At 41.5% G+C, this 70,213-nt stretch overlaps 4 protein-coding genes across 4 annotated transcripts; 2 read left to right on the top strand and 2 right to left on the bottom strand.

Moving 5' to 3' along the window:
• Positions 1 to 10,869: 10,869 nt before the first annotated feature.
• CDH26 (cadherin 26) lies at positions 10,870 to 23,381 on the bottom strand. Its single transcript, XM_074157535.1, has 16 exons — positions 23,349 to 23,381; positions 21,695 to 21,772; positions 21,489 to 21,611; positions 20,900 to 21,061; positions 19,536 to 19,683; positions 18,795 to 18,961; positions 18,506 to 18,634; positions 16,343 to 16,528; positions 15,889 to 16,157; positions 15,145 to 15,287; positions 14,664 to 14,897; positions 13,880 to 14,107; positions 13,382 to 13,506; positions 12,901 to 12,975; positions 11,768 to 11,851; positions 10,870 to 11,076 (listed from the first exon to the last, which is right to left on the bottom strand). The coding sequence occupies exons 1-16, from the start codon at positions 23,379 to 23,381 to the stop codon at positions 10,870 to 10,872; spliced, it is 2,391 nt and encodes a 796-aa protein (XP_074013636.1).
• A 5,736-nt stretch (positions 23,382 to 29,117) lies between these two features.
• Positions 29,118 to 33,111, bottom strand: FAM217B (family with sequence similarity 217 member B). Its single transcript, XM_074157496.1, has 4 exons — positions 32,914 to 33,111; positions 31,722 to 31,833; positions 31,541 to 31,626; positions 29,118 to 30,614 (listed from the first exon to the last, which is right to left on the bottom strand). Exons 1-4 carry the CDS (start codon positions 33,006 to 33,008, stop codon positions 29,423 to 29,425), a joined length of 1,485 nt encoding a protein of 494 aa, XP_074013597.1. The 5' UTR covers positions 33,009 to 33,111; the 3' UTR covers positions 29,118 to 29,422.
• Positions 33,112 to 34,446: 1,335 nt separating this feature from the next.
• PPP1R3D (protein phosphatase 1 regulatory subunit 3D) lies at positions 34,447 to 39,465 on the top strand. The gene has a single exon (XM_074157228.1). The coding sequence runs from the start codon at positions 34,942 to 34,944 to the stop codon at positions 35,860 to 35,862; it is 921 nt and encodes a 306-aa protein (XP_074013329.1). The 5' UTR covers positions 34,447 to 34,941; the 3' UTR covers positions 35,863 to 39,465.
• A 2,752-nt stretch (positions 39,466 to 42,217) lies between these two features.
• SYCP2 (synaptonemal complex protein 2) lies at positions 42,218 to 69,261 on the top strand. The gene is made up of 43 exons (XM_074157554.1): positions 42,218 to 42,241; positions 42,639 to 42,779; positions 43,048 to 43,176; positions 44,111 to 44,215; positions 44,767 to 44,791; positions 45,731 to 45,816; positions 46,676 to 46,764; positions 47,324 to 47,358; positions 47,975 to 48,117; positions 48,196 to 48,248; positions 48,913 to 48,958; positions 49,184 to 49,279; positions 49,760 to 49,820; positions 50,356 to 50,504; positions 51,091 to 51,165; positions 51,619 to 51,774; positions 52,426 to 52,525; positions 53,727 to 53,845; positions 54,814 to 54,886; positions 54,991 to 55,048; positions 55,795 to 55,931; positions 56,259 to 56,356; positions 56,852 to 56,970; positions 57,741 to 57,771; positions 58,363 to 58,427; positions 58,535 to 58,592; positions 59,281 to 59,336; positions 59,866 to 59,914; positions 60,037 to 60,211; positions 60,677 to 60,744; positions 62,318 to 62,497; positions 63,304 to 63,490; positions 63,882 to 64,132; positions 64,248 to 64,418; positions 65,200 to 65,290; positions 65,858 to 66,019; positions 66,326 to 66,444; positions 67,119 to 67,213; positions 67,295 to 67,394; positions 68,140 to 68,198; positions 68,512 to 68,590; positions 68,783 to 68,839; positions 69,187 to 69,261. Exons 1-43 carry the CDS (start codon positions 42,218 to 42,220, stop codon positions 69,259 to 69,261), a joined length of 4,245 nt encoding a protein of 1,414 aa, XP_074013655.1.
• The last annotated feature ends 952 nt before the right edge of the window (positions 69,262 to 70,213 follow it).

Raw genomic sequence — 70,213 nt, 5'->3', positions numbered from 1 at the left:
TAATTTCTGTGGACAGATAATATGGCAAGTATTTTTTTCCTAGTTCTAGTATGGATTTTAAAAAACACTCACTGCACTGATATCAGGCTTTGAATTTACCGTGCATGAAAAGCATTCTCACCACCGACAAGGATGCTGCATGTCCAGCTGCTCTAACGGCATTCTTAAACACAGTTACAGGTGATAGAATTCAGCTTTTATAAATTTTGATACACAGATCAATTGAATCCTTCTGAAAATCTACATTTTCATTAAGACATTCTGGGGGGAAAAAATAATCATATTATGTTCATGTGCATTGCTCTTAAGTCAACCTATGCCTACTGATTTAGTCTTTATTGTTACTGATACTAGCTCTTCGATATCAGTATCAGCTCTCATTCTGACCAACCCCGTATGCAATATTTATAAAATCAGTTTCCGTCATGACTTGGTACAAAACAACTGTGTGCACCCGATTTCCTACCGGGCTTATCGGTTAATCTATCAAACAACATACAATTTAGTTTTCCCATTAGGTTTGTAGAAAGCCAAGCTAAGTGTGAGCAACCGGAGTTTGTTACTGGTCTCCGATACGTTTTTCCAACAATTCTATGAGTTGTCAGGCAAAGATTACTAAGATACAGAGGTATTTGTATCTTAAGTCAAAAGTGGTTCAAACTGGAAGTGGTTTGTACACTGCTAGATGTTGTCCGTGCAGGTTTCCAACAGCGCGTCATTAAGTAATGATTGTTTAACGGCACCCACTTTATGTCGAACAAAGGGCTTTTATCCTTTTGTGTTCTGGTGTTGTCTAAATTTATTGCGAGTATCTCTGACAGGGGAGACGTAACAGGGAATTACTCTAATGTTTGAGCAATAACGCAACATCGATGGCATATGAGTTTGATAAGTTTAAGGTGAATGATGACCCCAATCGCAGCACAGCCAGGGCTTCAGGCGGATAATCTGATTCCTCTGTTCTTAATGCCCAGTTTGTAAACCCTAAGATAGATACGTCAGATATATGCATATGGGTACAGATCAAAAGGGTGACTGCACACGTTGACAGGACACTAATTAAATTGATACACAGTTAGTGATTACCTATTCTGAGCTGTTAATTTTGCAAGTGATAAGATAGGCTGCTTTCTTTTTTCTAATTAGAGAGGCACTGATAGTGTCTGTCTCCCCCATACAGTGAGTGCCACCTATTGTACACTCGCTGCCTGAGCTGCCAGGAATCATAACCGAGCAGGAGCACACCCGAACACGCTGCAGGAATGAGAGCCATGTCTTAGTTCTCACCTGCAACATGTAAATCATCTCACAGAACAGATAGGAAATAGACTGAATTTTCTATGCAAGTGGATGGAATTTTGGTAGGTAGTGGTTCTCCCATCCGCTGTCCTACGTGGCCATGCGAGTGTTTGAATAAATAGAGGTGAAGGGCTTCAGGGAAACTACAAGCTGTGACCATGATGCCTCCCAGAACCAAGGCGCTGGGTTTTTGCTAAAGGCTCCACAGATACGCTGTGGTCAAACCTTGATTAAGATCCAAAAGTAAAAGTACTGAAGCAGTTGACAGTGTTGATATTTAGAAAAATAAAACATGGTTGTATTTCTGATAATCATCCCAGTGAACCAAAGCAGGAAAAAGAGATTATAAGGCACCTGTCAAAAATCCCTTACCAGCAGAAACTTCATGAGTAGTTCTCAGAAAATGTGCTTTGTGGGGCTTCAACAAGCCCTTAAATGACTGTGCGAAGAAAAATGCTGGAAGAATACTGTTAGGAGAAGCCGGATTTAATAACGTATTTAAGATTCTGTAACATGCCAGACAGAGCTATCATTTTGCGTCCTTAGAAATAGCACTGTTGTCCCAGGAAATAATTCTGAGAGGGTTTCTTGACAAACTGTTACCAAAGTGGTTATGCAGATGCAGTGTTCCACGTGCCCTTCATTTTTCATGGCAAAATGGCATCTCCGTGCCAAAAGGAGGTAGGCACGACTTCTCTGATGGATGGGACAGGACAAAGAGATTCAAATCAAAAGGCAGAAATGCTGAAGTTTGACTAAAATAAAAAATGAATTCAAGAAAGGAATTCTAGCCAGTTCATTGTCCTTTGAATTTCACTCCAGTAGGACATTAGAAGCTGAAAATGGACTTGAAATGACTGGACAGAAAACTTTGGAACTCTTCTACAAAAGAGATTTGCCTGTAAGCAAAGAGATACAGATCTACGTACCTTGCTCAGAGTCTGAGCCAATGACCATAGAATTAATAGTATTATTTTTCTTATTTCAGAGAGCTTTGGTTCAGATAATTGGCAATAAAAAATGAAAAAAAGTGAAATTAAGAAGTAAAAACAGTTCAAGGTCAAAAGATTTTATAAGTGATGAGCTAACACAATCGAGCTGTGTATATTTAATACATGTTGATCAGCATCTCATGAACAAAGGGTTTAGGATGGTTCCATACTTTATTGCAAACCTTTCCTTCAATCTAATAGATTTTTGTGTTTATAGGCCAGATTTGTAATTTAAGGGAAGGATTTACAAGAGAAGCCTAAAGGCTGTAAGCACTTGGCTGTTTGTGAAGTTCAACGGCATTTGAGTGTCTGCCTCCCCCAGGCACTACTATGAATTCTAACCATAACTTATTGACAATCGGCTTTCAGCTCAGAAAGCACAAAATGGTTACCCTTTACAATAACAGAATATTTGTTTTGTAGCCATAACAATAACCTGGTCTGCCTTCCAGACCGTATTTTGTGGGCAAAATCAGGGTAATTGACACCATTTACCTCAATGGAGAATTCAGCTGGGGGGTGGGGTGGGGAGGGCTGACTTTACTACAGATTTACAATCACAAATTCCTGCCTAAAAGGTGTTGTCACCTGCTCCTGCTTCTCCGACCAGAGAACTTCTCCCTGTCCTCTGCTCCCTCACCACATCTATCCAGCAGACCTTCAGCCCGGCCCAGAAATGCCTCCTCAGCATCTCCAACCTGGGCCTGATCCAAGGCCTCGTGGACTTTATTCCCAGCTCCCTTTCCCCAGGAATTGGTCTGATTCCAGAAAACACCCCAGTCCATCATCTGTCTCATTGCTGCTGCGTGGCTCTGAAACTCCAAATTACATGTTAGGGCATAAACCCAAGAGTTAGGCATGACGGAGATGGATGTGGGGTGTCAGGCAAAGATCCAGTTTGTCTTCTGGTCTTTAGAGGTAGATTTTGAAGGAGCAAATTCTAATAAATATCTGCCCATGCAGAAAAGGGGCTCTCCCTCCCCAGCTGACCTACGCTGGGTGCAAGGGCTGGGGAAAGGAAGAAACGGTGCTGGGAGACACATTCTGCTCTCCTGAGAGCGGGGCTGGCCGAAAGCAGGGACAAGGGCCTGCTTTCAAATTCTTCAGGTTAGATAAAGGATATTAAACTTTATGGCTGTCATTGCGTAACACTACCCGACTACTAAAACCTCTGCTAAAAAGTGCAGAGCCCGAGCGGAAATTGAATGCCTTTGCAATAGGGCCAGAACAAGGACGGTGGTAGCTATTATGGGAATAATACTTAATAAGGTCTCCGAGTCGCTCTCGCGGCTCAGCGTATCCTTCTGACACAATGCCTATAAACAGTGGTTACTGCTTGACTGAGGGTGTGAGGAGGGAAATTCTAAGACAAAGTTAATTTACATCTTAAAAGAGTTTCCTCTTAAAAAACACACCATGGCAACAAAATTTCGGTATTGTAGTGACTAATGTCACCACACTGTACTGACTCCACTGCCTCATAATTAAATAGAAGATATTCAGTTGTATAGCACTTGGATATGATAATGGTTTGTGTATTAATTCATTCACCTTGCAGTTTCTTGGCCTATTTTTCGTGTTTAGAGGCACATAATGATGGGATGTGTACAGAAGTATAGACTCGGAGCAGTCTCGGGGGGGAAGGACCAACACTGCTGCTATCAGCTGTACATAAGCCTTCCTGATAAACTGAAACCAAAACCTGGAAGTACATTTTCTGAGAACTTTCTAAGTCTTCCAGTCTAAGTAAAGGAATAGATAATTAATTCCCAGAATATGGTTCTAAAAATTTTCCATGAACCAAATGACAACTGCAAAGGAAAACTGGGAACCGCTGTTACTTTTGCTGGAAATTGCCACTTGTTGACTGTAGGGATTGCCTTCATCTAGTAAAACAGAGAAAACACTGAACTCCTGCTCAAACACACCTTCTCCCAGCAGTGATCCAGAAAGTGCAAAAAATGTAGTCCCAATAATGATGTTTCTCTGCCTTGTTAAAACCACCTACATTGAAAGATCTTGGGATTTTAAATCAGGAGGGGGGTGTGTGTGTCTGTGTCTGTGTGTGTGTGTGTGTTCGGGGGTTTTGCCTGTTTCTGTCAATGTCTCTGTTTGCCAAGTATCTCACATGAGATATTTGAACACCTAACGTTAACCGTTGAAGTTCAACAAGACACTGAAATACATCTCAGTTTTTAGGAGTGTTGAGCTCCCCCACTCTCCACTCAAGCACCTGGTTGTTTCACCCCCATCATGGTCTTGTTGGCAAATACCCAGCAACTTCCGAGCAGGGTGCCAGTTTTCCTCCTCATTTCTGGTTTAATCAGCTTCTCTACATGAAAGCACAGACTATAAATAATATTGGATCTTTAGCTTAAAAAATACATATACTGATGAATATTTATTCAGCACATTAAAAATATCATCTATGTCTTGCTTTCATTTGGCTCGTAAACCTGAATATTGCAAAAAACCTAAGAACTATTTATTCAGCACATCAGCATAGCATCAGTTAAAGAAAACTTATGTTTCTGTTTAGGATTCTTACACGCTTCCCATTACTGTCCTGTCAAAACACTTCATAATCTTTGGAAGCATTTCTTTGAGACAGGAAGGACTGTTCCCATTTCTCAGCTGGAGAGATGTAGTAGACAGATTTCTGACATTTAATTTCCACTAATTTCAGTGGAGGTAGATGCTGAACACTTTGTTAAAATCTGGCCACAAGGAACCGACCCAGGGTCACAGAGGAATCTCATGAAGCACGATTCTCAGAGTTGCAGATCTTTTGGGACACGGAGCTCCCTGATTTTCCTCTCACACCAAGGGTATGTTATTTTGGGACCATGACTGGTGCATACAGCAGTATTAGCTTAGGTTTTCAGCTCAAATGTGAGCCAAAACCTCCCCATTACCCATCCACAGGGTAGCTCGCTCTCTGGCTCTGATTTGGAGTTTGGAGTAAGCCACCTGGATCTTCAAGCAAGAAAACTTAGATCATTTGTCCCTTGTAATACCTTTGTTATTCCTTTTTTTCATCGGAAAATCTGTAATGTTCTTCGGTAGATTTGTTGGTTCAGTTTCCACACTCACTTCCTATTCTTTTCCATATCTCTTCTAAATGCAACTCAGCTAATAGGTTGATGGTGTTTGTATTAGTCTCAGCAGCATTCTTGGCAACACGACAGGCTGAACTGGACTGAGTTTTTGTGGTTTTATGATAGTCCTGGCCATAGTTGATGTCTCTTAAGCTAAATGTTTGAAAACAAAAACATGGATGTTTTAAATGTGAAATTCCTCCCTGGTTGTGTAGAAGCCATTGTGGGCAAGAGGCAAATATTGCAGGATAAAAAAATACCCTTTCACAGATATCCTGCAAAATATGATGGAAAAAAATTCAAAAGCACAAAGGGTAGTTCTGTGCCTGACTGCTAGTACTTTTATTGTGGAAGCATCTCGGAGCCCTAATTAAGGACTAAAACCTCCTGTTTCAGGCTCTGCCAATGAATAGAAGCTGACACCTGCCCATACAATACGTAGACTGAGATTCATTGATGTTTGATGGACAGCAGGAAGGATGGTGAAGTGATGCTCTACAGTTCTGAAAGAAATAGGTAAGTTTAATATTTTTCCTTCTCTTTTATATTAATATGCTCTTCTCTTCTAATCCTAGACTTTTTATCTTTATCACTTGCTTGGAATTAATTCAGAACTTAGAAATGTGACTCTTGTCTTGCCAGCTGTTTGGAAATCTCCCTACACGACTGAACTATTGCAGCTCAGAGCTGATTTGCAACAGCTCTACTAACCCTGCTCTTGGCCTTTCATAAGGGGAGGCTTCAGCTGTGACATTCTGTGGCACTTTGCAAACGCCTAGGAAAAAAGATGTGAATGCAGAGTCTATTAAGATCGCTTCCAGCATCTGTATAATCAGGATTTGACCCAAGGTCCGAGAAGGGTTGTGCTTGTTTAATTGCATTTCTCCATGGCCTCAGGTCTGGCCAATACCCTCAGTGTGGCAGGCGGCAGATTTCACGTCAGCAGGTTCCATACTAATCCCAAGTACATTTATATTGTCAAGAACTAGAGCTTGACACTATCGGGTGTCTCCCTGAGCCATCATTTAGGTGTTTAAAAACACTCAATGAGGAGGGAGAGACTGATCTCCCCCAATTTTTGTTTCTTCTTTGAAGTCCCCATTGCTACCGTGCGCAGAGCATCTTTGCTGTTTATGGGGTTTATTGGTGTGAATACTGAAAATATATATTGGAATATGTAAATTGCTCATGTGGAAAGTTACATATTGAAGGCCAGTTTCAAGCATAAATCCCTTATTTGTGCTCGGAAGTGTTCATTTGCTGGTGTAAATGGGTTCTCCCACATGCCCTATACTTTTAGAAGTTATTTGAATAAAACCCTTTGGAAAAGCAAACAGAATGACGTGAGCTAGACAGAGTACAATACAGATAGAGAAATGCAGAGATATCTTTCTTATCAATCATTATTGCAGTGGACAAATAGAAATATTTATATATAATGGACTTAGCTTAATGCAAAAAAAATAATCATAAATACCTGCTTAAGATTTTCCTATTAGGTTCCTCACGTTCCTTTCTCTCAGTACTGTTGTATAGCCATTACGTGGTATTTTCTTTGCATGATCCTGACGAGAAAAGGCCTGTGTCTCAAGGAAGAAAACTCCTCTCCACTGACCATACCAAAATATACATTTTTATAAGTAAATTTGTTTTGAAATGGGGTATTGGTAAGCCTTGCTTAGTTTACATCGTCATACTGGAAGGTTGATAACCGGCCTACTTGCGCCATCTTCTGGGTAATTACAGAACTGTCTTTGCACAGGAGAAGCCTCTACCAAGAAGCGTTCATTATTATCAGTGCCTTGAAATAATTTGCTAATTGAATCCCTGAAGTAATTTTCTTTCTTATTTTATAGAATTTAGAACAAACCAAAACCTAATGAATTATTAATAACGTATCATATTCAGCTGTTATGATTAATCAGTAGATTGTACAAAAAAGATCTTTGTAAGTGTGGTCCCAATAATGTTGATGTATTTAGTGAACTTGTGTTTTAAGAAAAAAATACTTTTTTATCCTGATATTTTACTAATGAGAGCCCCATTTTCTCAAAAGACTGGGCTTTCATCTCTGGGGCATAAGTAGAAAGAAGGGATAGATGTTAGTCGTGTTTCATAAGAAGTTACTGGAGAGAATTGTGCTGCAGCCGCGCTTTGCCACCGCCACAAGCGCTGCAGGGTCTGCTCCCTGCTCACGCCCAGAAACCCTCGAGAGAAGTCCCCAGCTTGGCCTATGGGGTTTCTTTAAAACACTAATCCAACACTCTGTCACTGTTTAATTATTAGGACCGTGAAATGCAACAACACATAAGGCGTTAATAGAAGGAACTAATTATAGCCCACTCAGCATGTAGCTCACCCTTCGCTTATAAAATCTCGTCATTTATTTGTCCTTTAAATGACTTCTAATACCTTAGTCAGGACAAATGGATCCTTCAGAAGGGAGAAAATGACCCCAAACTGGCACAGAAAGATTTGATTAAAACTTACGCTCCTTCTGCGGCAGCCTAAAGATCCCGGGGGATGTGCCATTGCTCAGCGGAGCAGAGGGAACAGCAGACAGGGAAAACGCTTTCTGTCTGAGGCAAAAGCGCTTCATCGCTAACGCGCTGACACCAGGCTCTGCAGGACCAGCCTGTGATCAGTCTCCCCGGCTTCCTTTAAAACTCAGTCTCAGAAGTTTGGTTCCAGTGTGATTAATTTCCCCTCTACTGATTGTGTGCCATTTACTTTTAAGTAAGATTTTTATAAATGAGGCAAAACAAAGAGAGAGATGAAGACTGTGCAGAGATAAACATTTGTGCTGCTGGGACTCCCACCGCCTCGGGCCCAGCGGGGGCCAGGAGTAATGGGGATTCACAGGCGGGGTCGTTAGAGCTCTGGCTGCGACCAGGTAATTGAAACACCAGAGCCCGTCACCGGCATTTGCAAAACAGCACGCCATGGAGGGACTGAGTCTAAAGCAGACCCTGAACAAACCAGAGGCTTCACACGCTCCCTCTGCCATTCCGTTTGAGGAAAGCAGGAGCTGAGGCCGTGGATAAAACACACTTGTGGTTGCACAGGGCGCACTCCCCTGACACCGTCCCTGGCGCCGTCCCCGAGCAATGGCGGCTTCTGTGGGGTTCTGGGGGCGATGGACGAGCTGCCGGCCTGGCTTCGGTGGGGGCACCGGGAGAAGCAGAGGGACCTTGGAAGAACTATGGCGAGTTGCCTTGGCTAATTCTGTCCCTCGGCCGAGGTTTGCTGTGACACACCAGGAGAGAAGGGGCGAGAGTCAGGCAGGGACCTCGCACCAACCTTCAGGTGGACGTTTGAAAGCTCCCTCAGCCCGATGGCTTGCTGTCACCTTCCATGGGGACAGGGTGACAGCAGTTTTGAGGCCCAAAGTCTGCTTGGGACGTCATCGTAATTCTCAGTGTGTTGGCTGGCACAAAACACGCTGCCCCCAGACACTCTCCTCCTGGTCTGTCCCCTGCTGGGACCTCAGCTCCCAGGGCTGAGAGCCGGTTCCTGACTAGGTTCCTGAGATAATGTCTTTAAAACTGCGACTGATGCAAATGTGTGATGTAGGTGAGAAATGCTCTGATTTATGCCTCATTTTCAGTACTTAGTAATCATTGTGTCTCCTGAAAGCCTCTAAGTAAGCCTTTTTGATTGTAGTAAATCAGTAGTGGGAGTCACCTCATCAGCCTGGGCCTCCCTCCTGCCGAACGCCACTCAAAAGTTACCGTGTCTCAAGCGGATGTTTCTAGTTTTTAAGAAAATGGGAAACCAATAAACTCATTTAGTTTTCCTTCAGTTTGAGAAGAGATATCAACTCAAACCTTATGCACAGATGGAAAAAGAAGTAATTGTCACGTGGTGCCGACACAGACCTAGAACCCCAGGCATTCCCGGTCCTCTGTCGAGTTTCGCTCTTGTCCGGACACCCCCGGCTGATGCGGGACAGACTGCCTGGCCGTGTTTTGGCAGCAGGGGTCCTAAGAGCTTTCAGCAGTTTGAGTGGTTATTTAGGTGTTTGTCACTCCTACATAAAAGTACTCATTCCTATTAAAGGGCACAGTGATGCTTAAAATACTAGAACAATCATTGAACTGAACACCCCACTAGGCGCTTACGGGGTATATACACCTCCCATTTTGTGTGGCTCTGATCACCCCTAATGATCTGGTGTTTGTAAGCGTGGTGTGCTCTAGACCCACGTTTACATGAACAACAAACACAGAACACTCTCATTATTATTTTAAATCTTGTATAATTTTCAGAAGGATAGCAAACCACAGCACAGTTCTAATCTTACCAATACAGTTATAGTTTGCAATAAAGAAGTCATGTTGGTTATTGGCCGTGCTGTTAGATCACTGGCCTGATTTGAAGTCTTCTGTCTGGAATTATAAACCAGAGATGGTTTTTCAGAGTAGTGATTTATTGTGTAAACAGATCCCACTGCTGGCGTTTAGGAAAACTTAGCTGCCTGCCACTCAGGCAAATTCTTCTACCACACTTGTCGGAAGTTTCCAACTTTAAATTATTAGTTAGTAACGTCTGAGCAAAAGCATAATTTATTCTTTAAGTAAACTTCGAAACAGAAGAACAGTGCCTTAGCTACCAGACTTAGTGCTTGCCCTGGGCAAAGAATTCTTCTTTCAGGACAAAACTGTAATAGAACAGAAGTAAAATCTGGGACTAATTCCATCTGTTATTGTCTGTATCACTTACCTAATAGCAGAACAGGATCTTCCCTCATTTGTAACACCGACAGCCATCAAGCTATAACTGAGCAGAGGTCAACTGCACACACTTCACAGCATTTCCAGTATTTACAATAGTGCAATAATACTAAGAGCCACCAGATGGCAGCATAAGCAAATGGGCACGGAATAAGTGCCTTATGCACTTAACCTTATAAGTGCTTTATGCTAGAAGGCCAGTACAGTGCGGACCTCAGGATGTGATGCAGTTACAGCCACACTAGGAGTAGAAGAGCACCTTCTCTTAGGTATTTCAATGTCATATTGGAGTAAAAGATCTGATCAGCAAGTCAGACCCGCATGGTACCGTACTGAAGTTAGTCTTGGATTTAAAGGGACCAGAAAGGACTGCATCACCAGCCTAGCTCCGTTCACAACTGCCTTATTTCCATATGGAATTTGGACTGGAATTTCTAGCCTAGGAGATCTCTTTTATTCCTTTGCGTACAATATTGAGGATCCTTAATATCAGATCTTCCATTTGTGTAAGTCTGCACAGAATATGCCAAAATCATTCCATCATCTCTTCAGAGCAGAGTGGACCTTCCAGACCCGCGGGTTCTCGGCAGTTACGTGTGAACAGCGCAGCAGGAAGAGTCAAAGGCAGGTCCTCACGGTGCAAACACCGCAGCGCTTTCCAGCGCAGATGGGTCTTTTTTTCCCAATTTTTCAGTGCTTCTGCCAGAAGTCTTTGCAACACCATAAAGTAGGCACGGCCTTCTGAAATTAATTGAATGACAGAAATCGCTTCTCACAGATTTCTTCCAGAGCAGAAAACTTTGGTCCAAGAGTGTTCAAAAAATCAACAGGCAAGTCCTCACCGCCAATGGAGACAGAGCAGGAGTCACTTCGTTCTAGTTCTCCTTCCTCAGTGTATATGTGAGGCTTACAGATATCCCTGTAATCTTCCAGTCTGTTTTGGTAATCCAGTTTCTAAAGAAAGGAAGAAACAATGCAAATCATCACAGAAGCTCCTATTGCCCTTTCCAAAATCAAAGTAATTCATGGTATGCAAATTAGTCAGTTAAGCCCGGAGGTTACAGTGACGAGTATGAGTCTTTCTCTCACAAGGACAAGTCTTACTGAAGCCCTCAGCTGCACCAGAGCCTGAACTTCCCCTACAGTACAAATGAAGCAGAAAAGAGCATTTGTTCTGTCCTGGACCAGCCAGCAAGCGAGTAAAGCTGGCTGCGTGGAGCCATGAGCTCTGGCCCAGGCAGGTGTTGGGGACAGGCCTGGGAACATGGCCAGGCAGGACACAGCAAGAGGATTTCCCTGCTGGCACAGAAGCGAAAGAGCAGGCAACCGAACTGTGCACAGTAACACAGAGCGTTTCAGCCCCACTTCCCCGACTTGAAGAATTTGTTACAGGTGACAGACCCCAACCTTGCAGTAACTGCTGGGTGACCATGGCAGCACGGAGTGTAGGAGACAAGACATGGTCAACAAGGAAAGAATCTTCAATGCTTCCCCTTCAGATATATCCCTTGCTCTCGATTGTAATGCTTCTTAGACGTGGGCTGAGGGAGTAGCTGAAGCCACAGCAGCCTTCCAGTTTTGCAAGCCTTTTTCCCGTTCTTACAAGCCAGTTTGGCAAAGGAGGGGTTCAACATTCATTTCTTACCTGACCCAGTATTCTGTCCACTGTCTGTATCATGAATTCTAGGTGTCTTTCCTGGAATGTCTCGTACGTAACATACAGGCCATCCTGGAAGACAGAGTATCTCAGGTTTGACCAGCATAAAGTCACCTACTAACACTTCTCTCAGCTAGAAATAAATCCAGCTGTCTTTGTCTCTGTTACACCCATTTCCCTTGTGCTGTCTTCTCCAGTTACAGCTTTTTCTGTTCAGGGGCTGTTTCTTATGAGTCCATACTCTATGTGTACATGGAGTCACCAACTGGAGGCATTCTGCATACTCTCCAGTAATTAAATATGTTTCTTCCTCTAAATTTGCTGTATTCCTTTTCATTAATGGCACCAAACATGACCACAGAACTTTATAATGTCTGCTCGCACAGGTAATCCTGGCTCCTAACTATGGTCTTAAGGATTGTGGAATTGGGTTCTCACATACATAGAAAAGACTATTTTACATTTTCTTTGCCTTCTGTAAGAGATTGTTCTTACAGTCTCTCTCTAGGAGCAGAACACGTGCCAGTCACCTATTGATGTAGACCAGGCTTTCCTTCAGGCATTCTTTACAATAAAAATAGACATCTGTTAGAGAATGTAGTACAAAAATTCCACAGAACAAACTCAAAAGCCTTCAAACCCCCAGAATTACATCTTGGTGTCATAAAAATACTTTTTTTAAAAATAAATATAAAAGTAAATAAAATAAAAATAAAAATAAAAATCCTAGCCACACTTTTACAGTATGCTAAGTAGAAGATGTTGACCAGCATGTTTTAGATAGATATCTGAAGAATGATGGTTCCACTTCACTTATATCAAGAACTGAATAAAACCTTGTGCATATCAATCCAGGTACTGTGATAAGAATTTTGGAAGAAATTACACTTGCAAATATTTAGAACAATAACTAATGAAATGTCAGTCTAAACTGAAAGCTGTTAGAAAAAAATAAGTTGTCAACAATATTTTAACTAGTAGCAGAATCTCCAACAAGTGACACTTATTTTCTATTGAAATATATTGCATTATTCTTCCCAGTATTAATACCAAACTCAGTCTTTGGATTACCAGTTTCCATGGTATAAAAAGGCCATTTACGTAAGGAAACAGGCAGTTACCTCAGCAATCGCTTCTTCTCCAGCCTCCACAGGCACAGGCGGAAGAGCAGCGTGACCCATAATATCCAGCTTAGCCTGCGTACAGGGACAGGGATGGTTTTAATAAGAAACTGAACCAGGCTGTGAGGGATCACACTTTTTTTGCAGTGTATTCCCTTTTTCATTTTCATTTCTTCCTCATTGCAAACACTGGTGTGCACAGTGTGACAAGAGATGATGTGCCGCCTCTTCTGTCGGATTCATCAGAGGATGAGGCACCTGGGAAGGTCCTGCTGATACTGAAAAGTGGTAGGAGTGACAGCAGTCTGTCACCAGAGTAGCGTTATCCAGCCCGTGCAGAACACCACTCCCCAGGTATGCTTAGCGACAAAAAAGCTTTATTTTGCTCCATTCTAAAACCAGAGGAAACATAATAGAAGAGATGACTGGTACCAGATACAGCCACTGGTGGGGTAATGTGGATCTGTGCTTTTGCACTTACTTGAAACAGAGACGGTCTGCTCTCTTCGTTATAGTTGATTAAAGTCTGTTCACCCTCTTGAGGTGGAACAATGGCTTTGCTTTTAGATCCTGACTCACAAAACCGGCAAAGCAGAATAATGGAAACTGTTGAAACAAGAAAGAGAATGGTGAAACAGGCATTGTGAATAGATCTGTACGGCTCCACACAGTCGGCTGGTGAGGTCATTTGAAAGTTTTCTTGGCTATCAAAAAAGATCTTTTTGCTTACTAGGTGGAAATGGCAATGTCTTGTGTTGGAAACTAAGGTCTTCCTAAAACTTGAAGAGAGAACGGATCATTCACCAGGACCCATGGATGGAAGTGCCATGAAGAGTGCAAGTATTGGCTGCTTGCACCTCAGCTACGCTGTACCACATGAGGGCTAATGGTCTTGCCTGCTAAGGACATGCCAAATTGCCATGAGATCCAACGGGCAGATGACAGACAACTTGCACGTGCTAGTTAGGGGGTTACTCACCCAGTAGTAATAAGAAAGCCAACAGTATTATTGCAATGGCAGCACCTCCAAGTGTCACTGCTGCTTGTGGACGTGGTGAATCTTTACATGTATGTCCATCTGGGCAAAAGCAGAGCCTCACATGCTGAGTCTGCCTCGTGGAAAATCCTTGCCTGTCCCGAATAATGACGGGTATCAAGTAGCTACCTTGTGGGAGACTTCTTAACCGTACAAGTTCAACCGATTCTCCTAAAAAGAAGACAAGCAAATTATTTCAAGACTCGCAGAAAGAAGTCTGAGATTCTGCAGTCCCTTCAACAAGTTCCCTGGTTGATAATCAAAGGGAAACTCATTTCCACCCCAATTTCAAATATTTTTTCCAGCTTCAATGCACCATAGTAAATAGGACAAAATGACATCCCACTCCATCACCTTGCTGAGCCTCTTGGTGAACAGCTCTGTCCCAGCCTTGCTGCATCCTGACATAGCTGCACCGAAGCCTCTAGAACTCATTAGGACGTTAATCAAATGCAGAGTGGTTCATCAGCTTTCTTATCCCCCCCCTTTCTGCAATCTGAGCACATCACTTCTGGTCCATTCTCAGCAGAGGTGAAGAATGATGTTACTTTTTTTTTCAAATTGCAGTAACTTTCTATTTTGAAAGCTGTTCTTCCATGTCCTTTCAGTTTCATTGAGATTAATCAGTAACAAACCATAAAGGTAAGACCATAACCACAGTGAAATAGCTAGAGGGCATGTAAGTGCCAATGAACTTCTCCTGAAGGACATGAAAGGAAGAACTCACCAAAGTTCCTTCCTAATGTCCAGTTACGCTTCACATCTTCAGAGTCCTCAGTCAGCTCAAACGTAAATGGCCCAGAATGTGACCGGGCTGTAGCAGACTTAGCTTTTATAATGAGAGGTGTCTCTTCTTCTTTGTCACACACGTCTAAAGAAGGAGCCGCTAATGTTGGCATATGATCATTCATGTCAGACAAGTACAGCAGGATGGTGCCAGTACCAGTCTGAGGTGGAATATCTAGACAGGAGTAAAAGAAATGGAAAACCACTTGTAACTGGTCCGGACAAAAGCCAGTCTGTTGGCAGGATCTCTGCCTGGTCTATCCCACTAGTCACACATAACACCAGCTTTAACCGTTAGGGTGTCTGCTCTGCACCACCATTCTCCACCGAGATCCTTAGTCTTGCTGTCATTTTATATCTAACGTGCACCTCATCTCAACCAGTCCCAATACTGCCTGAATATTTTCTGACTGGCCGCTTACCGTGGCCGATAGCATGAACGATGATGGTGTACAGGCTGTTGTTCACATAAGGAGACTCTTGATCAAATTCTTTTGCCACAGTAAGAACTCCAGAATTCTCATCCACACTCAGCCAGCCATCTGGGTCGCGGGCTAGTTCATATCTTAAAAAGAAAGGAAGAAGTTAAAAGTGCCATATTTTCTTAAATGAATTTTGAAGAACAGAAAATTTCTACTGCATCTTTCTTTGTCCTTTGAGCTCTGTAGGTATTTTCCCTTGTTAGAGATGCTCACTTTTGTTAACACTGTGTGTTTCAGCACAGCCAACACACAGGTCCCCGCACAAGTCCCCATACCTTGCACAGGCCCATCAAAACTGTTCCTAGGGGCTAAGAAAGTATTTACTTCCACATCAGATTCCCATTCTTATAGCCCAGCATACCTTAGTCCTTTCTATGGCATCAACATTTTGTTGTCAAAAGTAAAATATGTAAATAATGCAACCGGGTTTTAGGCAAACCTGTTCCAAAGACATTGAGCAACCAAGGCCTGAGGGCACCTTTAAATTCTGTCTTAGAGAACGTGCTATCTAGATCTGCGGTATCACCAACAGAAAATCTGCACCTCTGATGTACGTGTTCATGTAACTGTAAATATAGATGTGTATGTATATTAATATGTGTTCATATACCAAATTAAACTTGGAAACCTCTTTATATTCCTAAGCTATTTCTTATTCTGAGAGTTAGAAGCATCTCCACTTACTTTATCTTATTTGGCACATCATTTGGATATGTGGCAGGATACCTTCTAAATACTTTCCCAGGCTTCATCGAATCTTCTTTCTGGACAATAAGTACAGGAGGATGAAACCTAGGAGCACGTTGTGACCGTAAGACCACGATGTTCACAGTTGTATTCGTGGATTCGAGGCCTGAGGTCATCACAAGGCCATTTTTACACAAGAAGAAAGGTTCTTCATTTGCCACAGAAATGACAAGTTTCATCTCGGAGTCATCTTCATAGTCGAGAGGCTGAAAACCCCAGACAAAAGTCTAATTAGCAGCTCTGACCTTTGGTTTGGGAGTCATCCCTGTATGCCTGGAACTCGGCGCTGAGCTGAGCTCACCAAACCCAGCTCAGGTGCTGAGCTCTTGGTCTCATGGTCAGACCACACCTCACATTGCCATGCTGTAGGTCACCCGTTACTGCTCCTTACCTTGATAATACTCAAAATGCCTTCGTTAGTGACTGGATCCGTCTCAATGGTGAACTGCTCCTTCTCATTGCCTTCCATTACTCTGTATTTTGCTCTCCAAGCTGGAGTGTTGGGAGAGTCTTCATCTTCTACCGGGAGCCGTAATACAGCTGGATGCTCCTGACCTGCTGAAATCTGCAGCAAGTACTGGGAGGGGAAAGGAAAAAAATAAGGACTATTTCTATTCCCCAAGAGGAAGAGGCTTGTTATCCATTTCTGAGCCAGAGTTCCCCCATGTGGACCTACTTCCTGCACACACTGTCACTGTCTGTAGTGGTTCACGGGTCCCCACTCGGTGACAGAGAACCCTTATGGGAGATACAGAACTAACCTTCCTCCAACACATGCCCACTGACTTCATAAAGGACTTATTACTAAACCTGATTTTCAGCTCAAACCAGGAGACTGCTCCTCTCTCCTAATATTGACTAGAGCAATAGGCACGTAAGTGCCACTGGGGCTTCCATCCATCCAGGATGCTCTTCTGCGATGGCTGCACACAGGCTAAGGCCAGAACCAGTCTGCAGATGTTACATGCCTGACCGTGTAGAAACCAAGTATGTGTGAGATTTTAGGTCATTTCTTCACAATGGTTTAAGTTTGTGCCACCAGCTTGCCTAGCTAGCACTCCAAAGGCTAAGAAATGCCAATTAAATCACCCAAGGCAGAAATATCTCTTAAAAGATGAGATGCTAATAAACTATGAAGAAAATAAACACAAATTGCATAAGCTGGTTACTGCTTGAGATCTGACAATGCAGACTCTTGCCTTCTCCTATGTAAACAATATTGCCCTTGCATCACAACTTTTAAAAATGCTGTAAAGAATAATACGTGTACTTAGAAGGAACAAATCACTCCTGTGAGAAGGCTGGGAATCTTACTAGACTGGAGCGAATGATGATGAAGCACAGATTCTTGTATAAACCTACTTTGGCAGATTATCTGACCTTATTCCCTCAGGTCTTCCAAACCCCATTCTGCAGGTGGAGACCTACCACAGTAACACTGCTGGGTCTGCTTTCGTGGTGACTTTGTACCCGCTGTTGTATCCCAGCATCTATTCTTACTGCTCACAGCTACAAGTATTTACACATACCAGCGCTTGACATGACTCTGGGAGAGTTAATTTTCTTCATTAGTAGCTTGTAGGGTGCTATGTTTTGGATTTGTGATGATCACAGTGTCGATCACGTAGGGGCATCAAGGCTGTTTCTGTTTCCCGCCCCCCAGCGAGCAGGCTGGGGGTGCACAGGAAGCTGGGAGGGGACAGCTGGCCCCAAGCGACCAGAGGGACATGCCGTACCGTGTGGGGCAATAAAAGCTGTGGGGAAGGAGCAGGAAGGGGGGGACATTCGGAGTGATGGCATTTGTCTTGCCGAGTAACTGCTGCGTGTGATGGAGCCCGGCTGTCCTGGGGACGGCTGAACACCCGCCTGCCACGGGAAGCGGTGAATGAATTCCTTGTTCTGCTTTGCTTCCACACGTGGCTTTTGCTTTCCCTATTAAACTCTTCAGCTCAACTCTCAAGGTTTTGCCCTTTTACCCTTCCGATTCTCTCCCCACCCCACCGCAGGCAGAGGGCGAGCGGTGAGCGGGTGTTTAGCTGCCAGACGGGACTAAACCACAACAAACGTGGCAACGTGCAAATTACAGACAGTCTTTATGGGACCTGAGCTATCGCTGGGACCAGAGCCCGAAAATGGATAGCTCTGATCTGAACTCAAGTGTAGCTCTCTCCCGCTCACAGCCTTTAGCAGCACAGGGCCCTGCGGGATCGGGGCCACTCAGGTCTTCACGGAGCAAAACCAGGAGCTTTCAAGAGCAGATTGTAATCAGCACCTCAGCTCAGTCTGTCAGCATCCCTAGGGTACCAGAGACAAAATCCCTCCAGTGCTGTACACAGAAAACTAACAGAGTTTACCACTCTCTATAGTCAGGCATTCTTTTACTGTCCACATTTTTAAGCGACATTTCTTCTAACACATAAAGCTCATTTGCAAGTGTTTTGGCTGATTCTGCAAAGTGTGAGGGTTCCTATTCCCACCACTGAGTGCTTTCAGCAGTTTGAAGGACTGAACTGTATTTAGGAAGGTTCAGTAAAGCAGTAATGGTTTTCCTTACATTATCCCTAGTAAATACAGGGAGGTGGTTGTTTGCATCTTCCACAGCTACGTTCACTGTTGCAGTAGATGAGAGCTGGGGAGTCCCGTGGTCACTGGCTTCGATCAGAAGTTTGAAAGAGCTGGCAGCCTGAAAAGCAGAAGAAAGGAACTTCTCAGACTTAGGCCAGAAGCAGTTCCCGCGTGTTGCCAGTCACAGCTACAAGGCTGGACGTGAGGCTCTCCCAGGTTAACACGTAGTCAATGTGTATCGTGCACTGAATGACAAGAAGCTGCCGTATGTACATCACCTTATAATCCAGGCATCCTGTCAGAAATATTGATCCTGTGGTAGGATCAATATTAAATATGAATCCATCTGGAAGGGGCATTTGCATGCTTAGAGAATAGGACACCTGAGAATTCGCAGTGCCCCCTTCATCTTTGTCCAAGGCAGTAACTTGGAAAACGGGCTCATCTAGGATGAAGAATTGAGACAATAATAGAAGTGTTTAGTCTTGACATGGAGTTTCTCAGCCTGTCTGCAGGGTCCTGGACACACAAGTCCTAAGAACACCTATAGATTCTCCTGTGGCTATGGCTATCTCTGCAAAGACTCTGGCCTCCACCTCACTTGGGTAGCAAATGCCTAAAGTACCAAGAGACAATAAAGAGTTATTACGCTCCTGAATTTATTTTATCAAAACCATTTCCTGGTCAGTTATGCCAGGTCTGAGCCAGCTCCTGAGGAGTTCACCCCGTGGCCACGTGTCAGATTACTCTGCTAAAGTCTTGGCTTGTAGTTAAGAAGAACTCTCTCAGGAGTTTTTCCAGCATGTCCCCATCGTTACGCTAATGAATAGTGAGGTTAATCAGACAAGAAGCCAAGGGGCAGGAAACACTCCCTCAAGGATGCAGTCCCTAAACCCATGAGTGTTTAAGTAAAACCTGAGGAGAACAGATTTTGTACAAAACAAAAAAGAAAGACAAAGAAATTGAAAAGAGAGCAGTCATACACAACAAGGAGTGTCCCTCGGTTGGATGGCACTTACCTTTACTGTGGTTCTCTCTTACTGTAACGCTATATTCCTCTTTGGGAAACTCAGGTGCGTTGTCATTAATATCTTTAACCTTTATCTTGAAAAATAAAGGATGATCCAACGGCTCACCAGTTTTTCTGTACACAATATCGAAACGTATCTAAATGAGTAGCGACACAAATATCAGAATGGAATGAATGGCATCATTTAGATATCAGAACGGAACAAGAAACTTTCAATTCTGAAGCTGTGTCAGTCATATTTGGGTAGTGGTTGGCTTTGAGTTGCATCACTAAGTCACTATTTCACCTTTCAAAGGTAGTAGATTCATAATCGTCGTCCTGTGCATAAACAATACTTTAAAAAAAAAGCAGTACCTGGAGCTGGATCTGAGTTATTTGAAATGACTGCCTAATATAAAATACAAAAATATCCTTGGGGCCAGACAAAAGAATGCTTTCGTGTGTGCTCCCCAATTCTGAAGTATTTACTTGAGTAGTACATCCACTCTCTATGATGTTTTTCTCCGTATCCATGAATGTTCAGGGGATTCAATTCTGAATGCCGAATTCTCCTTTGCTACACTTATTTTTGCTTTAAAACCAAGCCCTGAGTGTCTGCCCTGGAACAGCCATGGGTCCAGTGAGGGGAACAGAAAGCTCTCCAAAATTTATCCTTTCACTATGGAAGGCAAGACCCTGCAGAGAAAGCCCCGCGGAACGGTAACTGTCCACTGGGTGCAGTTAATCCAGAGACACAAACAGAAACCACCACGGAATAAACACAAGGACACCACAACTGATGGGTTTTTGGAAGAGGAAAACAAACCCACACTCTCACATTTCATTCACACACTTGTTACCACGTTCCTTTCGTTACGCTTCCTGCTTATGAACGCTTTTCTGCTTTTTAAGGAGAAACATATGCTTATTACATAAAGTCACAGTAACACAGCTTTGCAGCTCCTCCAGTATTATCTATTTTTTTGTAATGTGTGACTATTTGTTTCCATTCTCTTGATTAGGAGTTTTGGGGTTCACAACTCAGTGTTCTGGCCGCTAGAGCTGCAACAGACACTGACTCTCAGGATAACCTTTTCATTTTTCAGATTATGACCAAGGGTCATACAAAAAAGATAGAAAAGAAGCGTACAGCTATTTGTGGAAGCCCAAAGATAGGACAGGTTTATAATGGAGAGTGGTGTGGACGTTGCCTATTGGTCTCTGCTGAGACAACCATCTTAGCATTTACTTAGAGGCTCAAAATAAGAAAAAGAGGCCATAAAAATATGTGTCTCGTTCTTGTGAAGCATTGAGCCATGAGAAAGCAATTAATATTTGCAAACAGTTTTAAGTATTTTTTTTAAAGTGTGTTACCTGAAAAGTTGAGGTCTTTTCTCTGTCAATGGCACGATGTACATGCACGTGGCCATTCGCATCATCTTCTATAGAAAACAATCCAACCTCTGGAGGTTCATCCACCCCAGGTCCACTGATTAAATATTTTACTGATTTATTAAATGATCTGTTATTGAACAGCTTTTGAAAAACAAGAAGTAGCACAATGAGGTGTGAGTAGGGAAGATGGAAGAGAAATGAAAAGACTTTAGCCCTGTTCTCCTCCCGCCCCCCTTCTCTTGGCAGCCGGGGGGGCTCGGCCGACCCACAGTCCCGGGCTGCAGCACCGTGATGTGCAGGGTCTCAGCCGGGGCCACGGCTCTCACCTCCCCACTCCGGCACCGGCTTCCCCCCGAGCTGCCCATGGAGAGGAGCCACACACCCCCCACCACACAACTCTACCCACCTCTGGGTAAATAAGACAATTTTGAACACATCAGTTGGTTATTTTAATAAAAGGTGCTGTTTGATGCACGGTTCTTGCCCCTCCTACCTCCGGCATTCTGACACCCAGTGCGTGTGATGAACCCCTCACTGAGGCTCACTCTTACTGCCAGCCTGCTTGTACCTGGCCAGCGTATTTTGGGAACGGGCCTTTGTCCTCTTCTTGAACATCAATGGTGGTGATAACCCAGGTCCTTTTGGTCCGCTGCAGAGGACGCAGACTGTCTAACGGATCAGAATCTATCCACTATTGGACAAAAAAGTATATTTAGTGCCGTAGTTACGTATTAACAGTTGGGTATCTGTTACTATAGAATATTGACTACAAACCTCAATACTCCTCTTTCGGATAGCTTGTCTTAAACTCAAATTTTCAATTTCATGAAAAAAACTGTTGGCAGCAGTAACCTTGGGGGAAAAAAAGGTGATTGTGAGAAGTGTGGTTAACTAGGAACCATCCATGTGTTGTCTAGGACGACTTTGGCTTCACAGAAACATATTGATTCAGCTCTGACAATGTTGTATGAAATTGTATTTAACCCTGGAAACGCCCCAATATCATCCATCTCATTCCAAATGAACTGGCGTGAAAGCTTGGATATTAATTTTGCTGGTCAGGTGGTGCCCGTCCCACAAACACGCAAACACCGCATCCGACAGTCCCTGGCATTATCTCTATGGCTTTTCTCAAACCAAGTATCTCCAGTTTTCCAACTATTTGCCTCCGTCTCTCTCTCTGGTGAAGTTGTCTCTCTCTTGCTGGTGCTCCTTCAGAAGTTGTCTGGTATTGACAGGACATAAACCTACTGGGAAAAAGTTAAGTCTGGGGAGTATTTCAGGTTCTGAGAGACTGCAGGTGACTCTGAGCGTCCCAAACGCAGCTGATTTACCAGAAAACAGACACTGGACCAAAGTCTCTAATCCAGATGAGTGAAATAAATTGCTGGGAAAGGTGCCTGCAGCCCAACTGGCAGGATTTGCCCTTTTCTAAGCACCAGCTTCTAACACTGCTTTTTCCTTGAAATCTTTCCCCCCAGAGGAGAACCACATGACTCACATCACACCATTGCCATCAGCTCACGGGTAACTTTTGCACTCTCCTCCGCGTTCCCACTGCTTTCCTGGGAAAGCCTGGGCTTTTATCACTCATTCCATCACATTTGAAAACTGAAACAGAGCTCTTCGTGCCTAGGCTTGGGCAAAGGTCAGGCCTTTACCCCATGACCTTTTTCTGAAGAAATGTAATAAAACTGCCGTGGTTATAAACTCGCCAAGCAACAGGGGTTCACCAGTGATGCCCTGGGGCTGTAGAGCTGGTGTATGACCCGGGGAAAACCCCCGCGATGTAAGAGCAGCCAGTGAGGCTGGAACCTGCCACTTGCACGTCCTGTTTATGAGCTCTGTCCCAGCTCCAGCTCTGCTGCCCCCTCTGCGTACGTGCAGCCGCTTTTAGCTACATTGGAAGCTTTAACTGTGTATTTTAGGGCTTCCACGCTCCTCCATGTGCACCAGTTGCCCATGGAAATGCTGCTGAATTACTGCGGCCTTCCAGTCCCTAGAGGGGCTCCAGGAAAGCTGGGGAGGGACTCTGGATCAGGGAGGGGAGCCCTAGGAGGAGGGGGAAGGGTTTGACACTGAAAGAGGGGAGATGGAGATGAGATGTGGGGAAGAACTTTGCTGTGAGGGTGGTGAGAGCCTGGCCCAGGTTGCCCAGAGAAGCTGTGGCTGCCCCATCCCTGGAGGGGTTCAAGGCCAGGTTGGAGGGGGCTTGGAGCAACCTGCTCTGGTGGGAGGTGTCCCTGCCCAGGGCAGGGGGTGGCACTGGGGGGGCTTTAATGTCCCTTCCAACCCAAACCAGTCTGTGACCATCAGTCCACTCCCCGGACTGGATCCGCGTCCAGGAGCCCCGAGCCGGGTGCCCGCGGACAGAGGCGCCCCCTCGGCGGCGGCTCCGCGGGGAAGGGGGGGTCCGGCGCGCACCCACCTGCAGGAGAAGCAGCGCGGCCAGTCGCTCCATGGCGGCGGGGCGCAGACGGGGCGCGGAGCGGGGCCCTGCGCGGCAGAGCGCGTTGCGCCGCGGAGCGGCTCGATGCCGGCGGGGTCTGTCCGCCGGGTGACACCCGCGGTGGCACCGCAGCCGGCCGAGGACACGCGGGAGTTTGCGTCCCTCAGGCGACATTAAAAACCGCAGCAAAAGTATTGATCGTCGCCAGGTCCCTCCCCCGGAGCCGCCCCAGCGCCGCGCGGGAGGGGGCTGCTGCCGCTGCAGGTGTGCGCCCGTTTTACAGCTGGAACAAACCACCCGCCTTTCCTTGGAAATGCCATCGCCTCGTCACGAGTGTTTGCGAAACGCTACCGCGCGGCTCCAGGGCGAACGGAGGCGGGTTCGTCCGCCAGGCCCGGGGGCGGCCCCGCTCCCCTGCCTCGGACTTCGCCCCCAGGCCCCTGAACGCTTACCGGGAAGCTGAGAGAAACCCCGGATGGCCCCGCTCGACCCAGGAGCCATCGAGCACCAACTCTTACGTACCTGAGGCTGAACTTCCCGCCTCGCTCGCGGAAAATACATTTTAAATAAAACTACTAAAAGAGGCGGGAAATGAAAAATTAAGTCTTATAAAACCACGTAAAAAGGCGGCAGTGGCAGAGGGTACGGGGAAGGTCCTGGCTTCTATGAAAACAAACTTTTACAGCATTTTCCACTCCCCTCTACTGCTTTTACTGGCACTTTAGAACTGGAAAATAGTGTTCTGGAAGTTATGAAAGGAAGACTTAAGGAAGAACTGATCTTCTGCTCAGGGGAGAAGGAAAGCAATAGAACATATCAAATAGGCCACAATGTTTTAAATAAAAGCGAGCGTGGGGAGGAGGGCAGGCAAGTCATCTCCTGAGATTCACAATTAAAAAGACAGAAAGTAACAGGCTCAAATAACAGCCCCGGATGGGACGGTTTAGACATCAGGAAAAACTCAAAATAGCGAGAACGTTCTGAGTGTAAAACTCCTGCGTGCTATCTCACCGAGCAGCTGTACAGATTACAGAAAGAGCACAGCTAAGGGATTTTCAGCAATAGGAAATGCCATTTCCCCCCTTTGGATCTCTTTCCCTTCATTTTCCTCCTGGTCAGTCTCAGCGGAGCGTATGAAGGCACGGCGTGTGAAGTTAAGTTAAACCTACTTATCCGTGTACGCTGGCAACGCCAGAATGTGGTTCTCCGCAAGGATCTGCCCACGCGTCTTTGTGCTCTTTGGATCGTGTTTTAAGTGTCCTGGAGATGTAACAGAGAGTGTGAAACTCAATCATTAGTGCATTTCATTTTTTTTTAAAAAAGGTACGAATATGATGAAGTAAGTTTTTCCTGTTAACTTCACCTATTACGATGCCTTACCACAGCCATTACAGAAGTGACTGCCCTGGGGAGCAGAACTAATCACGCAGCTTTAATTACCTCGCTTCCCAGCAGCAGCAGCAGCACTGGGACATCCTGAGCTCCGAGCTCTACCCTGCACTGCAGTAAAGAGAGTTTCTAAAAGAAAAATTCAGAGGTGCCATCTGGTGGATGATGAAAAACATACAACTAAGTAACAGGCAGTATCTCACCTTTAATATAATAAATATACAGTAACTTTGAATTACAAGATCACTTTCCAATGAAATTACTAGCAAAAATATCCACAAAAAGTTCAAATAAATAATAACACATGATTACCAACATCAAAAGCTGGGCTGCAAGTTCTCAGTTAACGGAGTTCCAGTCTTTCCAGATACAGTGGTCCATTTTGTTCTTTTTCAGAAGAAAACCCACTAATGCCAATGGGAGCAACAAAGGCTCAATACCTTTAAAGTAAGGCAAAAAATAGCACTTTATAGGCAAATTTCAAACTGTAGAAATTTCAACTATAATATCAGCTCCAAGAGAGGTATCACATACTGACTGAAAGAACTGTCAAAATACTCTCAAACTTCTAACAACATCCTTTTAATAGCAAATGCAAGATTAAAGTTACCTCAACCACCACTAAACGAATCACAGAGAGCAATGATGTGACCGTGGTGTAACGAAGCCATCTGGGGTGAAGCTCAATGAACTAATCCTGATGGTCCTGTGCAGCGTCACAGCCCCCACCCCAGGCAGGGCCAGCAGCCGGGGGGCACGCGCCGAAGGGGGGACCTCTGGTCACAGCATCCCGGGGGCAGAGGGGAGGTGGGAGCTCCCTGTTGGGGGCAACCCCTTGGCTCTAACTTCAGCTTCCTCAGGAAGAATCCTGCCCCGTGGGAAGCACTGACACCCCACCGCCCCGAACTCGCACAGCAAACGTCATCTCTCACTTGGAAAGAATCCAGCCCACCTCGTCGGCCAGAACCAGCGACCACCTGGGACCCAGGACACCCAACCAGCACTGGGACTGGTCTGGGTCCTCCTCGCGAGGCTCTTCCACCCGAGGAAGATGTGAAGCCCCTCTTCCCAGGGCTCACCCAACCATAACCCCTCCTTGGGGCACAAGTTCTGGGCGAGTGACCGCGGGAGCCTGAGCCCGGCAACGCCAGAAGAACAGGGACCTGGAGCCACCGCACAGAGACCCCCCCGACTGCCGTACGGAGCTGACGGCCAGCACAAGGTGTGGGGACACCGTGGGGGTGAAGCTTTAACTGACCACAGGATTTCACTACAGGGGGGCAAGCCATGGAGAAAGAAAGAAACATGTCAGGAGAAAAACAGTTCTTTAAAATTCTTCATGTGAGGCATTAAAAAACAGTTTCTACATACTAGAGTAACATTCTGTTTCTTCACACATCTGTAACAGGGGAATTTCACTGAAAACAGCAGAGTTGCTCAACGTCTACACCAGTATAACTGAAGTAGAATCTGGCCATTTATTTAAAATGCAACCTGAGAGTATTTGTTTTGTAGGTAGTACTGCAGAACATTCAACTTTTAAATTATCTAGAAAAAAAATATTTAAATAAATAAATGTTTAAATATCTCACTTCACAGAAAACTTGTTCTTCAAGAAGCATTTTCAACGTTGACACACAAGAACATAGGAGCGTATTGCTAAACCTCGGGAAAAACCCATCAATAGCCACTCAAACACTGTGCTGGGGAAGTATTTTCATTCCAGACAATGTACCGGATGGCATAAACTTTCCTGCTGTGTTCAGAAGTGCTTCTAAAGCCAACAGCCATCAATACAAAACAAACAAAACACAAAGCACGGTCCTCTTCATAAAAGGAGCTCTTTTTCTCTATAGGCCCAGGACATGGTCAAGTTGGAGTGGAAGCAGAAGCTGAGGATAAAGCCCAGCCCCTGCAGGTCTGCTTACGCCAGAGCTGTTTGTTGAGGCAAACACAGAATTTCTATTTCCGTGTGTACACAAAGAAGGGTGTGTAAGAAGCATCAAATCAATGAACAAAAATTAGACAAAACTTAGACTTGTGTGATTATCAAACAAACTTCCTCAGCCAGATAATAGCCAGAGCTCAGTGCGGAGTATTCAGGCTTATTTTAAGTGGCATCACCGTCCCCGCCTGCTGAACTTCCTCGTCTCCAACATCGCATTTATGTCCAGCAGATCACAAGCACTACACTGAAACAAAACTTTCCTAGGTCTCTGGGAAAAAACTTTCCTCGGCGCTACCCAGCTTTGCTCTGGTCAACACTGACTGAAACACTATTTGTTAATTCTTTACGAAGTGATCATGCAAACTGTGCCTGTATGTACATGCCCACCCGCCTCGTAACGTGGAAAAGCATCAATAGAGAGTAGCATTTCAGAGGAAGATTTAGCATACACTAATACTCAGTGCTATATATCATGCTAAATTAATTACTGCATCTAACAGAACTGTTTTAAAAATTTGTTTTAAAAAACTGCTATTCTGGTTATTGACTTGATCCTGCTCACCTTGCTCTTGGTGCTTATAACAGTGCACTAAAGGGGCGTGCTAAAATCGTGCACTAAAGTCGAGTTTATTGGCAAGAGCAGTCCCACTAACTATCAGGAAAACTTGGCTAATGAAGGCTTGTAGGATTTGGCCCGAGCTTGAAATTCTAGCACTGGATGCAAGAACCTTTCATCTAAAAAAAGCTGGAATAGATGACGAGTCTGGAACAAAACAAAGGGATGAAGTGGCAACAGTGGAAGGTGCTGGTCCTCTGCAGCTGCTGGTGCTGAATGCTGTCCCCCGCGCCCCCCCGCTCCTCTGACACAGCCCGTTTATTTCATCTGTGAGCGTGTCAGATTGTTTCACTGTAATTGCATAGAGCTGAATGGACATGCAACTACCACTCACTTTAACCGTAACCTCACAAATACTGAATATGGAAATATAATACTGCATATTACATTTGTTTCCTTTATCGGTTTAAAATTTCACATTTGGTCTCCAGTAGACTAGGAAAAAAACCACTAAAAATATTTCTTAGACTATTCCTGAGCAATGTTTTCATGTACTGTAAAATACTCTAGTTTATTACTACATTTAATAATATTCTCACATTTTAAACTACATATAAATCCATGCTTTGAAATTTTACAAAGCTGAAGATCTGGTAGGCACAATGAAAGAATAGAAACAGCCAAGCATCTTAAACCCAAGATGAGCTCACCAAGAGAAGTGCATATACATATATGCAGATGGATATATACTATATACAGAAGGTACTCTTTAGTATTTGCTACTTTTTCATTTTCTGTCACAACATGAAGAATCCATTTGTAAGATGTGGCCCATCGGACCTCAGGTCACTTCTCACAAACAGCTCACCGCCACCGGTGGCTGCGGATGAAGTCAAAGCTGCTCAGTATTTCATTCTAAAATGAAAGTACAAAGCACCCTCTGGAATTTCATCTTTAACAAGACCGTGTGCGGCTGTGATTGATGGGAAGTTGGAACAGATGAACTGACCCTTGAATACTCACTGAGCTACGCTTCGTATTCTCCTGCATCTCACAGACGCCAGAGAAAGCAGAGGGGCTGAGGAGAGGAGCCCATCCTGGTGGGACAATTCCTCTCTGCAGGGTATTTCCCCCGTCACTTCACTAACCCGTGAAACAAGAGGCCAAGCCAACTGAAGCCGACTGGGCCATGGGCTAAATAATAGTCATCTCGGGTGACTGAAAATAGAGATCTTTCATATCAAAATATATCTTTACTTGAACTTAAAATAGCCTTTACATTCCCCTAAGAGTCTATATTTTATGTTTTGAGAGGCTACCAGTTCTGCAGATTAGGCTGCAGAGTCTCTAGCAATGCCCTCGCTTTGCATTAGTCATAAATATCCATGTGCAATTTGAAATTTGGTCATTTCCTCTACATGACAAAAAGCATCAAGGCTTACAAAATTAATTTCCAGGAAAGCTGGATATAAAAATATGCATTCCATTTCCTTAATCTGTCACTATTGAAGCTGTCTGCTCCCTAACTTTTTTTTGTCTTAAAAAGAATCCTTTCTGCATTAAAATATTTCAAAACATTATCTCCATTCTTCTTCTTATAAAATAAAATCTAATTCATCAAAAAAATTCAATTCATCATCGCCTGTGAAGGATAAGAGTTTGCCTTTGCATAGATGAGCACGCGCCATTCTTTCATAAAAACAGTTGAGCCCTTTTCCATCGCAAACCACCACCATCACCCCCGCCTCACCAAACTGCACATCCCCTCAAGAAGGAGAGCGTGGATCCTGTTCCCTCAAACACACCGAGGTACCAGAAACACCATGGGCGTCAACGGACTTCAACTGCTGCAAATAGGAGGACACGTTATAATTATATATTTCTCTAAACTTCCGTACTCTTCTAGTGTTATCTTCGTTGAGCAATTGTAAATGTTTTTGAGGAAAGACCAATGGAAGACACTTGCCTTCAGGGAAAAGCTCTCCTGCCGGCTTTGCTGGCTTAAGATCGAATGCATTGAAATGAGCAGTGCTGACTGACAACCGTGCAGCAGGAACGCATTTTCTCAGGAACTTCCTAAGAAGAAAACATGACCCTTCTGCACTGGCCAAATGCCTTCTAGCAGTCAAGAAGCATCAACATTCATTAACTAATTTTTCTTCATTTAAATTTGCGGGATGTTTGCTTTGTGCCATTTGGTTTTATTTTCCTGTCCCCTGTTGGCTTTTTAGAAGTAACATAATTGTTGGCATTGCCATTTTTCTTTGGATTTGTACACGCGTATGTTTTTAAGCCTTTGATGGGAGCAGCCGAGCCATGAAATACTGGGGGTTGCTTAGGGGGTCTGATGTTACCAACACTCTGGATTTTAGAACTGTTCTCGGGGGGCTGCATACTGAGGCGCTGCTGCCTTGCAGCTGGGGTTTTTTTCAGTTCACTTCTCACTTCACCAGATTGTCTCTGAGAAGACAGCGTGCGTCCCGTTCTCTCAGCATGTCTCAAGTGACCTGGATGAGAGTATAGCTGGCGACTTTCTTCACAGTAGGGATCCCCCCTGGGACCCGAATAGCTTCTGGGCTGCTTTGGAACACCTTCCTGGGGAACCGCTTGCTTGCTGGGCAAAGGGCTGAGCAGTGCCTTGCCTTTGCCAGGGCTTTTCAGGGTGCGGACGGAGCCGGGAGCAGTCTGTGGCCGGGCTTTGCCTGCCCTTCCCTTCTCATTCTGTACAGTCTGCATCTGCAGCCACTCCAGCTGCAAAAGGCGGTCAATGTATTTCTCAAGAAATCCCGTTGGCTTCGGTCGAAAGTCAGTTTTACCCTCTACGTTAACAAAGATGGACAGTTGCTTCAGGTCCCATGAGTTGAAAGGGGGTGGGAGGAAGTCTGGGTAGTAATATTCTGATTCTTTAAAACCCGTATCGGGGACGTGTTCCAAACAAACTGGATCAATTTCTTCAGCTCTGAGAATGAGTTCTGGTGGTGTGCAGGGAGACGGGGGAATGGGAATCCTTTCTGAGTCAGAGAGATCACTGGCACTATCATCTTCAGCATCTTCTTTAATAATTTGCACTGATTCAAAATCAAGAAACATTTCATCTACAGATGCTTCTTGCCATTTAGAAGAGCATGGACCAGCTTCAGCAACATGTTCCTCATCATTCTTTTCCAACTGTTCTTTTTTACTGCAATAGAAATGTTGCCTTGGGCCATCTGTACCCCTGCAGAAGCGCCCTTGTGCGCTGCCCTTTGTGCTTGGAGGGATCCTGTGCAGAAAAGATTCGTTTTGCCTTCTTTCTGGGAGGCTCCTCTTTGGTCCTTGTGCTCTGTGCAGCGATGTGCAAACACTCGTGATCCTAAATAAAAAAGACAGATCATATCCTGTTAGAATGATTAATGTCTTTGCAAAAACAGTTTACAAAGGTCTTGCTACCTCCTCCAAGGACATGGATCTACATGAATGAAGCTAAATTGGCATGAAAACTAAGTAATGAGGTAAAATAAATATTTGCTGGCAGAGATAACACTGCCTGCTAATGATGGCTTCTACTTGATTCTGATTTTGCCTGAGAACTCACTAACTTCCTAACTATTGATAACTTAAAATTGTTGTCCTCATCAATGCTGAATTCTGGGACCAGTCAAGTCAAAGGCGAAACAGAGAAGCCATGATTTCATCACAAGCATTTTATACACCAATTTGAAATGTCTACAAATCAAACAGGCAATCTTAATTTGGACAAAATCATTTGGGCGTGTTTAGTTTGGAGAAGAGGAGGCTGAGGGGAGACCTCATTGTCCTCTACAGCTCCCTGAAAGGAGGGTGTAGAGAGGTGGGTGTTGGCCTCTTCTCCCAAGGGAATAATGACAGGAGCAGAGGAAATGGTCTCAAGTTGCGGCAGGGGAGGTTTAGATTAGATATTAGGAAGAATGACTTTACTGAGAGAGTGGTCAGGCACTGGAACAGCCTGCCCAGGGAGGTGGTGGAGTCACCATCCCTGGAGGGATTTAAGAAACGTGTAGACGTGGCACTTGAGGGCATGCTCTAGTGCCCGAGATTGTTGGGTTGCGTCTGTTTGTGGGTGGGTGCGGGGTGGGGTTGTGGGTGTTTGTTTTGTGTGGTTTTTGGTTTGGTTTTGGTGTCTGGTTTTTTGGGTTGGTGTGGGGTTTTTTTGGGTGCGTTTTGTTTTGGTTTTTTTTTTTTTTTTTGTGGTTGGACTCGATGATCTCAAAGGTCCCTTCCAACCAAGAAGATTCTGTGATTCTGTGAATATAAAGTTACCTTTTTGACTGAGTATTGTCATCCAGCTGGTTTCTTCCCTTCTTAAAAATACTTGGTTGGTTACCATCTTGAGTGTCCTGGGAAGTCTGGAAAGATAAGCAAGTATGTGATGTTAGTAGGAAGCTGATACAAACTAATACCCCTTTTCTGTAAACAAACAAACAAAAAAGGAATGATTTACCTTTTCAATGGCACTTGATACATTTTTGCCTAATCTTCCAGGAGAAGATTTCACATGAGAAATTGGTTTATTTAGTCCTTTGGTGCTCGGATGGCTTTTTCCATTACTGTAACTAGCAAGGATTAAAGAGAATATCACATATAAATAGGAGCATATACGATCATCAGAATAGAAATACAATAAAAGTTCTGAGTGCAATTCAGTTTAACAAAGAGAGAGAGTTTCTTAAAGTTCATCAGAACTATATTTTTAATACTACTAATACAAAAGTGAATAATTCAATCAGATTATATAATAATATAACTTAGCTGTTATATAGAATCCTCTGTCAGAGGATCCCAAAGTTACTTTGGAGATAATAAACAGTAAATATTAGAGACTACATATTTAACTACTAATTTCTAAAGTGCCTGGTACAAGGTCCTACTGCAATTTAGCAAAATATAAAGTACAACGTTTCTCACTTGCATGCTTTCAACAAAATTTAAAGGATTATTCCTATGAAGTTAAGGAGTGAACGTGAGCAGGGAGCATACAGTCTATTTTGATATTAATACAAACTCTTTCACAACAAAGGCACAAACAAAATCCATCATTTCATGTTACACGGGTTGTGGAAATATTAGTAGGAGAAAAACTCATATGCAAGCAAAAGGAACGGCATTGCTGATCTGGACAGCTTAAAATCAAACTACATATTTTCTCAATTAAATCAGAAACATTTTTGTGTCAGCACACAGAATCATTAAATCAGTGCATTCGGTGAGAGTCAGAGAACAGAGTTTGTTCTACAAACAAGAAATATTACTGATTTTAAAAAGGAAAGCTGTAAAATGTCATTTTAGAACAGGAAGAAGGAAGCTGTGCCCTCCTGATCTAATCTGGTTTGACTGCAGTTCAGTTAATTTGTCAGGCTGTACGCTGTGTTCTCAGTTTCTACGTCAGGATAATCAGATTTTGGTTTAAAAAACATAATTCCACCCATTCGGGAGCTTATAAAAGAATGAAAGTAAGCCTCGTGCCTCCAGCCTTGATGCATCACCTCTGTCACTCTGTGACCTGCGAGCCCATACTGCACGGGCATTTCTGTGTGGGTCAGAGGAGGAGCTGAGCAGTCCAGCCATGCACTTATTAATGATCTACAGTATTTAGAGGTTTCTGTAACTGGAAAGAGAGAAAATAACTTCCTTACTTTACCATTCCTTTGTGGTGTCCATTGATTTGGATTTCCTTTTTCTGTGCCTCTCTGTGCAGTAATAAGGGATATTCCTGAATGCCTGGTCCCATTATTACTCTTTTTAAAGGGCATCCGCACCTTTGTTTTTACATAATCTTCAAACGGCTCCAGGTTTTTGGGTTCGTAGGACACAGCGTATCGCACGCAAACATCCCACCACGTCCTAGAGATGCAGCAAACAAACACCGTGTCACCGCTCCCGACGGGATGTGTTCTTAAAGCAGCAGGATAAGCGCAACCGGGTACGGAACCGCGCTGGGAAACGCCGTTCCCTCCCCCAGCGCTCGCTCAGCGGCATCCAGCAACATTCTCCTCACCGGTGCGGGCCCACGGCGAGCCGCCGGCCCCGGCTGCGGAGCGCGGAGCCGGGCCGGGGTGGGGGGGGATAGCGCGGTGCCCGTCCCGGGGCACAGCCCGGCCCTCGGCCCCGGGGGAGCCGGGCCGCCCGCCCCGCCGACACCGACCTCCTGCCGGGAGGTGAAGGGGCCCGTCCCCGCTACAGGGAGGTACGCGGGGCTGCGGCAGCGTTACGGGGGCCGCCTCTCACCGCGCGGGGGGCTCCTCGCCCTGCGGCCGCCGCCCGGTGCCGCGCTCCGGCGGGGGCGGCTGCTGCTGCGCCCAGCTCCGGGGGGGCGCGGGCCCCGCGCTGTCGGAGCGCGCGCTCCTCCTACCGGCACAAGCGCGAACCCTGCACCCAGCGCTTCGTTTCTTGCTGCTTCCGACACCGAGCTCTCGGTAACCCCCGCGCTCCCACTAAGAACAGAGCGGGATTTGCAGCGCTCTCCCGTTTTCCGCGTTCCCGTACCGCGGGTGCACGGACGCGGCTCGACTCGCGCCGAAACACCTCTCCTCACCCGCCCGCGGTTTCGTTGCGTTTATGTATTAACGTTCCTACTCACGGCTGTATCTATTTGTATTTGATCCACTCCTACCCCTCACCCCCCACCCCCGCCGGCGGTGGGCGCGGGGTGTCCGTCCCGGCGCCCCCCGGACCCCGCTCCCTCCCGGCAGGACCGCAGGGCAGCCCGTTCGCTAGCGGACCGCCTCCGCCCGTCCTCGGCCCCCCCGGCACTTACCTCCGCCTCAGCCGCCACCGGCAACTACGGGCAGGCCGCGGGCGGCGACGCCAGGCGGGCACTGCGCAGGCGCGGGGCGGCGGCGCGCACAGGCGCACCCCGCGCAGGCGCCGCGGGTGAGGGGGCCGCGAGGGGCGGCCGCCCCGGGGTGGCCCGGGCCGTGCGGCAGATGAGAGCTGTGGAGGCCCCGAGGGCGGGTGCCTCCCCCTCCGGCTGCAGGGCCGAGCCTGCCGCCGCCCCGCCCGACGGCCCCCGCCCGCCCTCCAGCCTCTGCAGCAGCCCCGGCCTCGGCTCCGGCTCCCTCCAGCCCGACAGCCTCCAGGCCTTCCCCGGCCTCGGCAGCCCTCGCGAGTCGCCCAGCATCCAGTGTGACAGCCTGGAGTGTCCCTGCTGCTGCTGCTGCTCCTGCGAGAGTGCGGGGTCGGTGGGTGTCTGCGAGGACAGCCTGCAGCCCCCCGTCACCACCTGCAAGGGCCGAGCGTGCCACCCGCGGGCAGCCAGAGACCTCTCCGACAGCCTGGAGTCCTTCGGCACCCAGTACGACAGCCTCCAGTCGGTCTCCAGCCTGCGAGAGAGCTTCAGGTCCTCCAGCATCCAGGGTGACAGCCTTGAGTCCCTTTCCAGCCTGAGCAACGGGTCCACCAGCCAGCACAGCGGCCTCGAGGTTGCCAGCCAGTGAGACTGCCTTCATCTCCCCATACAACGCGCTAGCCTCTGCTTTGCTTCCAGCTGCTGCCAGAGCTCCAAGGTTCCTGCCGGTCGTTCAGCAAGCTACCTTCTTCCAGTTGCTTCTTGCTGCATCCAGTGCAATAACCTCAAATCTTGCCCGTGGCTACCATTCCCGAGTTACGTCCTTCAGAGAGGCAGTGCTCATTATTGCCTGCTGACTTTTTGTCGTCGGTGAAGAATGGAGATACGTGGTCCTCGGAGGAATCCCAGCTACCTCTCTGATCTCTACCAGAACATGTTACGGGCTGAAGCACCGGGACGAGGGCAGCAGCAGCCCCCGGCAGTCCACACGGGTAGCAGCATGACCCTTTGGAGCAGTACCCCAGCCAAGGGGGGCCCCCAGCCAAATAACCTCCAGAGCAGCACTTCTTCCAGCTGTGACCCAGCCTTACGGCCCATCATACGCCGCCGAGCGAGGTCGTTGCCTACGTCACCCGAAAGAAGGAAGCGGGCAGCAGCGCAGTGTCAAGTCCCTGGATGCCAGAGTCGTATGAACCGGGTGAGATTTGCTGATGCTTTGGGCTTGGAACTCACCGAAGTGAAAGTTTTCCAGACTGGGGAGGATCCATCAATCCCCTTGCACGTCCTTTCCAGGCTCTCCATCAACTCAGACCTCTGGTACAGCAGCTCGGACTTGGAGTTTACCATGCAGTGCTTGGTCCCCGACTTCCAGCAGCCTGCAGACTGTATGGATTTCTCCTCCCGACTCCAGGAGCAGCAGGTGTGTCTCGAACGAGTGACCAGCTCAGATCTGGGGCTCAGTGGCACCATCCAGGTTCGCAACGTCGCTTTTGAGAAGCAGGTGTCTGTGCGATACACCTTCAACCACTGGAAAAGCCTCCATGAAGTGTGTGCTCGTTGGCACAGCAGCATCCCTGAGAAGAACGGGCAGGGGCAGGTTGATGTTTTCACTTTCTTTCTCCCTGTGCCTCCCTTCCTCCTGCAGCTCTGCTCTGTAGTCCAGTTTGCAGCAAGGTACCAAGTCAACGGCTGGGAGTATTGGGATAACAACAGAGGCAAAAACTACAGTCTTACCTGCCGGACTCACCCCCTTAAGATGCCTAGAGAATGTGAGGAGAGCTGGATCCACTTCATCTGAGCGAAGAGCAGGTTGTCAGTAGTCTGGGTGGCACTCTTGCCCTTGGCCTGGCTCTCTGCTCCCACGGCAACAGTCTCCCTTTCCAAACCTGGCAAAGCGTTGCAGGGCAGGGAAGTAGCCAGTGACCCGTACAAACTGTTCTAAACCTCTCAGAAAGTAAAAAGGGCCAAAATGTGTATTGAGTTACATCCGTTGAAAGCCCGTGTGATTTCTTGTAGTGTATGAATCGGTGCAGCGGATGCTGTCAGGCTACCAGAGAGCAAAACAACACACTTCATGTTGCTATTAATATTCAAGGTTGCACAGAATATTTCTAACTGATCTGTTTTACCAGTTTGTACTGTCTGTTTTCTAAATGGGCAGTGTGGCTTTACTGGTTTTGTTTCTAATTATCTCACCAAGTCTGGGCGCTATTCCATCTATGCAGAACTTGGATGGCAGGCACTGTAGGGAAGTACTTGTATTTACATATATATATTATTAAGACTGTAACTGTGTTAAGTATTTCCATTAATATTTGGGTTGGAAATTAAATGTTATTAGGAGCAAAACATAAATGAAAATATCCCATCAGCCCCCGTTTCCTTTAAAAAAAACAACGGTTGCCTTCTCTCCAGTGTTTGCTGGAGGCAGCAGGACTGACTGTTCTGAAGTTTGTGGGGGACAGATGAAGTTCTCAGCTTTTCAGGTGATGCACAAGTTGGCTTTTTCTCTAGGTGGTGGTACAGGAGTTGTTCTTTCCTTGGCACCTGCTTTTCCTAAGGGAAACTAGAGCAATTTTGCTCATGTTGCAATTACAGTTGAAGATCTCAAAGCATTATATGAATGCTAACAATCTTAGACTGTTACCTGAAACAGGTAAATTTATAAATGAAGAAATAGATATGAGATATATATATATATATAAAGACAATACAGGGAGCTGGTTACAGAGCCTTGGAGCAGTAACCAGAACCCTAAATCCTGGCTCCCCATTCCCCGGTATCCCAGTACTACTGCAGTTGTACCTTTGCAACACAAAGCGGGAGCTTCAAAGCAAAATGATGATTTTACTGGAAAATTGATACTTACATAGACCCATAAAGAGAATCCCTTCTGCAGCAGGGCGAGCACAGTAACACTTACATACAGTCTTCCCAGGCCTCTCGCTCTGCCACCTTCATTCTCTGGTTCCAGTGTGGTTTAAGATCGGCGACAGGCTTAAATCTAGTAAGTCAAAGATTCTCCACGATTTTTTTCATACATATTCATCACTGCATGCAATGTTTAGCTTTATATTTGTAGCATAAATTTTCAAAACTGTCTGGCTACATATATTAGAAGAGCTGCTTTTTAGAAGGATTATTCTATGAAAATCAGGCACTTGTTCAGGCATCTTATTTTGGATTGCTGCTTATTCATCAAAATCAGAAGTTGTTTTGAAAAATCACAATTGTAAGCAACCCACAGCCAACTATATATTAGTCCAAAAAGTCTACTGAGCAATTCTGGAAGTGCAGAAACCCAAAGAAAATTCATGTGTCTGGCAACTCAGTGTGACTCCTTAGTTGTGATACCCCTTCAGGAAAGCTAAGATTTCAAGTGAAGAAGCTGCCTGGTTCCATTCGCCTTTGGCTTTCAAAGGAACTGAAGTCATGACTGATGATTCTATGAGCTGCTGAGCACCTCTTGCAGAGTACTGAGAAAACTCAGTCCTATTTGAAACTGCAATTTGAGAATTGACTGTTTTGTCTGCTTTGACTTTGTATTGGAGCGCTGCAAGGTTGAACATTTAAGTTGAAGTTGTTTTGCAGGAGGAGGCGAGGCTGAGTTGGGATTGCCAGCAACAGAGAGGAAAGACGCTGCCTGCTTTCAATCCACCTGCATTATTTTCTGTGCCTGGGCTAGAGAAGTGACCCTTACCAACCTGGCAGCAACTCCTGTCTCCTAGAAAAATCAGTACAGTGAAGAGGAAGTCTAGTCTTCCTCATGGCACAGAAATGAGAGCTCTTTAAGAAGGGGCACTCCCTAATTGTAAGGTTTTTTGCCTCCTATGGTGGGCTTCGTATGATTAAATGACATAGGGCAATATAGGACATAACACATGTGAACCCATCAGCCTATGCTCTTCACAGCCCACGGAGCTGGTTTCGCTGTAGTTAGCAGATTACCTGGGCTGTGACAAACTGTCATCTCTGCTGGGCGCAGGGAGGACACGGCGGGACTAGTAGTGCCATCCTCAATTCTCAGCATTGGTGCGGGTTGTGCCAAATTCTGCCAGTCTGTAGACGTCAAATTCACCTTCAGTGGCTGCAGGAGAATCTTTCTTGGCATGAATTGAAATTGAACTTTGATGAAACTTGCTCCCTCTAAGGAATTCCACCGAAGTTTATCCAGTGTTGTTAAAGTCCACAGAAGTGGCATCGTATGTACTTGTCACTGAAGTAAGAACACACACACAGAGAAGCACTTGTGCTGAATAAAAGCACTGTTTTAAAGTATTGTTCCCCCCTCTTTCTCCCTCCCTCCCAAATTTCTGTGTTTTTTCCATCAGGAAAAACACTGAATTGCCTCTCAGCACACCATTAAAAATCCCTCTCTCGGAGAGTATTTGACACCAGTTTACGATGCAGTACTTGGCTTACTGGCAGGAAGACGCTGTTGCCATCTTCTGGGAGAGACTCGTGCACTAGCAAATGTCAGATGAGTGTTATTGCAGGCAGGGACAGATGAGATAACGCTGAGGCTCTGCGATTAAAGGTTAATGTGTACACCATGGTGTCAGAGAGGTGGGAAATGAATGTCTTGGCAACGTGAGTTTGGCTTGTATTGTCTTCCCTTCGCAACCTCTCAGGGTATTTCCATGTGCAAAATCTTGAATACTAAAGTATTTTTCCGAGTTTGCCCTTTCTCCCTTTGCGTGTCTTGCACTGCTGGAGAAGAATTGATGGTAGCTGTTAGTAAAGGAGGTGTCTGGCATTGCTGACTGCGAGCGGAGCAGGTCTGCCCTGTAACGGCTCCGAGCGGCATCGCTGGGGTAAGGTGTTAAACCTTCACACATCAGCAGTGGTACCTGCTGCAGGGAAGATGACATTTGCATTTACACTTTCCTGTCACATTCAGCAGTGAACATCATTAACAAAAAAGGGATGAAGCCATTGAGCAGTGGTGATACACACCTGTCGGAAACTTGTGTCCACCTTTATAAATTCTCAGGACAACTTGACTGCTTGCACTGTGTTCAAGTGGAGCACTTCCCTTACAACAAGGATTTTGTAAAAGTGAATTCTTCACAAGGGTTATTGCCATATAATGCACTTTTAAAAACCTGTAGGTATTATAGTCATACAATAAATGTCTAGTAGTGTACGTTTTCAAGGTTCTTTCAAGCATGTTTTTTAAAGAAATATACGGAATCCATGTCAGTGAAAAGGGGTTGTCTTTCCTGATTAAATATCCAGAATAAAGTACGTTACACAGTATATCAATAAAGCACATACGCTAGACAAAAGGTCGTTTTGTTTTAGTGGCGGGTTGTACAATTGCAAAGGGCTTAATTAATCTTTAAAAAAGATAAAACTATGGCTATTGTAATACAAAAGATTTTAATAAAAGCTTTTCACAATTTTATGTTGTTTTGGTCAATAGTAGTCCTGTCAGTTAAGAAAAGTTAAAAAAATTCATGACGCAACTTAGTGCTGAGCTGTCACTTACAGAGCAACACACCCAGGAAAGCAGGCTGGGTTTCAAATTTAGTTTCTTTGTATTCATCTTACAAAGAAAAAAATTCCAACTTGTAGTAATAGTAATATGCTAACAGTCATATGGTACTTAATTTAGTGCATCATCAGTGCTCAATACAATGTTGTATGTACTTTACAGCACTGCCTGGTAAAGACAAAACGGCGAGTATAAATGATTAGTCATTTGTCAACATGAGTCTAATGTTAGTACTGACTCCTTTCCCGATTTGGCTTTCTCCTCATGATCTCAGATCTGCAGCTATTTCAGCTGACACTTGGTATTAAAACTGTTGGCATCGACGCTTCTGACCCTTCTCCCTCTACACACAACGGCAGCTGTGCCAGAGATGGTTCTATCGACCAGTACGTAGTGCTGCCCTACCCTAAAGACAGTTTTTTTCCATTGCCTCAGAAGTTTTTAAGCCTAGCTGCCCCACTTGCGGCCCAGATAATTTCACTGCTTGTCCCAGAATGTTTAATGCCTAACTTGATGAAAATTCTGCTTTTTGTTGCCTTCCCTTCTGCTAACCAAATAAAATAGACATCGGCAAGTGAGAGATGAAGGTGCAGTAGCCTCCCGGCCACCTCGGCGTGCCCAGCGCAGGAGAGCGTGGGATTCACTCCTCCTGCACTTCATGGCTCACGTTGCTTTTGCTGTGGAATGAGTAAAGCTGTTCTTTACAAGATCTGAGAAGCTGTGGATAGCCTAAGCCTGTGCGTATGCTAATGTGACTGGTCAGGGAAAGCACAAAATGCCAATTGGCTTTTAATGACTTCTGCTTCGTATGATGAAAGCAGAATTCAGAATTCCACTGCTCCGAGTCCCTCATGCCAAGTTTTGTCTCTGCAGGTATCCCACTAAAGCCGTGCTTCGGAGGTGCCCCAGCTCGCCCTGCCCTCAGCACGGCACCCCCCAGACCCAGCACCCCGCGGCCTGGGCCCTGCACCCTGGGGTACCCGCACCTCACACCGCCGACACCTGCCCCTACCGCAGCCACAGCTCCTGCTGTTTTAAAGACTTTCTGCACAGCTTGTTTTGCCTGTTACAGCATTGTTTTCTTCCTTATTTAGAAAGCCGGTGGTGACATTTTATTTACAGTCGCTGCAGGTTCATCTGCTGTGAAAGGCGATTCTTCACCTGTGTGCTCCGCTACTGCTGGTTATTCCAGGTACGCACGGAGATGCTTCCCGGTGCTCCACCGGAATTCCTGACATTCTTGCTGAATTTTATCCCCTGTAGCTGTGAGGCAGCACCTAGACTGGTTCCCACGCCGAGGCCGCTCGGCCCAGGCACCGCCTCGGAAAAGCGCTGCTCCCTCCGCGGCGGCTGACCGGCTGGGCGAGACCGTCTCAGGTGCGGAGGGAGCACCTCACGATAAGGAAACCCCTCCTCCTCCCACCCCCTTCGACGGCGATTGGTCCACCTGCTGCCCTCCCCGGCAGTGATTGGCTGCAGACTACCGGCGCTGTGAGTGATTGGCCGGCGGGAAGTGGCGCTTTTTTCCTGCCCGGCGGTGAGGTAAAGGCCGCCATGGTGTGGGAGGCTTCCCTGCCGCCCCGCGGCCTCCTGCTCGCCCGCTGCGGCGCGCCCCGCTGCTGAGGAGGCGGGGGACACTGCGGGGCGTGCGCCTCTCAGTAAACAAGGCTCTTGGGGGAAATGCCAGCGACTACCCGTGTTTTGAGGGCGGAGGTCTTACTTCCCCGTCGAGAAAGAGGCACCTGGAAGGGGGTTATATTTTCTTCTCTGGCCTATCTGACTAGGCAGGAGACGGGAGACCTGTGAGGTGATAGCAAAGGCTTCCGTGTATGCTGTTGGATTCTTGTATTGGAAAAAATAATAACCCCATCACCACCGCCCAGTATTTATTTCTGTGTTACTTGGGAGTACAGACATGACTAGTGTGTGTTCCCAATTACTTGCTACAGAAGTCGTTCCCTATTTTTAATTGTTATTTCACATTGTCTAATTCTGTGTAATTTATGGGATGAGCAGACTAAAACTGCATGTGGTAGATTGGTTGATGTAGATTAATTAATACAAAGCATGAAAATGGGGGGGGGGTTTACATGTTAACTCTCAAAGGAAATACTTTTGTCTGTTCCCAAGTATTAAGACAGTGTTTACAGAAAACTAATTTTGAGTTCTTGCTTTGTGGTGGTAATAGTCATCTCTGGGCCCATCGCTGTATATATAGTTAAGGCTTTTTCCCTTCATGCATTTATCACGTTTTTCTTAAATGATCTCATCTACCATTTTATAGTGAGGCCCTTCTGGCGTTCTGCTGTCGACTCCTATTCAGAGTCTCTGCTGTTGGCAGCACAACGGGCCGTCTCCGTGCTCTTCTCTGTGATGAAGGTTGAGAGTCCGCTGCGGGACCCTCTGGCCCTCCATTGCCAGGGTTGATCCTTCTTCCACTCGTTTATTTTAAGCAATCGTTTATCCATGAAAGGATGTTTATTTATATCTCCAGTTAGTTTTAAGTAGTATTTACACTACTGACAAATTTTGGAATTTGTTTTCACTGGTAACTGATGTGTTGGCAAAACCTGTTGGAAGTCAATGTCGGTGAATTTCGTTTTGGTCGAGTGACGATTGTTCCTTTCTTACGCAGCTGAGTGGATGATTTGCAAAAATGGCAGCCAGGAATGAGATGCAGGTATGTGCTTATAGACCAGAATAGGTCTATTGTTTTAATTACTAGCTTAAAGCGCTCTTTCTGGTATTTAATTACAAATGAAATTGGTGGTGTGGCAAAGAATGTGATAGGAAAAATTTTCCTTTGAGATAGGTTAGCGCTAAGTAATTTGTAATACGAGGAAAGAAAAAACATTCCATTAAGGAAAACTGGCAAATAATTGAAAACTCAGTTAATAAGTATTTGCATGATTAATGTATTAGATATGGTGTTCTGTACTTCAGGTTTTACATTTAGTGATTTTATGATTCAGAATATTTGTTTAGAATGCATAAAACCTATGTTAAATCATGTTAAATAAGTAATGGTGTTAAGCATACAGTAATACAGTTGTTCTGATTTCTTTTGTTGTTGATAGTTTGAAAAGTTAATTGATGAAGCTACAAGAAAAAAAGATTTCCAATTATTAGAACAATTTCTGGCAACAGAAGACTGTGAAAATGTCTCTCACAAATGCAGCAAACAGTTTGTCAACAAATTAGACAAGCTTCTGTGTCGGGTAATGTAATTGTTACATCAGAATCACCTATACTGTCATTGTAATCGTCTGAAAAAGGTTTTGGTTTTTTTTTTTTGTTTGTTTGTTTTTTCATTTGGCTTGGTTTATACCAGCAGTTGATTTGGAAACTGAAATAAAATTTAAGAATGAAATCTCTACTTCAAGCTGCAATGAAGTTGGCTTTTGAGAAAAAAATGGCATCTGGTTAATTAAATACAGGTTCTTCTAAAACTGTACTCTAAAGCTTCTGTTAAAATTTCAATTTCAGGAACTTGACAAACAGGAAGTCAAAAACATTTCTACTTTGCTAAATTCTATTCAGAAATGTGGGAAAAAAGTCAGCATAGCAGGAGAAGATGGGTTCCCAGCAATGATAAAATACGGTCTCATTGGGAGGATAAGTATAACCATAAAGCATATGTGAACTTCTAAAAAATAAATAAATAAAGCATGCCTAAGTAATGCTTAGTATTTGATTGTTTCTGAATTAAGAATTTCTTACAACTTTTAACATTTAACTCTGAACATTATTCAGAGTTAAATGTTTTTTGACAAGTGGCTACTTTTAAAGTGATGCTGCTCTAGCACAGTGAAGGTTTTGCAAATTATGTGATCTATAGTTAATTTAGATATGCTTACAGCAATTATGACAAGATGATATCTTTTTATATGAGCTCGCTGTACTGCTGTTGAATCACGAATTGGAATTTCCTGGTGCAATTCAGTGATTGTTTTTTGTTAATACTCGTGACAGCAGTATTGTACCTGTTCTTTCAGCAGATTATAGTGCTATTCTGATGATGTTATTTCAACCTACATGCTAAATGTGTTAATTACTTGTAACTCAACATAATAAATATACTGAAAAATGGACACTGCTTCCTTCTTGCTTTCACCAGCGATTTCACTGGAGAAAATTACCGGCAATGTCAGATGAGTGTTACTCAATTGCCTTCTCAACTGCTAAAAAAAAATAAATAAATAAAAAAATAAATTAGTGGTGATAATTTCATGCTTATATTCATGCCTACAAACACGCTTCGTTCAGCCTCTATCCATTTTCAGCTCTTTGGTCTGTGATGGCAGTTGTAGTTGATCTCTAGGTCTTGTGTTATAAGTAATTTCTGTAGCTGACTTTCTATTAGTTTGAAATCACCTGTGTGTGTTTAGCGTGAGTGAAAAATTTCGGTCTGGGGCTAAAGTACCCTCAGCAGACTGGTAATGTTGTTACTGTTGTTTTAATCTTTGTATAGTTTGTGTAATATTATCTAAGTATAATAAAAACTATTGTCCTTTTTCATGCTATTAAAATAGTTTTATTTTTCCTTTACATGGTTAATTGGTTTGAAAAGGTAAAAGGAATTTTGATCCTCAGAGGACATGAAAAGAATGAAATGCTTACAAGTCTGGCTGAAGATTTCTTCATCATGCTGCTGGTAAAAATAAATTGATAATGAAATACAATCTGTGTATTTGTCAAAATAATTATTACTACTTTAGCAAGAAAAATACTTTCAAATGTGTTTCTATTTAATGTCCTTCTAAAGTTAATGTTACAATAATTTCTGAAATCGATTATAAGTCTTTTTGGATGGTTTGCCTGTATTTGTACTCATTTTCTGTTCATGATTAGCATCATGAAATACGTTGTTAGGTTTTTTTAAATTTTAAATGTTCAATGAACAAAAAAAAAATTAATCTAGGTAATTACATAAATTACCTAGAAAGGATCACAAATTTATAAGATCTGTGAGTTTTCTTTTGTCCATAAACATTTTTGTCTTTGGGGAAATAATTTCCATAAATTTAACTGAAGTATAATTTTGGGAAACCACACTTGGTACTAGAAGTCTCTTATGTCCTTCAATAAAGATGAAATAATGAAAAAATCTTAAATGCTTTTGGATTACTTGCTTTAGGTACTTGTTACCTGATTTTTATGCTGTAATATTTACAGTGTTACAATGTGGTTTGTTTTTTGTTGTAGGCTGTATGTGATAGCAGACCTGAAGGTGAGCTTAAAAAAAGCGTACACTAGATATGGTAAAGTGTTCTGAAAGAGACATTTTAACGTTACCAACACTAAAATAACTCTTACTGTTTGTGGAGCTGTCTGGAGGGAAGGTAATTCTGAGAAGAGCGTGTACAATCAGGATGTTGCAAAGTTTTGTGATGTGATGTAAATACGGCACTGGATCTAAGTGCTTCAGCCGATCAGCTGTGACAGAAAAGGGCTCACCCTCCAGAGGGCTGTTCTGTGCACAAAGGACGGCATTTCTCATTCATGGGAGAAAAGCTTGAATGTCAGCTAGAACTTTGATTGTTTAATTTGAAGTTTCTCTATTGACAATTTCCTCGTAACTTGCTGATGTCGGTAATAAAGAAGCAGGACAGTCTAGTCTCCTGAGACATGGCGACTGAACTGAGTTCTTCCTAAGGGCAGCATTGTCTCTAAGCTGCTGTCACAGCTCAGCCTAGCACAGTGGTCCTTCTTTATTGACTGTGTTGTCATGAATATCATGCTGCTCTTACCTTTCAGTAGGCAGAAAGTCACTGCAGGCCATTATGCTGTCACAATCAAAATGAAAGATTAATTTTCTTGTCCCTGGGAAGATAAATTCCAGGGTCTGAATTATATCTTGGAGAGCTAAGTTATAGAATTGATGTGATTATATTTTTAAAATAATGATCTCGCGCGCAGGGGACTTATGCACTGATGCACAGGAATAGAAACATCATAAAGAGCCATATTTACTATAAATTGAGGTAACTATTCTGTCTTACATTGAACCGTGAAGCTTAAGGTGTTTATTTTTAAATATCAATAATGCTATATGGAAAGGAAGAGAGATTATATTTTATTTTTACATGAAAATGAATCTTTTTCTGAATGCTGGTAAGTACCCTAATACATTCTTTAACTTTTTATTTTATTTTTTTCTGTTCATTAGATAAAATGCAAATACTAGAAAACTTTGTTCTGAGAACTTGCACCCTCATCGCTGATGTAAGAATTAATATTTATGTTCAGCAGGAGGTAAACATTCTTTCTAAGCAACAGTTTTCTGGTTAGTGTTTTAACAGACTTTGTGAAGATAGTGATTTAACTGTACAGATGCTACAAAAAAAGAGAATAGTATCAAAAGGATGATTTAATGCTTCTATGGGAATGTTTGTTGTCGTTTATATTGTTTGTTGTCATTTATATGTTGGGGGCTGGTGGGTTTTTTTTTTTTTTTCAGATTACTGACCTATAATTTCTGGTTTGGACAGTAAATTACAAAACAGTGGTATTAGGATTCTGGGGAGAAACTTCCTACAGTTTAATACAGCTATTATGCTCTATTACAACTGCTATAAGTAGGATTAAGGTTCTTGGATGTAAATTCTTTAGATACTTGTAGGAATTTTTTATACCTTCTAGTATACTGAAATTTCTCATATCTATTTTAGTAGCCTCAGGTTGTCGGGTTTTTTTTCCTCTCTAAAGAAAGGGAAAGTTACAAAAAAGTGTGCTGTAAAGACTAGGTCCCCAAAGGAAAGGCTTTTTAATGCAAATTTAAGGTAGACTTTAGCTCAGCAATTGACTGCAGACAGAACTCTAGCTTTGAAAGTATTTTCTCTATATTTAAACCTGCAAATAAGAAACATAATCCTTTTTACAGGATGTTCATATCAAAGCTAATGTAATTCATTGAAATAGAGGTAGCTATATTAAGATGAATAAAGTTGAAGATCGGATAGAACTCATTGTCTTTTCTTGTTTTGCAATTATTTAAGCATGTAACTTTTTTCAGTGGTATGAAGTGTATTGCAAGGGCCTAAAATAAGAATAACTTTGAATTTAACAACTTATTTCATATTTCATCTTACTCCCTTTTTTCCGCTTTTCTTAGGTAGTAAGAAAACTTAATTTAATGCTTGACAACACGCCTCGAGATGTCAGGAAAAAAATATTTTCTACAAAGGAAATGTTGCTTGTCATGTAAATAATCTTCAGTATAATTTTATATCAGGACATCATTTGCATTACTGGAAAGGCAATTTTTACTAAGGCTGTTTATAATGTATGCAGATTGGTCCGTCTTTAGCTCACTTTTGCATCTGCTGTTATGTTGCCCGGGGTAGTGGCCGTGGGCAGGGGCTCTCAGGGGTTATTCTCCATTACAAGCCTGACTATGCCTCTTCCCCGATCCGAGTTAGGCTTCTCATCCCAGTTGTCTTGAGATAATTAAACTCATATTTATAAGAAAGTGTGTTAAGCATAGTGAATCAGTCACTGGAAGGACAAGGTATTCATGTTGGAAATTTTTTTATGGTATTTCAAAAAACAAATAGAATAAAAATTATATTATGAGGTGATTCACTTCCCCAGATGTACTTTCAGATGTATATCCTTAGTGTAACAGACTTACCCCTTTGAATCTGATAGTTAGTGGAATCATGGTTTTGTCTCAAAAATATCAAGCTTGTTGCTAACTAAACTTTTCTTCTGTGCTTTGTGTTGCTGCCATCTTTTGCTGAAACATTACTTTGTTTGGCAGGAGTGACATGGGGAGGAGAATTTTGGATGCTGGAGGTGAGCATGGGACTTATTAAATGATTTAGTATTGAGCTTCTTAAAAATGACATGCATACCAATTAAAAATCCAGAGAGGGCATTTAGAAGCTGCAGAATGTTGCAGTTACAGTCCTCTGACAAAGACAAACACAGCATGAAACCAATCCACGAGATGGAATATTTCAGATGTATGCAGTGTATGCCTAAGCCTTTGAAGTTACCGGTCCTTTTCTGCTCTAGAATATAAGTTTTAAAATAACAAAAGCTCATAAGGAAGTCAATCTTTGAGGAGAGTGAACTGCTATCTGTGTTTAGTAACTTCTCCCAGGGAGCACTTTGGTATCCAACAATTTCCCAGTTGAGAGAGGTGACAGTTGCTGCTATGGCCTGGTGTTGCTCTGACCTTCCTTGAAAGTTTGGTTGAAATTTCATTGTGAAACATGAGTTGTTTCATTATCCTTATTCCCTTAGTTCTTTATCTATATATCCTTTGGGGGTTACATATTTGGATATGATGTGTTACGTAATGTGAAACACTCAACACTGCTTATACCAGTTTGCTACGTAATAATAATGTTTTCACATCAGTAGTATCTTTAGAACTACTATCCCTGTGCAATGTATTGTGCTGTAGACTATGACCTGCAAGTGGCCATTACAGAAGCTTTATGCAGAATGATCTCAGAGAAACAAAGAAGAGAGCTGGCGTGCCAGTGGTTTTCCATGGAGTTTGTGTCCAATGCATTTAAGGGAATTAAAGATTCTGAGTTTGAGACAGTAAGTCATATGAAAAATGTTTCCGGGGAGGTAAACTTCTGGTTTACAATTCTTTAAGAAATTTCTGTGTTTTAATAGGATTGCAGAAAATTTCTTAACCAGGTGAATGGTATGCTTGGAGACAAAAGAAGGTAAAACCAAATTTCTTAAAGCTAGTATTATTTTCTTTTGGGGATTTTATGGCTGTTCATTGGGAGTAACCTTTCTACACTTCCTTTAAGTGCTTATAAAGAACTAGTTTTTGTATTCTCTTTAGGTGTGTTGCAAAATCCTGAGATGCTCATTAATTCAATAAACATCATCTAACAATAGCTAGTGATCTGTTGGTATATATTCCTTTACTGATTTAGGAAATTTACATTGAGATAATGATCAGTGAGAATAGCTGCTAGAGAAATAGACACGAAAGGCAGAAGAAAATAGGAGCTTTTTTCTTATCTATATGATGACATGCTCTGCATGTTACTTCTATATGTCATGACAGCAAAGGGATTGTCTGGTATGTCTGTTATCGGGTGTGTATGCAGTTTGAACACCATGCTTAACATACCAGCAGAGAAGTTAGAGGTGTGAATGTAGTGACAAGTGGTCTGAGACCACTCCTCTAATTGGGAGGATATATAAAATTCCATGTTACCTCCTTTGGGGAAGAAGTGCAGTCTTGATTGATGTGATCTCTTGCTCTTTAAAGCACACAAGTTTTGGGCTGAAAACACAACCCAGTTGCTGTGTTCAGATATGCAAAATTTATTTACAGCATTTTAGGATACTTGACGAAATATCCTTTTCTTACAGGGTTTTTACATACCCGTGTTTATCAGCAGCTCTTGATAAATATGAGGTGAGTTATCATATATCCACAGATTTTCATTTGTGCAGCTGAAGAATTTCTTTGATGTCTAGTTAAGACAAAATACAGACCAAGTAAGAAAACTATTTTTTTTTCAGGGGTATACAGATGCACATGTATTTAAAGTTTGTCAGACTAACACAAAGCCTGTTAGCTGCTATAAATCATTGCTTTTGGCTCTTACTCTTTTATCTTTTTTTTTTTTTTTTTTTTTAGCTACAGATACCATTGGATGAAAATCTTGAAGAATTTTGGATTGATTTCAATGTTGGTAGCAGAAGTATATCTTTCTATGTGGCAGCAGATGATACAGTAAGCTAATCTTTGTCTGTCATACTAGGTTGTTCTGAGGCAGTAGGTTCATGTGCCTTTGAGTATATGCAATCTGTTTCCCCACATGAACACGTGTAAGTTATGTGTGCATCTAGGGTGCGGGGGGAGAACAAAGTGGTCTGGATTTGGTGTACATACTTAAACAATTTCAAAGTAATGACTTTCTAATAATGTTTGCAAAGTTTAACATATGCATGCGTGGACAAGAAGCCAATTACAAGATTGCAATTATAATTTTTGTAGCCAAAACTCAACTGTTCAGATTAATATCTCTACCAAAGCTCTTCCGAAAAAGTGCTGGCTGTTATAAATGAAGCGTGTGTTCATTGTCACTGCTTGTAACAGAGGATTTAAAAAGTTGAAAATTTGTTCTCACTGGATAACTTTCTGATCACTGCACTTCATTAAATTGTAATATAATGCTTTTCTATCTTTAAAAATATGTATTTTTCGTATAAGGATCATCAGTGGGAAACAGTCATTATACCAGAAGAAGAGGTAGATCTGTACAGCCTTGAAGGTATTGGCACTCAAAAAGCTGACCTTTTGTTACACGCTAACTTGGATTTTCAAATTGATTAATCCTTAAGTACTGACTCAGTTCTCAGCAAAGCAAAAATCCCACTTAAAATATTACACGTACTGTTTCTATGGGATAAAATTGCACTGCGGTTACATTTGCATTCTAGGCGTGCAGGTGTGATTTTATTAAAATCGTTTTTTTTTTAAATTTCTAGCATAAGACAGTGACATTTAATAATATTTCTATTAAACGAGTTAGAATAGCTTTGTAAATATCTATAATTTATCTGCAGCTACAGTAAATAACCTTCAAAGAAAATTCTACAGTCTAATATACAGAATAAGTATTTCTAAAAGATGGAATCTTTAATTGTTTTGCTAATAAAATTGATGGGAGGTTAGAGTGAATTAAATAAATGTACATCTTAATGGGTGAACTGAAGAATACAAGTAAGTTTCATGTACTTGCAAACATTATATGAGATGTTGTTAAACAGTAATGAAACTTCTTTTCAAACTTTGTTTTTGTCCAGAAAAAGGTTCAAAGAAATTATTGACAATAGATCTCAAAAGCCGAATTAATGTGGGGAGTCAAGAAGGAGAGAAATTTTTTCTATATTTTGATTCTATCTTGGAAATCAAAGATGTAATCAGAAAGATTTATGGATTAAGTAAATGTAAGGTAAGATTTAAACATCTTTTCAAATAGCTTTTAATTGATTCAAAATATATGTCTCAGTGCCGTATAAATGTGATTATTGGTATCTGTTTATACCAAGAGTTTCTGATTAACATCGCCGTTACAGAACACTTCTCCCATAATATGTTAAGCTTCGGTAAAATTTGAAGTTCATTGCAACAGAAATTAACTGGCTGGAAAGGGATCATCATAGCTTGAAGTCAAGTTTTACATATATAATTTTCCAGAAATGCAAGAACTGGATGCTTACAAATATTTCAGAAATTACTCATTAGCTATCCCATTTTGAAATAAATTTACCACTCTTACGAACTTACTCATTTAGTAAAAAATGTTTAGGAAGCCGTAGCTTACTCCTCACTGCTTGTAACAAACCACTTTGCCCGGAGCTCTGGTTGGCTGAGGAACTCGTGAGGAGTGGAACTGCTGTGAGCTTGTGGAATCTGTTTTCCCCTATAACCCGATTTCAGACACTTACGATCTCTGACTCAAATATTTTCTTGCTGTTTCTTGTTTAAAAAAAGTGAGCAAAGTGTATATTTTACCTCAATGGTTACTCCCTCTGTAGGGCTTCAGTAAGAAGCAGTCTGCATCGGTTGCCAAAACAACTGTGCATGTTGTCTTTGATGAAAGCGGATCACAGGTATTTTGCTTCAGTTTACAGAGATGATTGTTTTCTTGTTTTTTATGTTTAGTTTCATTATTAGCTAATTGATGATCATTCACCATAAAAACAAGGACTTCTAAAAGTGAAGATAACTCTAAAATCAGTTAAGTGATTTCTAGTACGTATGTATTGTATGTTTGGGGAGAGAGTAATATCCAAGTCCTAGAACACTTCAGGCAAGTGTACACAGGGAAAGTTCGGTGTGAACTGTGATCTGGTGACCTGTCCCTGGTAGTGAAAATAACAGGTTGCATGCTTTTCAAGCTAAAGCTCTGAAGTTTATCAAAACTCTACAGCGAGGAATGTGTTACTTAAAGCAACTTCTTTACCCTGTGTGTGTTTGTATAAATATAAAGCATAATAAAATCCAAATATTGTATAAAAATTTTTAAAAATGCAAAATTTAAAAATCAAAAAAATCCAACATAGGTTCTGGTACCAGAAAGTCAGTTGTCACCAGGTTTGGAAGAAAAATCTGAACAAAAGGAGAAACTCAGTAAGTACAAAAGCCAGCAACTTCCTGGAACTTTGAGGACTCTGAATGACAATAACCATCAACAAAAATGCAGAGGTGGTTCCTCCAAGGTAAGTAGGATTACCAAAACAGAAAAGAGTGCATTAGAAGTCAATTTAAATATTTATCATATTTTATAGTATAAAGCCCCTGTTATTTTACAGTTGGTATATAATTAATACAGGATTTGATTGGTTGTTTTTCTTATGACTTGACACTAAGCTATATAAATCCTGTTTCAAAAAAGTTTCTCATTGTTATAGTTTCCAAATACATAATAATGTGACAGAACCAAAAAGCAGTTGTTAATGTTCTTTAGACCATTATGCTCTGAGAATTCTCTTCAAAGAGGAATGTTTTCAAGACATGCTTAGATCTCTTACCATACGCCCAAATCTAGTATAGCCTTTGGAGACTTAGAAATGATCAGCAATAGTAATAGCTATAATTAGCGACAAGGCCTGTATTGATTTAGAAAACAATAATCATTGATCTCAGTTTAAAAACATTAGTTTTAAGTAGTGCACAATTCAAGTATTTTAGTGAACTCTCCCTAAAAAGGCAACTACGTAAAAATCACATTACACTGATACGTGCAGCAACAGTAGTTGATGTTCCAATAATAGAAAGTGTCTAAAGACTCTTGGAAATAGATTTTTCTGAAATCTTGTGTTGTCATCCTTAAATCTGTGTATTATATCAAGATTTTTCTGTTCCTCAAGATAACTACATCTTGTAAAAGGAAAGTGTCCGAAGCATCCGTGCTTATTCCTGGAACTACAAGATTTTCCACAAAGAGTCCACTGGTATTTGTTAGCACGTGTACGTTTACGAGTGCTTTCAGGGTAAAAAATGTTATCAATTATCTTTGAAATGCAAGCATGAACTGTGATCCTTTGCGGAGCTGGAAATGAAAAATAGACCTTATCAAATCTTCCTACCAGGTGCTTGAAACTCGAAATTTTTAACCTAGGCCAGTGGTCCGTAGACAGGATGCAGGGTAGGAGCTGTACTCCAGACAGCTGAAGGCCACCTCCTGCTCTTAGTGCTGCTGTCAGCCAACTGTGCGTACTGCACAAGCCGAGAAGTCAGCAATCGATGAGAAGACCTAAAACATAGGCGTTTTTTCATCTCTCTCCTCATGTGCTCTTGGTTTAAAGAATTCTCAACAGTTGGTGCTTCTGTAGCAGTTGCAGTGGAACATCAGCTTTCTGCAGTGTGTGCATCTGTCACTTGCATTTACCCGTACCTAGAAACTGCCCGTGTTTCTTCAAGGGGCAGTTGATTCTATGGCTGGTGAGTGAGGTGGGATCCACTGCAGGTTTGACTCACAGGTCCAGCCCTGGTGATATGTGCATCAAAAGTGCTTCTTATATAGAGAAAAGGATAAGGAGATTTTACCACAAATAGGAGTCATCACTTTCCTACTAATAGTCTTACTGTAACAGTTATTTAATACTTCCTATGAGGGAGAGATTTGTAAGACAAAGACCAGTAGAGGCTGGAGATACGTGGGTGTATGTAACTAAGGGTACTGATGCACTTAAGGCAGTTAAGGCAAGATTGTTAGTCATGCTGTTCTGCCAGTAGTTGTATCACATATAAATTAAGAGTAACAGAGGCTAGAAAAGAAAGCATTTTCAGATTAAGATGGAACAAGACAGAGAACTTCTGTAACTTTTTTTTATTTGGAACTTAACCACACAGTCTATTCCAGCAAAATTATATCACGGTAAAATCTTTAAATAGGGGACCAACTATTTTCTGCCAGAGCCAGGCTGTAATTTTTGCACTGCTTGCCTCCAGGCATCCACAGTCTATGGGCTCATTAACCTCCACGGAACTTAATTGAAATCAATAGAACTATAAAAGGTACATGATGAGTTTATATAAATACTAGTCAACTTTTTTGAAGTTTAAGGAATAGATGTGATAATGGGCAAAACTCTTCATATTGATGTCACGGCACAGTAATCCTAATAGAAGAAATGGTAAAATTTTAACATCTCTGGTTTGTTTTCAGCCACTCCTTCTAAAGGGCGATTTAAATTACCTTTGGAAATGATGAGCTCTGCTGAAAGGTCTAACAGTAATGCAGTGAGTGAGAGCAGAACAAAGAATTCCTGTCAAGAACCTGCTGGAGTATGCATGTCATCTGTATCTAAGTCTTTTACTTACAATAACATTAATTTCTATTCTAATTTGTTCCTAATTAATATTTTTAAAGAGCTAAGTGTTTTGCGGTCAGCAACTTGTAGAAAGTAGTGTGTTTTACTCTATTGCATAAATCCAGTCCTCTGGATTTCAGGTTTAATATGTCGAAAGTCAGACTGAACTCTTACCAAATTAGCCAAAATTTGCATTCCCTCATCAGTTCTGACCCCAGAGTTAGCTTGCTTTTACTAGAACCACAGTTCTTCCCTTGTGAATAATAGGAGAAGGGTGTATGCAGAGAATCTCAGATTATTATGCAGCGTTGAAATACTCTTAAAAACATGTGATACATTCAGCTATAGCTGTGAAATGTTAATGTCTTCAGGTTATAGCGTTTATAGCATTGGGTTTAGTGCATTTTTGATTAGGCATTCACTAAAATCAAACAAAACTATAGGTGTCACTGAACTGCAGTTTGAGTAGATGTATTTTTGCTTCTGTTCCAGTTGAACAAAGACTTCAAAATAACATTTTTGTTTTATTTCTGGGTCAGGATCAGGTCAAATCCTGGACTATGGGATTCTGAAGCATTTTTTGATACAGCCATACTTTAGAAAAAGGCTTTAACATAGAATGTGTAGTTTAGAATATTTCAAGTGTTACTTTCTAGAAGAATTACTTCTTTGGCTTTTATGGATTGTAATTGTCAGTGTTATTCATTGTGCTTTCTAGAGTGACCAAAGGTGTGCACTAGGCAGTGAATTGTGTGAAACGGAGCAGAAGATCAGGAAGTCAAGTATCAGAAATGAGGCAAAACTACCTGAAAAGGTCTGGAATCAGCACTTCTATGAAATGAAAAAATAATTTCATATTTTATCTGGGAAAATACAAGTTGACACGGTTATCCTGTTTATAGTCCTATGTTAATGTTTTCTTTTGGGTGTTACCCCCTGTAGCAAATGTGTGCTGAAGAAGTTTTAGAAATGATACAAGAAGCAGAAATCAAGGCCACACAAAAGCATACTTTGGGCAAGTAATTTTACAAGTGTTGATGGTCCTTACTTTTAAAATTATTTTAATTTTGTCCACTTCTTTTGTAATAATAATTGATACCAAATTAATGTCTCATTTAGATGATGCATTAGATATTGTTCCTGGTTCTCAGCCGGTAGAGAGAAGCACCAAACCTCTGTAAGTATTGGCAGAAAAATAACAAATCACGGTTGTTGTCACTCATTTTGAAGAGAGTATTTTCAAGTATTGCCAGAATTGAAATTTTGTTGCATAATTTCAGAAAAATCACAGAATTTAATTGTCTTTTCTTCCCTGAGAATTGTATTAAGAACTGTTGGCTGTGTAGGTCAGGTCACTTTTATTATGTTGATTTGGACTTTTTTTTTTAATTCTGAAATTCATGGCACCAAACCAGCACTCACGTATTTGCTAAGACTACTTTGTGAACAATACCATTCTGTTGTCTAAAAAAAAGAATTTAAATTGATGAATCTGTTTATGAAAATAGTAATCACTTACAAGATCAGAGTAGGAGTTTAAGTAAACTTTAGAAGTCATAAGGAGAGTAATTCTTTCAGATGATACCAGAAGGTAAAATACAAATGACATACGGGCTTATGTCACTGAACTTTGCCATAAAAAGTAGTAGATTTGACACACCACAGTTATCTAGGTTCAAGGTTTAGTGATGGCCATGGGATATTGTTGCTTTTTTGAAGCTGACTTAAAAAATATGTTGTTTCTGAAGGTTTGCCATTTTACACTGTGATGGTTAATTGAACGATGGTAGCAGGCATAGGTACCACTGTGAAATGTATTGTATCTGCAAGGTATCACTATTTTCCTAATTTGTGATGCATGTTTATTATAATGAAGACACTTTCTGCAATTCACTGACAATAAGATGGTGTTGTCTTTGTTAGGTTGTCTGGTCTTTTGGAGACTTCTTTTGATAAAACCAAAACGTGGAAAAAAAGAGCATGCTCTGTTCCTGAGCACAATATAACAACTGGTGACAAGGAAAAGCTAAATCCACCATTGGCACATACATCCCATCCAGGTTATGTTCACACTTTAACTGTTGTGCTAAAAATGTTTCAGATGAATTTTTAACGTGCAGCTGTACTTTTGGTTTTTTTCCTGTATTCGTTGTTAGTGGAAGAGCTGTGAAACAAAAAGCTTTTTATTTTTTGAAAGATCTCTCCAGATAAGCAAAGAAACTAAAGAGAAGAAAGCCAAGAAAATTAAATTGATGCCATGAGAGAAGAAAATTGCAAAATACTTAGTGGACACTCAGGATGTTAGTCATTAGGAACAGAACTGTTAAGTACAGAAGATAAAAATACTTAAACTACTACTGAAACATCATTTGAAACATTTCTTTCAGGGAGAGTGTCCGAAACAGCTTTGCATTCTGATCCTACAAAAGAGGAACCTGATGTTCTCTTTAGGAAAGAGACTGCAAATCCAAAACAATCAAAGACGGTGAGTTTCTTACCTTCATTTCTTTGACTTGCAGTTTAGACAACTGACAAATTTGCAGTGTTTCAGAATTTGTATTTGACTTTCATTTAGTCACAAACGTATTTTTAATTGACTTTCCACTGATACTGAGTGAATTAGGTAATATCAGCTTCACTGTTTGCTTTCTGTCACCTGTTTAAGATTATTTTTAAAAAGAAATTCAGAGTAAACTAATCTTTAAAAAAAAAATTTCTTAAATAAGCACTTACTTGTACTTCTCATGCACTTCTTCATTCACTTTCGAATGTTATAGTATGTAAAACCATAGCGTTTAAAAGAAAATGCCTGCTAAAATGATGTTTTGTTGCTCCCTGTTTGGGCAATGAAAAGGGAAAAAGATTTCTAAAGGAAAGTGATCTAGCACATCTAATGAAGTTTAGATGATTAATAGGAACCTGTAGTTCTGTTTGCAGCTTCAATGGGTTCAAAGTTGAGTCTTAAACTCTGTTTTTATAGAAAACAAAGTCTAAAGAGATGACAGATGCAACTAAATCACTAATCAGTAAAATCGGTGACAGATATAAAGTAAAGACTGATGAGAAGAGCAAAGCAAGATACTCCTTCAGTTTTACCAGGTATGATATGAACTATTTACTTTTGTGCTTAATTCTTTTTGTGCATGTGGCTTTGTCTGTGATCGCCTCCTCTGTCTGCAGGTATTTCACGTCCAGCTTTCATCTGATAAACCCTATTCTACTGAAGTGTAGGAGACTAGTAGTCGAATAGTTCAGCAGTTGCAATAGCTACGAAGGCTGTTAGAAACTCTCTTCAGTGGCCTTTTGCTCCTTTACTCCCTCACAGCACCTTTCCTGGAGAGAAATGAGCTGGGGTAGTTCATGGGCGCTGCACATGTTGGGTGTCTCCATCCTGGCATCGTGGTTTGGGGGCAAACTTGGATTCAGTCATCAATTTTTCTGGTTATCTAAAGTTCCAAGTTCTCTCTTCCTGAAAAACTTGACTGTTAGAGTTTAAATTTAACAAATTCTTAAGTAAGAAAATTCGTCTTACCTTGCTGGAACTGATGCTTGGAGATATGTTTTACATATAATTACAAGCTCCCCATGTTTGATTGTAACTGGGTGACAAAGGACTGGAATAGTTAAGCTGTGTCACCTGTTAAACCTTGTGGAGGGGGACCTGGACGTGCAGAACCTGCAATAGAGTTGTATGTCTGGAATGAATTTTTCTAGAACGCAAAGTGAAAGGGCCTGATCTCTTGATCCCCTTGGGTTTGCATTTAAATGCCAGAATAAACTTGTGTTTGATAAGGCTTTTATTTATATAAGCAGTGTTTTAATGCATATTTTCTAATTAGCATTTAACAAAAAGTATCCTTATTTTTTAGGCCACATTTAAATAAATCCTGTGTCTCTAAGGTAACATATTACTGCTTTTTTGGATATTTTTTTCATTTCATATGTATGTGCATATATGGTGGTAGCTAGTAGATGTAAAGCTAAAGTTCACAAACTGCTGAATGTTAAGTATCTGTAGACATTAATGTTAATTACACATTGACTGTATATACTTAAAATACTTTTGTATTTACTTATGTGGAATAATATTTTTACAGGTAACTGTCAGCCAGTGAAACCCAAATTAATTTCTGTTTACAAATTATATAGTTGACTCTGCTCCTTTTTAACATGGCAATGCTAAATATTTAGAATAAAAATATGATAGTAAATGAGATTATACAATCCTTAAATGGGATATAGCTAAGACACAGAAATTAGTCTTAACGCTTGGGGGGAAAAATTGCGAGGTTTTGTTGATATCCTTAAAGGATAAATTCTAAAAGATTTAGTTTCTTGTCCCCTTTTGCCCTATTGTGCTGGTCCCAGTCAGTGGCAGTCGGAGCAGCTGCTGGGCTTTTTCTTATGTGCCTGGTGGAGAACTTGCTTTTTGAGATGTCAGGGTGCATCCTCCAAATTTGAGATAGGAGTTAACTTTTTGTTTCTGTATAGGAAGAAGTTCAGCACAGAAACCTGAAAACCACTACTTTGCATAATGGAACTGCTGGTCATATTATGTAAGTAGTTAAAGCATTTTCAAACAGAATTTCCAATTACCCATACCTACCTTTGTAAAATGCTCATTAATTCAGTCACAAAATTGATCTGTGTGTCTGTTTGACAGGGATGATGTCTACAACTTTAACATCAGTGGGTTTGATGAGCCTACAATAAAGCTTGGAGTAAGAATATAACTGAAACTGATATGTTATGAATAGAATATAAAGGAGCTCGGTCAAATTGTGTCTGCTGAAAGTATAGTTAACATCTAAAATTTCAAATTATGTCACTAGTGTAAGCGGGGAAAAACGTTTGCCATGTAAATACCTCCATCCCTTTCAAATGTATAATGATATTTGCTGTCCTAAGGTTCTGGCGACTTAAAGATATTCTGATGTTTTCCTGAATTAAGAATAGAAGAGGTTTTTATGAGTATCATTATCTTTTGATTTATTCTATTATCCTGAAAGCACTATTGCTTTCCTTCCAATCCCCATTGTAAAGACATCTTTGCCCAGATGTTTGAGTAAAAGAGAAATCTAGGTAAGGTAGAAGCAAAAGACACCAAAAGATAGTTAAAACCAACCGGAACTGACTGAAGCTTTCAATATCTCAAACATAAATAAGTTTCCATCCACTTTGCTTCTCTGCCTTCACCAATTCAGCAGCCTCCCCTTAGCCATAAGCAGCAAAACTATCAGTTCTGTTGTTAAATAGTTTTTAAGATAGAAATTAATCATCAAAATTTAATTGCTGAGTATAAAAACTGAGCAAGAAAGTCCCTAGCTGTTACTGTCTGATGGCCGTTTAATTTTGTTTAAATTGTATAACAAATCAAAACTTTCATTTGTTTTTAATTTACATTTTTAGGTCCCAGAATTGCTTGTTACTGAACCGAGTGTGCGTACAGATCCAGACACAGAAGGGTAGGGATGTTATATTGTGTCCTAGTCTGTGGTAATCGCCAAGAACAGCACCGGCTGCATTCTCCAGCGTTCCATGATGAAAATCCAGGGAATATATGCGTGACAGTAATAGCTTGATTGTGTTGTTTCGTCCAGCAGTAGACACAGATACTGTGGCCTCCTAGGCTGTTTTAGATTTTCCTTTGGGAAGCTGATAAAAAGGAAAGAGTGTGTTTCACAAAGAAGACAGCTTTGATTCTCTTCATGGAATACTGCGGGGATATAAACTTCTGAACAGAGTGGGGTGGTGTTTTGTTAATGACGAGCCTGCAAAGGGACGTGCTGGTACTGTGTGTTCTTACTGGTCATTAGCAAATAAGCACATCCTTTAGGCTTTAAGGTAAACAGATGTTTTCACATCCATTTAGGAAATAAAAGTAGGTACATCTGTTTGAATCCTTGATCCACATATTCCATGAATAGAAGAAAGATTCAGAAGAAGTATTTTTAAATGTATAATTTAAAGAGATTTTTTCTTTTTCTAATTAAGGAATGCAGGTGACAGGAAAACTAGCACTGAAGTTAAAGGAAGGAAAAAAGTAAGGCTTAGATTTTTGTGGATCAGCATACCTTGTCTTCCTGCCTCTAAATACCGATTCTGTAAGTGAAAGGTATATTAAAAGTAGATCAATAAATTTAGGAACTTTTTTGGTTTTTGTAGACTAGAAACAATCAAAACAAGAAGCATCTCTTTAGTGACACAGACACAGAATACAGAGCTGATGACAGCAAGACAGACATCAGTTGGCTACAAGAATCAAATAGAAAATCTAAAGCCCAGTTAATTGACTACAGTAGAAGTAAAAACTTAGGGAAACCAATAAGCCCAGACAAAGGTAAGAAACTTTGTTTCACATTTCTTAAGAACCCTACGATAAATTTGTCTAGAGATACTCAGTGCACAGTGTGTGATGTGCTGTGCTGCAGATACAATATGGGTTTGTTGTCTTAATTCCAAGCATAAGAATTCATTTCCAAAAAGTGTGTTTTAACATGGAAAGTTGTTGGAGGATAAGACAGGCAGAGGTTGTTGTCAACCAAAAAACCTTTGGCTTATTAAAATAATGTGCTGAAAGCAGTTTAATGAATCAGTAGGTTTGCAGGCATATAGTAATTCTATGATTTTACAGCTAGAACTCTAAATCATAGAATCACAGAATCACATGGGGTTGGAAGGGACCTCTGGAGATCATCTAGTCCAACCCCCTGCCAGAGCAGGTCCACCTAGAGCAGGTTGCACAGGAACTTGTCAAACATTTGACTATTTTGCTGATTTTTTCTAACTTTATGTATTGTAACAGCAGATAAATTCTCTGAACCTGCTTGCCACGTGGAGAAACCCAAAGGCAAAAATGCAAATAAGAAAAAGGTAAATGTAAATTTGCAAGTAGACTTGTAATACATATTAAAAATGTCTTAACTTACTCCAGAAATAATTTTAAAATAATTTTTCATAAATATGTGGCATTTCTCCATGCTTATTTCAAGATCACTTGTTAAATTCAGTTTGTTCTTTTCAGGTACTGTATTCTTTTTATGCAGCATTTAGCTAGTATTTCAGGCATAATACTAGCTATGAGTAAGAAATATCATTATACATTGATGCTTCTCTAAGTTTTATTACTTAAAATTATTGATTATGTCTATTTACTGCTTAATAGCCTTCTACTCCATTGAATATGCCATTAGCTTTTCAGCAAGGGTTTTCATATGTCTAATGCGCTTAACTGACTTGTAATACCTTTGTGATTTTAATTTCTTTAATGAATGTATGTAACATAGTGAAACTGCAGAAACAAATGTTACAGATATTAATAAGGAATAATAATTGCAAAATACTGTATTAAAGTTAGAAGTATAACAAATTATAAGTGATTATGTGCATGTTAGTGGAAGGTACTTGTAGATGTTCATAAGTCATAGTTTAAAAAGAAAAACACCAAAAAAACCCCAAAACCTTCTTTCTGTTCCCTCCAGACTCCTCTTTGGTCTGTCAGACTGTACAATAATTATTCCAATTTAATGTTCATAGCTTAAAGCTACATACACACACTCAATGTAGATCATACATGTGACAATGTGATCACCACGTGTGGGCATTGATGGTGATGTCTAGTCCACGTATATCAAAACTGAAGAGGACTTCAGTTGCTCAATGTTGAACCTGTCTCGTTACTAAGAAGTGTCCTTTTGCGGTAGCGAAATTGCCCGGCTCTACCCAAGCAGGTTCCAAGTACCTGCTGGGAGGCGGTGGGTGCCATTGCTGCGGAGAGCATCTGACGCCCAGGGGAGTCACTTGCAGATGTGACCCTGGCTGTGAGGAGGCCTAGGAAGTGTCCGTTCTGCATAGAGCACTTCTCAGAGAGTGGGAGGCAGGAATTTGAACCTCTCCTAGTCTGAGGCTTTGCACTGACACTTCTCGTCTCACTCTGTGAGTGAGACCAGGCTTTGCTCCGAGTGCTGTGTCGAGCGTGGCAGTGGTTGGGATGCAGAAGGGGTCAGAGAGAAAGAAGGGCTGATTCTCCTCGAGCGGTTACAGCAATCGGTTCAGAGGTGACAATCGAGGACTCTGGTTCCTGCTCACTGTGCAGGCTTTTGCAATTGTCCTATTTCAAACCAGTTACTGTCTAATTTAAATGTGCACATATTTCAGAGAACAAGCTCTGGAAACCCACTTCAGCTTTGCTGTAGTTCAAAAATGGCATTTATTTTGCCTCTTCCCTTTTTTGATCTCACATTCTGGACTGCTCTGTGCCCTACGGTGAAAATTACCTTCCCAAAATACTTAGTGGACTCTCTAAGCTTTGGTAAAGTTAAACTCTTTTAGTTGTTTTTAAATAATGGATTTCAAGTAATTAAACCAAGTTACGTGCCATTTATTCTTATATATTTATTTATTGATCATTCTGATATAAACTGAAGATGTTTTTATTCTTTCAAAGAGAAATGAATATAAGAAACAGAAGTCAAGAGCTGATGAAACAATAGAACAAACTACCAGACAAAAACGACCTCGAAGAGCAGCGTTAGCAAAAAATTACAAAGAGCTTTCCAGTTCTGAGTCAGAGGGTGAAAGGAAATCTTCAGCATGCACCTCTAAGGAGGAGAAATCAAAAACACAGGTATAAATTGCACTTTATTCTTAAAAATGCACTTCTGCCATGTTTTTCAAAATAAACTCTGGTCTACTCTGCGCATCGTACTCCTGATTTTTAAGTGCCCAATATGAGCAAGTGGAAATGAATTTTCTTTATTATTTCTAGTAGTGCCCCTTTTTTAATAGCGAGTATTTAGCTGCCAAGAAAATCAGTCCTAAATAACGTTCTCAGTTATAATAGTATTTCAGTTTCTGTTTATGGAATTTACTCTGCTGCAAAGAACCACTGTGTCCTTTACTTTGAAAACCTACTGATATTTTGAAAAAGTCTATTACATGGGAGGTTTTAGTGAGCCAAGTTTGTTCTTGTAGGTAATGTGCTTTTGCTAACGCTGTGCCTGTCCTGTGCACAACAGAAAATGCCGGATGGGTGGAGGGTATGGCAATACCTTTGCTGAGTATCCAAGTAGGACTTTTAGTAAATTAAGCAATAATGTTGGGTATCAAAACATTTTCATTCTTTTAGCATAACATTTCAGTGTATATGGGTAGGTCTGTAAACTTCATTGATTAAATCCCAAAGCATTGGTAATTGCTTCCAATAATGAAGAAACTCATAAGAATAGAAATTTGGGTGCTGAATTAAACAAATTGAGTGCATATTGGTATTAGAACACCTGATAGCCTTATGAATTGAAGTACTTCTAATGATGTTCCTTTTTGGACCTTCTGTTTGTTCAATGGTATGCATAGATAATATGCCCTTTACCTGTATATATACACTTCTGTATGTTTCCAAATAATGTTTATATAAACTTTGTATTTCAATAGAAACATATGAATGGGGAACACAAGGATGATAATCAGCAAAAGGAATTCCAGAGTGTTCTGTCTATGGAGCCAAAGAGAGTAACTAACTCTGTACATAAAGCACTTACTAAACCAAAGAATTCTGCAGAAGAAAGGGAAATTGAAATGCCTTCGTCTGAGAGTCCTGCATCTCTTGAGACAATGAGATGTATGTATTTTGACTTGTAATTTATAGCAATTCTGCATCAAAAGTTGGAAGGTAAATGAGGATTATTAAAGTAGTAAAATTTTAGATTTATTTCATGCTTTTAAAATAAGTGATAGCCCCTAATTCAGTGTGTACCACATAATTTAAGGGAGCATGTTTAAGGTTGGTGCAGTTATTTGATACCAGGATAATATAGATGTGCAATACATAAGTGTTAGAATGAATCTGGTAACCGCTAAAATAGTGCGGAGAGTGCAAAAAGTGCAAGTGTGACCAGCCCACGCTTAAATTCCCCACATCTGAGACTTGCACATACCTAGAATTGGAGCAGTTACCAGTGTGGGGCTTTTCACTTACCTCTGCTGCTGACGCTTAAGTAACTGTTTTCTAGGTGCTGAGAGGGTATCAGAAGGAGATGTTCCTCCAGAGCTTACTTTTAGTGAGAGGTCACCTGGTCTCCAGGAGTCAACACCAGAAAAAACGGAAATGTTAAACTTTGAGAAGGGCATCTCTCCCAATAACTTCTGTCCGCAAAAAAATAATATTCAAAGTGTACGTCTAAATCAGTCCCCTGAGGTGACTGTTAAAAAGTTAACATTTGGAAATAAAAGTTTCTCACCAGTTTTAACTGACGCATCTTTGGTAAGAATATTACTCTACAGTTTCTTTAACTGCAGTTGTTCCCTTCAACTGCCAACTGTTCAGTGCTTTTATACGTCTCCTTTCAATAATGATAGCTTTTTTTATTAATGTGTAGCTCAGCTTAACGACATATAAAACTGTCAGTGGAAAACATGCAAAGGGATCTGTATCTGAAACACGCGATAACAATGAAGATTCAAGTTTCAGACACTGCTTTTCAGACATACTCTCTGGTAAAGGCAAACAGCAAGATATCACTCAACCTGCTACCAGAAGTAAAGAGGAGGTACGTTTCTAAAGCCTGTGCTCTTCCGAAGAGCACTGCAGCTTTTCCTGTTTCATCTGCTTTACAGATGGTGAGGTTTAAGGGAAATGCATCTTTCTTAATGTTAAATACTATATATAATGTTTACTTGTGACCTGCTTGGAAGATCCTGCTAGTAATTTTTAAATATTTGAGATAAATTAGGGAATTCTTTATCATATGTATACAAGGAGAGACTTGTATCCCCACAAGGTCAGTTATAATTAAAATCTTTAAAAATAACAGGGATTAAATATTTTTTTCTTTATTTTCTATGAAAAATAAACAGTTTTTCACAAAGTAAAGAGTAGTGACATCTGCCTGGAAAAATTACTGAGGTGAAAAAGTGCTCTCATAGTTTTAGCATTAATATACTAAATATAACAGCTATTGTGGCATTGGCAAATAACTAAAAACTGCCGTATGCCTTCAAACTGCTTCTCCTAAGTACTTTTTCTGGTGAAAAAAGCATTAATGACTCCTGTAAGAAATAATTTTGTCCTATTGTAAGAAACAGTTAGACCTTATTGGTCATTTGACTTCTTGCTATCATTAATTACTAATGGGGTGAAGAATTTGTTTGTTCTTTCATCTAATGAGACCTAGTAGTAATTCATGTAGTGGCTTTTTTGGTTTGTTTTTCTTACTGTAGTTGTGTTCATGACCCTAGTTTAACAAAAAGCAACATAAACGTGGATTTCTGATGAAGACTTCTAAAAGTGCTTTAATTTGGAAGCCAATAAATCAGTGACTTTTCTTTTAGGAGTGTGTACCCCCATCCCCGCTGTCTGTTTCCAGTGGAAGTAAAGTGCAGTCCTGGAGTGAAGAACCCTATGGCCCCATAGATGAGTCAGGTACAAACGTTCCATTTAAAGCAAAAAGCTTTTGATGTGTATCCATACAGGTTAAGAAAAATGTTTATTTGGCATAAAAATATGGCCCAAGTTTTTTAATCTTGTTTTCTTTTATATATTTTCAGTACTACTCCATTTTTACTTTTTCTCATTTTCTTTGCTGGTTTAATTACCTCCAGAAAATCCGAAAACTGGGCTCCAAAATGTAGTTCCTGTAAACAGTTAGTTGCACTCTTAAGAAAGAGTTAGAAGCGTTCCCAGTGATGCTGGAAAAAAGTGGGGATAATGTGTTATCAGGAAAAGAGAGTGTGGGGTGAATGTCTGTACTGAGCGAGCCCTGCGTGGTCAGACTTCCATGTTCATTCACATCCTGCTGGTCACTTCCATCAACATCTCCTGTCTGTGGAACATGCCCTCCATAAATGCAATGCTTAGGCATTTTTATATAGTTCTCAAGCTTTACAGCCAAGACACATACTCCTAGAGTTTGGGCCCAAAGTCTCCGTAAACTCTTCTTTATCTTCCCATTACTCCTAAAATTAAGCTTTGTTTTTATGTTTATTAAAGGACCAACTGTACAGACATTTCTCAAACGGCAGTACCACAGTGATACAGAAAGCAATTCTGATGAAGTAGAAACAAGAAAAGAGAAGGAAAAGAAAGGAAAGAGAATAGCAAAGATACAGCCCAGAAAATTATTTAAAACAGATGATGCTGTTATGTACAGAGGTTAGTTATGGACTGAAAGCTGACTGTAGCTGTGCAAAAGTTTAATGTAACAAATTAAAGTTTTAACAAGAAGAGGTAGTATCCATAAAAAAGCATTTTACGTGTTAAAAAAAAGTTAAATATTTAGAGAGACTATCCATTAAAAAGTCAGAAAATTGATATGAAAATAGAAACTGGTCTCAGCCATCTAATTGGTGAACTTAATCTCTATGTAACAAGGCTGTTCTAGGCCCAGTTGTAACTTCAGCTGGGATACTTTTTCATATAGAATTGTGATTTTTATCTTTTTTTTTTACTTCTTGTCAGTGTCTGAAAGCATCTCTACGGTGTCTGTAAATGACCTGGACAGGGAGCTCTGGGAACCTGGCTGTTCAACTATCAGTATCTGTCAGAAGCTCCAGAAAGAATTTACTAAGAAAATAGAGGCAAGACCTTTCCTATATGCTGTTAGTTGTGGGGGGGGGTACATGTGTGTGTGACAGAGAGCTGGGCTGGCACCGCAGCATTTGCTTAAAAGGACATGAAAATAGTTACGTGTGTAGAACTTCAAGAAATTACAGAATTCAAGTTTCCTTTTTATGCTATTTTCAATTCCTTTACCTACCTTACTCTCCAGTGATTTTTTCCCACATCTGTTTTATTTTTTTATCCTGTCTGTTGTTTCCAAACAAGCTCACGTATCTGAAGTGATGACCATACTGCATTTTGATTTTTTTTCAAATTGCCAATCCCATGAATGAAATTTGTTTGTAAAAAGGTAACCATGAGCCTGCATAATGTGTTTGTTCATCTAAGACAGCTGTAAGCACCCGTCATTCATTTCATGGGTACTTTCTCTATTTTGAGGAAATATATTTTTCAAAATATGTACTTCTAATTAAGTTAGGTAGAATTTTATCAAAACCATAAACCTCTGTTTGTTTGCATTTCATTAACTGAAAGATTTTCTTTAAAAGATAGGGAGATAATTAAAAAAAAAAAATGCTTTCTGCTCAGTATGATCTGTGATACTAAGCAATCACAGTACTAAACATACTACAGGTGGGCTTTTTTCCTAAAGTGATAATAATCTGAATTTAATGTTAAACCATCCTCTTAGAGCCGCTCACAGAGAATGGATCATTTTACGAAGCAATCATTAAGAGCTGCCCATGAGCATTTGACAACAATGAGTTACCAGCTTCATGAATGCAGGTCTGTAACCAAAGATTTAATTTAAAACACCTTTAAAATGCAAGGAATACCTTCTAAAAGTACCTCATTTTATTTTGGTAGGGTCAGGCAGCTGGACAAATTTCATTTTGCTCTCCTTGAGGAACTCGAGAATTTTGAAAAAGATTCTCAGTCCCTGAAAAGCATGGAAAAAGAATTCTCGGTTTGTATTTTAATTGCTTGATCATGGAGAAAACCAAATTCTTATGGAACCCATAGATTACTCATATCATCTTTAACTTCAGATCACTAATTCTGTTTTAAAAACCCTTAATTGTTTTGCTTGAAGTAGGGTCATATTTCAAATAATGAATTCGAGGTTTTAGGATGGGCTAATGCTGTGGTCATAGAACGTCCAGCTCACCACTACATGTTTTTCTCCCTGGACTAAACGCTGCTGCTGTTAATGGGCTGGTTACCCCACTTCATGGGCCTTTTTCCAGCTGGCCTGTATCTCAGGAACAGCTTGTAGACTTCTGAACCTGATTTGTTGTGAGTTCTACCAGGAAGCAGTTGACGTTGTGGGTCTGCTACTTGCTGTAACGTAAAAAGCCATATACAAATACTCATGTATACACAAGACTTATATTTGCTGTTTTCTTTTACCCTGAAGGCATGCCTTAAATTATATGGAAAGTCTGATTAAAATGTTCTTTTTCATAATATTGAAACTGTTATGCAGAACAGGTGTTTGGTGAAATTGGTCCCATTAAACTAGAACCCTGAAGTGCCACATCCTGCCAGCTAAGCTTATTATTATTTTCTCCAAGCATCTGTGGTGACTGTAACTCCTACCCAGTGCGTGCTCAGCCTGTGATTGTAGGTTGTTTTATTCATATTAGATATTAGTCCGTTCAGAAAATGTTAGTGCCTACTGAGTATCTATTAATTTTTTTTTTTTTTCCCAGACCTTTTGGAAAAAACATGTACATACTTTTAGTACATACACGAAAAATGAGCAACAGAGGTTAGTAGGCTTCGTTCATCCCCGGCTGGGATTTGGGCTCTGTTCGTTTGAGCTATCAGTTAGGCCAACTACCATTCTCTCTGCAATTTCTCTCATCCATTCAATAGAGATAGTAGATGAGATGAGAAAATGAGATTAAAAGTGTAATTATTCTCCATGTGAATTTCCCCACATACCTGAGGGACTATGCTAGTAGTAACGATGATGGTAATCTTTATCCATCCTTTTAAGTACAAATAAGGGGATGTATTCATAAATATGTCTGGGAAGTTCATAGGTAGCAAGCTGTTTGAACTGCCTTTTATTTCTTCAGAATCCAGATTCTTAAAACTTCATTTGAAAAGAACATCTTCCATACTGTTGACTACGAAGAACATATTTTTACTTCAGAGGTATGATGAACTTTTGCTTCTTTCTTGTTTTAAATAATTCTTCAATTTTACCAACAGATTTAAGTATTGACCTCTTCTGAACAAAGTCTTTCCTCAGCATTGCGCAGTTACGGGCTGTAAGGGGTGTAGTTTTCCTTTTGCCAGCGGGTGACCAGGGGTAAGCAGAGAGATGCATTCCCTGTCTCTTTGTAGATGCATCTGATGAAAGAGGACATAAAGGGACTCCAGGAGAAACTTCTTAAAGAAATGGTAAATGAAGCTACCTTGTCCTCATTTTTATTTACTGTTTAAGTATTGCTCTTTGAACCCTACATTACTAAAAATTGTAATTTCTAGTCCCCTATCAAAGTACAAACGAATCAGAATCCCAATATTACTGACATGTTCTACTTCAGACCTCCTCTGGGTAACAAAAGCAGCGGGTAGATAGGGATACACTGGTTTAGTGCTGTGTCTTAGTATGTTGAATGTTGACGTGGAAAGAATAATATTTGATATGCTAAAGGCAGCATATACTGTGCATCAGAATTACAACACTTATAAACAGTTAAAAAAAGGTTTTTATTTAAAGTATGTGACATGTGCTTTTCGCACAGCAAGAAGAGGAGCTGTGTAACGTTCGCAGAGGGTTGCAGATGTTGTTTCAATTGGAAGACAGAATTCTGAAGTAATATTTTCAAATACCTTCCTGAAATTCAAGGTGAATATAAACATTCTTTTATAATGTAAAATTGGACCGCTTTTTTTGTTTGTTTTTTAACACTCAAGGAAACTATTGTAATGAAAGCATATTTTCCTTAATATTATAGTTTTTGTGGATAAGGCTTCTTTATATGTGAGATTGGGAATTATTTTACTGAATCTGCTAAAATGCAATATGTACATGTTTTTATTTTTTAGCATGTGCTATTTTTTAAGAAGTCTTTAACAATTTTTGTAGGTTATTTAACTGACATTCAGATAAATTACTTTGAATTTCACTTTGGATCGATGTTTTGGGTCTGTGTGTACAGAGTCCCCCTTCGGTCTGATCCAGAGCGCCCTCAGGAATGCGTTAGGGGTCAAATCGCCTGTTTTGGTCTCAGCCCCCCGTCTGTGGTGTTAGACTTCAGTAGGAGTTTTTGAGAGAAAACAAAACTGTAAGCATTTGTGGTTGAACTGCATTGCAAATAGTTGTATTAAATATTTCAAGAAAAACATATATTGTCCGTCTGTTTCTTTTCCCTTTTACAAAATGATGTTATTACTATTTTGCTTTAAATCGGTAACACACATTTGCGTGTCAATCAAATAAAACTGCTGTGTCAGTATTTCCTGTAGGAGAAGAGAAGGAAGGGCTCTGCTCTGGAGCTCACAAATACAGCGACGCACTGATACAAGTAACCGGTCCCAAACGTTTATTTTCAGAGTGAAAAATGGCCTGATTTAAAATTGAGTTTTAAGGTGAAGTTAAGGTAGGAAACTCTTTGACAGAGGTCCTAAAAGAAAATGGGAAAATCTATGGATTTCTGAATTACTTCTGTATCTTTCTATCAACGCTGTCTCTAAATGAATAAAACAGGGAAGCCCACCCTCGGACTGCGGCCTGGGCTCGGCCCTCGCGGAGCCGCCGATGGGAAGGGC

Source organism: Numenius arquata, chromosome 12, assembly GCF_964106895.1.
Source record: "Numenius arquata chromosome 12, bNumArq3.hap1.1, whole genome shotgun sequence".
Classification (NCBI taxonomy): domain Eukaryota; kingdom Metazoa; phylum Chordata; class Aves; order Charadriiformes; family Scolopacidae; genus Numenius; species Numenius arquata.
This window is presented reverse-complemented; position numbering and strand designations above follow the sequence as displayed.

Excerpts from the sequence above, each read along its gene's own strand:
- CDH26 (XM_074157535.1), bottom strand. The coding sequence starts at position 23,381 with ATGGAGCGACTGGCCGCGCTGCTTCTCCTGCAG. Across the intron at positions 21,062-21,488 it reads TCCCAAAATACGCTGGCCAG|CTGTTCAATAACAGATCATT; the intron begins GTACAAGCAGGC and ends GTTTTTCAAAAG. Across the intron at positions 14,108-14,663 it reads GACATTAGGAAGGAACTTTG|GAGAATCGGTTGAACTTGTA; the intron begins GTGAGTTCTTCC and ends TCTTCTTTTTAG.
- FAM217B (XM_074157496.1), bottom strand. The coding sequence starts at position 33,008 with ATGGGACCAGGCATTCAGGAATATCCCTTATTACTGCACAGAGAGGCA. Across the intron at positions 31,834-32,913 it reads CACCACAAAGGAATGGTAAA|TTACAGTAATGGAAAAAGCC; the intron begins GTAAGGAAGTTA and ends AATCCTTGCTAG. Across the intron at positions 31,627-31,721 it reads TATCAAGTGCCATTGAAAAG|ACTTCCCAGGACACTCAAGA; the intron begins GTAAATCATTCC and ends TTATCTTTCCAG.
- PPP1R3D (XM_074157228.1), top strand. The coding sequence starts at position 34,942 with ATGGAGATACGTGGTCCTCGGAGGAATCCCAGCTACCTCTCTGATCTC.
- SYCP2 (XM_074157554.1), top strand. The coding sequence starts at position 42,218 with ATGGCAGCCAGGAATGAGATGCAG. Across the intron at positions 42,242-42,638 it reads CAGCCAGGAATGAGATGCAG|TTTGAAAAGTTAATTGATGA; the intron begins GTATGTGCTTAT and ends TGTTGTTGATAG. Across the intron at positions 52,526-53,726 it reads ACTGGTATTTGTTAGCACGT|CCACTCCTTCTAAAGGGCGA; the intron begins GTACGTTTACGA and ends GTTTGTTTTCAG.